Here is a 72,089-nt window from a genome sequence, read left to right as displayed (position 1 = left end):
ATTTTTCACAGTAATCGACGTGCTTTTGATCCAGTGGTTTGAGAATTTTTCTTAAATTTGCTTAAAATTTTTTCACACAACGTATTGCATTTGACACGATTTCTTTTTTTCTACTTACTTTACTTCAATACGTAGATACTTACATGAAAAAAAAACAGCTTTGTTGAATTGACCTAATATATTCATTGTAAAAAAAAAATCATTTATCACAAAGATTTTGCAGTTAAATCAAATAGATGGCATTTTATGCAATATTTCCGATATAATTAAACCAATTATTGTCGTTGTTTCAACTGGATAAAGTTTCCCGGAATAAAAAATGGTATTTCTTTGAGTAATTTTTTTTCTCTAACATAAAAAAAAATACTCTCTCTCGTATTTAAAAATGAATTTTCGATGAAAATTACCTTTCTTTGAAAATTCTAAAAACAATATTTTTTATCTTACGTGAAATTTTCATCGGGTCACCGAGTATATGGCTAGAAAGAACAGGTTATGGAGTTTATTGAATCGGAAATGCATTGTGAACGAGACCGGCGAAGCTTGTCGATTGTAGCGACGCACCCCGCTCAGTTTTGGCCCTGATAGAATTTTCCATAATACGAACAGCGTTCATTTCCTCTGCCCGTTAGGCGAGTATGCCAGTTTCTACACATTTACACAATTTCGAACACCGAGCCCTACTCGCAAAGTCGAAATTATGTTTTAATAATGACGGCGTTCTACTTTATTGTCCCGATATACGCGACGCATTATCATGCTAATTCCACTCTCGGACCCCGATACGAATCAGCCGTATTATCCCATATGTGTGACCGACGTTAAATATAATTATACCTCATACCTACATACGTCTCTATTGATCTCCTGCCATTTGTTCTCTCGCCGTGATTAATTCAGATTTTTTTTTACGCCAGCATATTACTCGCAATGTCACTCCTTTCTTTCTCTCGATACTCAAACTTACTGTGTATAATGTAATATTTATCTGTTCGCTCCCAAATTTTACTTTCAACTTTAATTTTATGAAAAATAAAAATTAATTTGCGGTTAGTGTGTTAATTTTACCGCGATTCATCGTCTGGTTTTGAAATACTGGATAATCGAAAAAGTGAACTGTATTGTAATTCTGTTTCAATTTTGAGTGATTCTGGATCGGAACAAAGTGCGTATAGCCACCGAAATTTTTTACATAAAATGATGAGAATATGTGAAAATAGCTAAGTAATAAAAGCTTCCCATGACTGGCCGAAAATGGTGTATCTAATGGGTACAAATCGCGTTTTCTATCTCGATTCAGCAGAGAAAGTTCATGATTTTTCTAGCACTTTCCGAACAAGTTTTCGACTCTGACGAAATTTCGGTTCTTTTTCCCCATTCCAACACTAGTAAAATCATTCATCACCAACGGCAAGAAGGCAAGTGGAATCGAGAACGCAGCGCTGAGTGAAAAATCGTACGTGCGCAAAAATTCAGCAATGCATTCGCGGGGGTGGAAAATCGTTCGAATCGAAGCGGTAAGAATCCGTGGACATCGAGTGGCCGACAGGCGGGGTGAAATCGATCGAATCACACATAGTTGAGCAGTTTTGTTACGACTCTAAATATCCGGGTGCTCGGAGCGTTAACAAAGCGATAACAAGGACGCGGTGAACCGCCGAGAGTACTCATCCGCTCGCATCAGCATCGACGTGGACGATTGGTCGGTGTAGGAGGCGATTGAAGGTGGTTCAAGGTGCTTCGAGATCCTCGTACTTTGGATGGATGGATTTTGAGGGGTTCCCTCCCTAATCAAGTAGCACTCGGAATCCTCGAGCAGCGATTCGGGGATCGATCGTTGCGGATGAGAAGCGGCTGGTGATTCCGGGGCGGGAAAGTTGAAGGGCGGGAAAAATTTGAACCGTTTGAATTTCGCGGGGAAACGTGAAGAGCCGATTTCACCTACGATAAATTGCGGAAAGAACAAAGAATTACGCGTCAAGCTGAGACCGCCAAACCATCTTACTTCTGATGCTATATAAAGAGTCATTCACCCCGATTCAGACAATCTAGTGTCTACGGGCTGCGCTGCGCCAGCGAACCCGGGAGTGATACTTGATTGTATTAATATCACACAACACATCGCTCCTTGCCTCTCTCGCCCCCCGAAACCCCGCTCTTTCTTTCTCTCTCGCTCTCTCTCTCTCTGTCTCTCTCGGCTCGGCAGCGGTTCAGAGCCGCACGAGCAGTCCATGCATGCATGCATGCATGCACGTACGTGCATACATACCCTGCACCTATCTCTGCCCTGTCGTTGGATTTATACGATCATCGAAACACCAGAGCGCGCGTCCCAAGTCGCGTTCCTGGAGTGCAGACGTCGGTTGTCTGGCTCTGCAGCTGATCGTCGACGCCGGATGAGGAGGAAAGCGTCTTGGGGAGCGACCAAAAATATTACCCCCTGCCGGTTCTTCTCATACTTTACTTATACGTTGTAGTCACATACGGTTATAGTATTGGTCACTCCTCTTTAAACGTCTATAATTCGATCGTTATCGATCCTCAAACACGTGCGGGAACTCACGGAAGAATTAATGATAACTTGATGAAAAAGTATCTCACGACTGATTGCAGGTCGATGAAAAAAGGATCTGATTCGAAAATTTTTATGGTACCTTTATAGCCGCGGTGCTGGAAGGGAGGAGAAAGTGATTGCGGACAATTTAGAAAAGACGGAATCCTCAAGTTCGAACTTTAAAGTGGAAAACGCTTTTCCAAAAACTGAAGGAATGATTTATATCGGTTAGCATTTGCTTGAAATTGATAATCTCAAAAATAGAATGAAAAAGATCGACCCAATAAATATTGTTGCAACAGGTTAATTGTCGATTCAAAAGAATTGTACTCAATGGGAAAATACTGATGTACAGACAAGTTACGTTTGTGTTTTGCGAAGCTTCAATTTGTTTGCATTGATAAAAAAAACATCAGCGTAGGCACTACCAACAAAATAATATAATAATAATTTCTATCGTTTAATATAGCGACTTATAATTATAATAATAACGTGGTAGGTTTTTGAAGATGCTTCCCTATCGAAAAACGGACTATCAAGATGCTGTTTATTCTGAAGACTTAAGGATCCCAACTATACAAGTCAGATCAACAATTGCTTAAAATATTGCAACATGCAAATCGACTTTCTGACAGAGATAAAAAAGGGTCCCAAGTTGTTGCTCATTCCTGTAAAATTGTCACGACGGATCTTTCCGAAGATCCAGAATCTTTGGAGATTATCCAAGATCTTCGAGATCCGTGATCCATCGCACGCATAAAAAAAAAAAAAATGTATAATTCAATTTGTCGAGAGAAGTTGCAACGCGATGTCGGGATTCCCTTAATCGTTTCCGAAACGAAGTGACAAGTCTCTTGTCAAGCAGAAAGAGAGGCCTCGGCAACAAGAGATCGCGAAGCTCCGCAAGTAGTATGAATAAGTAACATAAATTTGTAGCCACGCGTCAAGGAGAAACTTATTTGAGCGAGTTTCACTCCCAACGCCGCTTCACTCCGCGGACACGGCAAGAGAGGTGGAGGCACATATTGTTCTATTTATGTAACCATTGTTCATCCATCGTTCGGGATATATTTAGAAAGAAGGCATACGTACGAGTCGGACATGAGAAACTGTAATAGTCGTAGTATGTGCCACAGGCTTATGTTCTCTCCGGTTTGCCCGGCGTATTTCGCGCCTTAGCCGAAGGAATGTCTAGAGTGACTTTTTAAACGTTTCTCTCGCCAGATACTCCGTTCCCTCTGCCTCTCTTCCATCCTCCCTCTTCCCCTCTTTTTTTCTCTCTCGCTCTCTCGATATCTCTCTCTCTCTTTTACTCGTCGGAACCGGCCTCGCCGGGCTATTAATGATGCCGATCAATTTAGAACTATTGGGTTTCCCAATTAGCCAATCAGAATGATCCCTCGCTGCCGCCACTCTCTGCAGCAATATGCGGCTCGCTCATCCGTCGCTTTTCTCGCTCGAGACATGAGTCGACCGCTCTGAAATTTGAACTTCTTGAACTCGAGTCACTTAACGAAATACGGAATTCAACTCGTTCGACGGAAATATCGGTTCTAAGGTTTTCGATCCAGACTGCGAGTCTCTAAGAGTTTGAACGATTTTTACCAGATCCTTTAATCTGAGTTTTATAAAAATCGATTATCAAATTGTCGCGAAAACGTTTTAGACATTTGTGAAATCCTGACCCAAGTAATTGACTCGTAAGGTGGAAAACATCTTCAACTTTGGACGGACACTCGACACTTACTTGTTATTAAACTTCAATTGAAAATTTTCAGACAGTGAAAATCAATAATATGGTCTCGCGAAATGATTTTTCAACCAATCACCGAGCTTGAAATCATGTGCTGATGAAGAAATGAGTCAAATTAAGGTTACACACAGCGATTTCAATTCAATACACTTATTTAAACAGTTCATTGACTGAGATTTTTCGCAGTTTCAGTCAACAACTAGAGGGATGATGAACTTAGTGCACACAATTGAAAATTGATGAAAAAATAGAAGCAATGACGTTTGACGTTCGTACTTTTTTCATGTTTTTTCACTTGTGGCTCCTTCACTGCGATAGAATGTAATTTTTATCTTAATCAACAAAGTATTCAACTCAATGCTGGAAAAAATATTATTCAGTCAAGCCGAGCTATGGAAATCGGCGATTCGGTGGATTAAGATTCGATCTGATCGCGTCTTGGATATCGAAGCGCCGCAGGAAGACCCGGGGAAGAAGGCAGGCAGGGGGCGAAGTGCAGAGGAGCGATCAACCCGCTATGATACTATTATTGGAATTGATTTATGTATTTGTTTTGTCAGAATTTCATAGTTTCGTGAACTACTACTATACGGGACTGACTGGCGCCAAATTAAACGATTGGTTATAAAACAACAACCGCGATGAAACAAAGATCAGCAGCATCCCGGACGTAAAGGCGCAAACTCGAACATACCGTGGTTATTGTTTACGTTACCCCGATGCTGCTGCTAAAAGCGATATATACTGAAATCCCGGTCCCCGCGTTTCTCATTTTATTTATTCGATCCACCGCTTTACGTTTATACCTTACGTGTATATATATATATAGTACGATTCCTCTACGTCGAAGAATTTTTTCTTCTATTTTTCATTTTATTTTTTTTTATTTTTTATCTTTACCATATTATATAACCCGCGATAAAAATTATTGTAGTCATGTTTACTAATTATTGTTTTTTAATATCTAAATAAATCCTTCGTAAATTGCTTATCAGCAGGTTATTTAACTTTCGTTTATTTTTAGCCGAAAATCTCATCTCAATTTCTCAAAATGTACACACCTAAGAGTAATAACTTGTCTAGCCTACAATTTTGACAGAGTATCTAATGTGTAACTCTTTTGGCCAATTTCAAGGCGATACGTAGACACGGAATGTCGTCTGAAGATGAGATCGTCTGACTATAAACTCGCCGTTACGACCAGCTCGAGAATAATTTAATTAATAACCCGGGTAAGCTGCCAGCAGGCCTTTAGCCACGCTGCGTTAACCGCTCATTCTCTTATTCTCTTCGGCTATTACGATGTTGCTCCGTGCCTTTTCATTTTCCCTGCAGTCTTCGCGGTCCTCTAACAGAATGGCCAGTAGGCACCGACTGACAGATCGTTTTGAACTGTTTGTCTCCAGCTCCCTCAGCTCGTTGGTTAGCCACGTGTTTTATCTTTCTCTAAGCCTTTCCCAGCTTCTCTTTATGCTCGCTATCCCTCGCTTTGGAACGTTGGTTATAATTGTAACTCGGTTAAGTCACACCGTGTCTGGCTTAACGATTTTTGACAGCGGGCCGAGATCGTTCGGCAAAATTCCAAATATATATGTAGGTATACATATTTTTTTTATATTCCTCATTTCGTAGCTTCTACTTTTCCAAAGAAACGATTTTTCTATGTTGCAATTATATTGCTTCCCCTTTAATTTCAATTATTCTTTTTACATACATTTAGATAAAATTGACGAGAAGTTAGATTCGTCATTTTAATATCTATCTTCTCTCTTCATTTTCAATTGAAATTCAACGGTGTTGAGCCTTCTAATTTCGCGGATATTGAATCGCAAGATTAAACTACCAGTTGAAATAGAACACCGATTTTTTGGCCCTACTTCTCCGACCGTGACCGAAAATTCTATCAATCTGCGTATTCGAGATTGAATTTAAGGAAACGTGGCGGCAAGTTTGCAGAAGACAAGTGACCCCAGTCACCGGGAAATAATTAATCGCAAACAGGAATAAGAAGAAGAAATAAATAAACTTCAAGACCCTAAACTTCGTTTCCGTCTACTCCACCCTTGTTCGTAATTTCTTCGCCGCAATTATTTCCGACGCGTGGAGAATAGGCCCTATATATATAGTATAAGACGAAGGCATGAGAAGGGGCGAATCGGAATCTGCGAAGATGACAGTCGTCGGATGGGTGGTCGAATCGATATTCGAAAGGAAGGGATGCCCGCGGCGGAGGAGGAGGAGGAGGTTCTGGGCGAACGAAGCGAACGAGGCGAATACCGCAAGGATCGGAGAACCGTCCGCCATCTCTCGGCCACCGACTGCACTTCGACCTCTTTTTTACCCGGTTCACACAAAAATGCAGACGCCTATAGGAGCCTCCGCCTCCGGCGCAGCGACAGGTGCCTGTCGGCTAATTCGCACCTTAATATACGCTGATTCGTTAATAAAAGAAAAGAACGTCCGTGTCATTTACTTATCTTCGTTTTTAATTACCTTTGACGATTGGGTTCATTACTACCAAAATACTTACCTTCGCTTTTACCATTATGAACATGAGAAAGTAAAGCTTTACTAAGGAAGGAACATTTTTTAGTCTTGGTAATCGATTCAACTATTTGGCTAGTGGGAAGAAATATTGAGTATCATGAAACGATTAAAAATTTCAATAAGTTTAGGAGATTCCTTATCGAAAATTATTATCATGTGTCAAATGATATAATATTTTAAAAGAATTCAGTGTTTTATTTATTACTTGATTTGTTATTTAAATTCGATAAAATATATACATAATAATTTTCGAAAACACGAGTCACCGGATGTAATAGATCAAAATTTATATACTTTACTGTATAGTTCATTATATGATATTTGATCTAGTATATAATCTGATGACTCGTGCTTTTGTATATTATTATGCGATTTCTTATATTACATTTTATCGAATTTATATAATAAATCGTGTAATAAATTACACGCTGAATTCTTTTAAAACATTATACAATTCGACACATCAAGATTTTTACCAGGGTTGTGTTGAGGTTGACTGAAGAAACTTTAAAAATTCTGCGTCCATTTTTATCGAGGAAGAGAGGTTCTTTAAATATGCGACACAATGAGGTCTGAATTCGGTTTACTCGCAAACAAACTACGCTAAATCCGTAAAACTTTAAAATCAACTTGTTTTCGACAAAAATAATCAACTCGAGGGTGTTTTTTTTTTTATTTTATTTTTTTTTAGAATTTTGGCATCATCCTCAACGAAGGCGTGCGGCGACATGCTTAAGTGTATTTCTCCGCAACGACTTTTTATACCGTATAATTAGTTCGGTACTTAAAAAAAAGGAGCGAAGAGGTAAAGGGGGAGCATTTTATAGGGGAAACGTTATTGCGTTCATAACGTCCTAAAATACTGACGAAGACTAAACACCGGAGAGTAACGGGGTGAGGTGGGGAACATACAGTGGGAGACAATAAATGTGGGTAAAATTAGAAGCTATTTGAAAAGAGAACAAGCCGGAATGTATACACGTGAGAAATGAGGCGTGTGCCAGGGAGCAGGACGATCCTTGCACGCAGGAATCGAGGCACCACCGTTATACCAAAAAATTATTACAATCCTTCTATTTTAAATGTTAAAACTGTTTTCTGCACCTAACTGTGACGAAATCGTGCTGCATTGAACGAGCTTCTCATTCGACCTCGAATCATAGGAAATAAATTCATACGCTCTCTCGCTTCATTCGCGATCGACGCGTCGTTCGGACATTTGACTTGATTTATTGTTCTCCCAAATTTGTCGAGATTCATTATCAACCTGATTTCCTCGTACGTTTCTTGGATTTTTAACGCATCCTCGATGAACTCTTTATTGTATTCGAAAAAGTCACGGCATAATGTATTCCGCAAACTTTGTCGTCTGATTCCGAATAGAAATTTAAACAATGCTTGCAGAATTTATGAAAATATTTTTAAATTGAAAGTACAGGTCTTAAAGTTTCAGATTAAGACACTAAACTTGCAATAGCGAAGAACTTGTTGGTGATTTTTCTCTTCGTTCTATTTGTCAACGATTTTGTAATACTTTTCAGAAAATCAGTGTAATTCAAACGAAAAAAATTGTGATAACGGTAATTAGCATAAACTATCGACGTGGTATTGAAAAAAAAAATGTTGGTGCAAGACTTTTCAATCCAATTTGAAGCTTCAACAATCTGTCAAGTATACATGACAATTTCAGAGAAAACAATTGTACATTTTTAAGCCAATTTACATGTTAAAATGTAACACGATTTTGCAAAGAATTTTGCAGTGCGCAGAAAATTTGAGAAAATCGGAGGGATACGCTTGTGCAAAATTTCAATAATCTTGCAAAGAAGGTATCCCAAGTCGATCTCTCCGATTTGATTTCTTATTAAATAATATGTTGTATCTAGTAGGCTAAAAACTAAACGATACGTATTTTTTTATCTACTATTAAACACTGTAAAGGGATGAAACCACCCTCCGAAGTAAGGCATGTCAAGAAGCGATTTGGCAGTTTCACCCACAAGAACATAATATTTTTTAACCAACCTGACGGGAAAAGTTTTCTCATAACAAGAAATAAAAAATGTGATTTTCTCGATGGAAAAAAAAATTGCCGAATTGCTCCTTGACATGCATTACTTTTGAGGGTGGTTTTAGCCCCTTAAAGCGTTTAATGGAAGATAAAAAAAATGCCGCTGCTTTAGTTTTTAAAAGAAATCAAATCTGAGAGATTAACCTCTTAGATACCTTCCTTGTTAATAAAAATTACACCAGTATGCAAAATAATTGAGGAACATGTACGAAGAAGGGACGACAGGATGAAAGCCATAATAAAATGAGGAAAGGGTTTTTCCAGACAATATGCTCCAGATATATGAGGAGAAGGAGCCTAGGTGGCATCTTTGACACGCATGGACGCGGCTGTGTTTTCCGAAATTTCCCGGAAAAAGCAGTAAATCTCGAAACGGCTCAGCTAGCGCCCGATTAAATTACATCGCGCAGGATGTGAGCTGCTGAAGACGCGCCGAGAGGGAAAAAGAGAGAGAGGAGAGAGGAGAGGAAGCGTCAGTGGGCGGGGTGGCGTCTTATGCCCGGAGTCAGAGGCGTCAACAGAACCCCGAGAATATGTAAACCGAGGTTAAAATCGCTCCGTAAATACCGGCACCGTGGATCAACAGTTCTCTATTTGTTATTGGACATAGCCTATTATACCGTCAAACCGTCGGCGCGATTTCTATTTTCCGGACACGCAGCGCCGGCCGTTAAAACGTCTGAATACCGAAGTTGACGCGCTACTCCGAACCCGAATTTTACGACGAATTTTCTTCTCCTTTTCTCCACCCGCGTTTTGCCCCTTTTTTATTTCCCTCCTTTTCTTCCTTCTCATCCACAAAACGGAGACCGAATTATCCGCTGTCCGTTCCCGGTCCAGATGCACCCAAGAGACGCGATTTCGAAGATCAGATTTATGCCCAAAACCCACCGCGACGAATCTCCGCGACCATCCTCCTCGTCGCCGGTTGACGGAGGTGCCCGACGATCTCCCTCGAGGCGCTCGGACTTATCCCAATTCGCAAAAGCCTCCCCTCTTCGAGCTCTCGCCCTCTAGCTCTGACATCCCCGTTTCCAACGCTCCTCGCTCCTTTCCCTCAAACGTTTCTTTTTATTCAGCTGCTCTTTTTTTTCTGTCTCGTCCGTTTCTCCTTTCCATTTTTGTCCTTCACATTTTCTTACGTACAGAAAACTCAGAATTATCATCATCGCGTCAGCACCGATTTTAAAAACATATCTTCGTTCTACATGCGTGAATAAAAACCGGAGAGCATTATAAGTAAATAAAAATAAAAAAAATCAAGTGAATTAGGCCAATGCTAGCTGAACAATTTGACCGAGAATTCCCGTTCAGTTGCGGGTAATTATCTACCTAACGACGTTCTGAGCCACCCAGATGATCTGGGCTAGATCACGCCTGTAATACACACAAGCGTAACAAATATTACGAATTTATTCAATCAGAGTCTCGCCCGAGGCGGCATTATGCCTGTATAATCAGCCCCCCGTTGAGAAGGTGAAGGATTCCGGATCCTTTGACAGTGTAGAAGCGATCCGTTCTCCAGTCCTCGGGATCAAGGGTGTGTAGTTCTTGTTGCTGCCAAAGTCTCGGCATCTTCATCCCAAACTCGGGGACAGATAGCTGCGTCGTGAAATATTAAAAGAGGATAAATTATTTTCACGATGATATTGAAATTTAAACTGAAAGTGAAAATCGTTATCTGGGAAACGGATCCACAAATCCGGTGACGCGTTAATACCTACCGAAGAGATTAAGCGTATGTAATTCTATATGCGGGCTCGGTGACAGATCTGTACCGTGATGAACACGGTTTCTGTCTTAAAGTTATCAAAGATTCACCGCCCTGACGAGTAGGCGACGTCTTCGGCGTGTCCTGGCCCTCCAAAACAAGACCGACCCCCTTCCACATCCTCCAGATTCGACGTCTTTGTACCTACGCTTCTCTTCCCGTTTGGTAATCATCGCCGTTTCTCCATCTCTCTCTCTCTCTCTCTCTCTCTCTCTCCCTTGCTCAATAGTTAATATCACACCCCGCTGCTATCCGGGGCTTCTACACGGTGCCTCTCGTCGTACTTATGCCCAACTTGTACCGTTCGGGATCGTGATCAAGGTCGTTGAACGTGCAGAACTAGAATTGATCGGTGAAATCGGAATTCAAATTATATTACAGGAGGACGCCATCTGGTAGCAGAAAACACGATCACCGATTTATACAATAATTTTATCATAAAAGTCAGTTTCTGACAAAACCAAAAGCAATGTTCGTTCTAGTGATCTAGAAAAGGATCATCTGGTAACCCAGTTGTAATGTCGTATTGCCTGTAAAACTGAATTCGTATTTTCGACCGCGACAATTGATGTTGATGTTAACATTGAAAGATTTGATTTGATTAATTGTACAACGTGTGGGGACTGGAAAAATCCTCTTCTTCCTAAGTAAAGATGCATTATGCAGGTATGCAAAAAATCTCGCACTCAACTTATCGTGTGATTAAATCTAACTAGATTTGGTACATTTTTCAGTAGAAAACTGTTACACTTATCTTATTATCACTTATTTATAAATGTTTAATAATGCATAATTCCTTTCATTGATCTGAAAAGATTTTCCTGGCGTAGAAATCTCGTTTCAAGTTCAACAGCGCGAAATTGTTGACACGTTAATTGGCATGGAAGGCTTGTCAGCGATACGTGCAGTGTACCTACTCGCTGCAGTTGGCGTTCGTATGTTGCAAGAAAAAATTCAAAGATAGTAGTGCAGTAGCAAGAAGCAATGCAGCCTGCACGAAGCAATTCTGATTTAATAGGCAGAGCGTGCGTTGTCTTTCGTATACGACTTGCATGAATTAAAACTATTATACTCATAGGCACACGTCTTAAAGGCACATATAACTCCCTACTAAGAAAATGCAAAACGCACCTACACACCGAACCTTCATTCCACTCGCACACACCGGGTGTCTATAATTTCCCAATAGGAAAACAACTGGTTCACCATTTTACGTCCATTGATTTCTCTCGTTTTTCCTCAGCTTTCTTTCCCTGCTGCCAAAATTTCTCACAATCACTTGGAAACTTCTAATAAGACCATGATAATCGATCGAGTTATGTTTAAAATTCATGAAAATTGCTGAGTCGATGCTTCTCGCGATCCTTTTTGAGATCCATCAAGATTCTTCATCGCAAGGCTTGCGCCTTTTTCTTCACTGTTTCACGAGAAATTGTCCGGATCCTCATCCGATCCTTAGGCATGAAATCTCGGAAGGAAAGGTGCAAATCGGTCAGGTACGAAGGACCCGTTGCTGATCCTTACGGGCTGTTGGAAGCTCACCTCACCAAGTACCGGCACGTGTAGTTAGACATTCCGTTGGCGGGTTGAGAGACACGTGACTATCAGGGTTTCCCACGCACTTCACACGCGCGAACAGCACCGACGGAGAAGGGGCACTCCGTGCACTGTGTGTTGGTAGGTACCTGGTGACGCGATGCCTCGCGGAGGAACGCCGCCCGAAGAGCGTATGACCGCAGAGGTTTATCAGCCTGTAGTAGTACGTCTACGTGATCATAATTCAATAACGCCAAAGGCGCCCCAGAAAATTATCATGCCATTGTGGTGTCGTCGTCTGTCATAATAACCCTTGGCGCAGCACGTGAATACCAATTCAGACCAAGGCGAAACGTCGTCCAACGAGCACTCGTCGAGACATCTAGAACCAAATTGATCCTCAGGTCATTCATCCGCTCCTCATCCTATCACGTTTTGGGTCTTCATCTTTTGGTGGACACTTGCGATCGGTCAAACTTCACATGTAGAGAAAAAAGGGGTAGAGAAAAAAAACATGTTCTAATTGACCTCTGATGGTGATGAGTCTAGTTCCAAACGAACTAAGTGATGATGAAACGTTCTTGATTACAAGTTTTTAAATGTTCTTCGTCCTGTGACTACCGGCATGCAACTTCCAAAAGGTGTTGTCGATGTGGTGCCAGATTCGTATTCTACAAATATCGGATCATCTTCGACACGATCGTCACCTACAGTCTTTGAACAAATCTCATGTAGCTCTGATTGTATCATGTGAATATTTTAAACTGCGATACGTTCTTCGAGTAAAACAAATTGGACATGAGATTCTTAAAATGAGGGATAAGGTACTTCCATCTTTAACTTGAGCCATGGATGTTGGAGAGAGTAAACTTGGGCCAAGATGAAAAACCATATACGAGTACAAAATGCACAAAAAATTTGAAGTCAAGATACGTAGTAGCTTGAGAATAAACCTTACGGATTACCTGACGTACGATTGAAATGTGTCCCAAGTGAAGTTCCGATTCGTGGTGTTCTCGGTAGTTTAGTACCTGCATATCCAGAGACAAGACCATTGGAAGACCGTTGATAAAAAAAAGTCAAGCTAATGCAAATGGATCGAGAGAAATGGCGAAGACATCTCGATGCCGATTTCTACTCCAGGTCTCTGGGTGAGGCGAGTACATCGACCAGGTATCGAATAACCACACTCACAATCGGTCTCAATTCATCCGCGAGTTGACGGACAGCGGAGGGATCGAGGGGTTTTCGAGTAGGCGAGAGGGGCCGAGAGAGGAGCTCGTGCCGAAGGTAAAACCGTTGTCGACCTCAGCTCTGCCAGTATTTTATGCATTATAAATATATTCATATATGATTCGAATATCAATTGTGTCCATACTCGGACTCGCCCACCTACATACGCCGGACGCTGTACGTACACGCGTCATACGCAAGTCTGACTCGACGAGTTATATATTGTTATGCGTCGACGTGGATACCACCTCGCCTTCTGACATTCCGTCATGCTCGCGTTTCCCAGATCGAAATAATGCTATGCGTGCTTTATAATCGTAAATATTAACCATTGCGGTCCTTCCATCTTGGACCCTCGCCTCGCCTTGTCTTTTACATTTTTTCATCTATTTTTCGCCTCAGTTTTTCTCTCCTTCGCGCCACCCACTGACCTGGTAGTTTAAACACAGTCGGAAAAGGAGGTCGCGGTCTTTTAGTTCAAAACAGTATAGAACTGTGATAACCTTTTTCGCTACTTTCTTCCTTCCGCATTCTATCAGCTGTTTCATCAAATTTCACGCTTTTGGTACATTTAATAATTTTGCTTTGAAAATTACTCAAAACCCAAGTACCAATTACTTCATCTATCAGCTATTTCTAACACTTATCAAGTCACCGGTACCACAATGGCTGTCATTCTCAAAGCTACCATTCATTTCTCGTGTTCTTTCTCCGTCGGGTTTCACGCACTTTTACTCTCTTTTTCGCACCGTTGCAATATTGATTTTTCCTTCTTCAAGTTCTTGAGTTAAGTCTTGACAAATCCTGTTCGCAACCGCATACAAATCCCAAGTCTTCAGATTTCTACCTTTCGTAAAATCTGTTGATAAACTTTAAGAACAGTAAAAATCTTGCTTTCACCTGACTACGATACGTTGAAATGATAAAAAAAAAATCAACAATGATACTCGTGACAAATTTCCACGACTAACGGTGCCAAAAGTGAGAAGTGCAGGTGCACATCGAGTCTCTGCCAGCTGATGCTCTCCGTTTTAACACGCGGAACTGGTGCACCGGCTATTCAGTGTCAAAGAACGTCAGTAATAAATCAGGTTATCGCGAGGATAGGCACGGCATACGAAGTCCTTAACGCTGGCAAGTGACCTCTAGCTAGAACGGTAGGCGACATTGAAAGGAATGTCGATGCGCGTTGAATATCGGCCCAATTCCCATAACGCAAAGAAACACGTAGACGTTACACCTGGGCGTGAGCGGATTACCCATCGTTCGATTAATGACCAAACATAATGCAGCGAGTAACCGTACTTTATATACACACTTGTATATTGCCTACATCGGTAATAGGATATACATCGCGAAATCCCCGGACGATGATGTCAGACTCGCCCTCTTTCCGCGTTTCAATTACTTTTCGTATTTTCAGTTTCATTTTTTCATGCTTGTTTCACAATTTTCATCTCATGCCTGGGTCAACGTTACGTATTATTTGAATTTTGGAATGATTGCAGATTTCGTTCTTTCTTTTTCTTTTTTTTTTTTTTTCTTTTTTTTTTTTGTTCTTTGGTTCTTGTCTTTTGCGTAACTTTAAATTTATACACATTATTCCTACGATAATATATTAAATTTAGTCCAATTTATTTTACCTACGGTCGTTTGGAATTGTTTTTTTTTCCTTTTAGTTTTATACTTTGAAAAATTTATTTTTCAACCTGATGTTATCTATGAAAATCGTTGATTCAGTTTCTCGCGAAAAATTTCTATATCGTATTTGTTTCGACAGAATTGTACGCAGTAATAGGTTTCAGACTCGATGCATCAAATCTTAATACGATGAACAATTCCAGCTTTCGATAATTTGGAGAATTTTGAACACATACACTTAATTTTGCAGCTAGTCGAGCGGAAAGAAATATTTTAAGAAAAACAGAAGACTCGCAAAGTATTTTATTAAAAAAAATTTCAGATGATTTGAACAAACTCAAAACCTTGCTTCAAAAACAATTTTTGCAAAATTCTGCATCGAATCGCACCGGTGAGTATTTGGATACAGAAGAATTTCGATCGAGGTTTCTGCTCTCGACCAGAGAATTTTCGACATCGACGGTATGATTTGCGTACTTCGCAAGAAAAAGAAAAAAGAAAAGGGGAAAGAAGATATCTGAAAGCGCAGTTTTATTCTCACGGCGGAAAAATCGACTGAACGGAATACGTAATAACCGACTCGAAATTCTCGGCAAACTATAACACCGCAAGGCTTCTACGTGACACGTGTATACGACATTTTAAACTTTCAAACGCGATATGGTCTGTACATATATCTATATCTATACATATAATACATGTATGTATGTATGGACGCACGGTTATTCCTTCATATCCGTTCCAGGCACGTTTCGTGGCTGCTTGTATATTTCTCGATTTTTTTCTCGACAATCTGAAGCCTAATTCTGGTCTTCCATTTTATTATTCTTCCTGAAGCTGTATTGAATTCCTGTATTAAAACTACTTAACAATATTCCCAGAAAACCATTACTGAATGTTCAAATTTGATTTAAAAAGTCTAACAATTCTCGCAATTACTTGGTCCCATGTCATTACCCATACAATTTAAAAATATTGCTTCAATTTTACCCTGAGGATAAAAAATTTCACCCTGATTCTGAGTCCAAATTTCATGGTCTCGTAATTTTCATTGAGCATAATGAATTGAATGAATAATGCATAAAAAAATTCGCAAATTTTTCGCACGTCATTTTGGCGCGATCATATTCGCGATATCTGGGCGAAAAGATCGGAATTATTTATACAATAGGTGGATCAGACCACCAGGCTTGACGAGGCAGGCATTGCGGTGTCAATTAATGAGTCGGGATCAGAAGTTGAGGATGAACGGTCGCGAAGGGAAAGGGAAAGGGGGAGGTTGGGGCCCGGTCGTTGAGGAGGAGGACAAGAAGAGGGCCCCTCGGTTTTGTCGACGAGTTCCCGGTACGCTACCGTCAAATAAATACATAATATGCACATAAAGGGACCTGGCGCGATCGAAATGATCAACCGAACGAACTCTCATTTCGATCTACGACCGCCGCCGATGACTCGGTGGGTGGCAGCCATGCAGCCATACCGGACCGATGCACCGTACTGAATTACGACGAAATAAGTCTCGGCAATTTCATCTCCCCTCCTCCTCCTCGACTGCCAGATACACAAAATTGAACCGTGGATATTAATATGCGTCATTGAGAATGACGAAAAAAAAATCGGTTTTCGATTGAATCGATTATCTTTTACCCACTAATCGAGTATATTCGATCATTTTTCAAACTTGATTATTTTGACTCAAAATCGATTTTTGTTTTTTACTTCTATGAAGGACGCGATACAATATCAATTTATGTGATTAGGGTGGAATGAAGCATTTTTTTTTTTTAATTAACAGTGAATTGGAACGAAAAAATTATAAATTCTTGTTCGAATAACCGTATAAGTCAGGTTCGTAAATGTTTGACTTTATCCACACGGTTTTATAGGTCAGTATTTAAACTTTAGTGGATGTTGATCATTTTTAGCCATTTTACTGATCTTTACAGTCATTTTATTGAGCATTTTTGTTTTTGAAGTATCTGTAATTTAACTGTAAAGCATAACGAATTTCATGGATAAAACCGATTTAGAGAAGAAGAATAAAAAGAAGAAGAAGAAGGCGAAGTAGGGAAAGAAGAGAAGCAAATCGTTGCTAAAAAGTATACACGCGAGAAAAGGAGGAATAAAGAATGTCATCGAAGAAACGCTGTAAATAAATTCAAACATTTTTTCAGTGTTGATTCTGCCTTGCCATTATTCTCATTGTCACGTATTTCGCAATTCGTTGATCAGTTACGTGCTCTTCGAACTGGCTTTTATACGACAAATTATCATTCGGAGACAATTTGACATTCAACAATCTTTTTTTTCTACCTTCTTCGTCCTAAACTCCTGAATGAATCGTGAAATTGTTACAAATACATGCACAGCATAATTTCTAATGTTCAATACATTGTGAATGGTTCATTATTTATTAATCATTTTCATTAAATTTTGAAAGAAGTAATTTTTTCATTTTTTGTTATACTTGATGTAACAAAACTCTGCCAAGTATAGGATAAAGAAAACAATTTACAAGATGCTTGTGAAATTTTAAAAATATTGAATTGCAATTCTGGGATGAATTAAACAAAAACGAATGAGTTAAATGTTTATTGAACATTCAGTTTCGACTGATCTTCCTGAATGTGAAATCGAATGAAATTAATTACAAGTAAACCCCTTCACGCAAAATTAATTCAACAACTTATCTTCACCTTCATTTCGTATACTTAGCTGGCGTTTTATTCAGTAAAATTTCAATACAGGTTGAAATAAATGTGAAAACAAAACATTTTCACTATTTTCAAATATCAGATAACTACTATTCAAAATAGTTTTCAAATAAAAATCTCTCCAAAATTTTCTGTCTCCAATAATGAATTTCATAGCGAAAAATTAGAGGAAATTGATTCGCTCGAGTAGTCATTGTTCGTTTGTATCTCGGAATTCGTACCGCGCGTTGATGAAATGTCGACGTTGGAATAGTTGGCAGTGTAGGTACTCAGCGGGGCTCATCCCCGATTCTCCTCATCGCAGTCATCACCTCGAGCTGAGGAGCCGAGTCGCCTTATCCGTCCTGCACCGGCTCCGTCGCCATTCTCGGCTTTATATTTATCTGCGGACGCGCGGCATTCTGCAGCATCACTTTTTGCACGCTACCCCAGCTCCGGAGGACCACCGCCGAGGAAATGAAGCCGTCGGCGAATCCTTGCCTAGCCGCGTACCCCCCATGATCCTTGCCTATCCCAACGCCACGCTCACTACTGCTGGACCACAGGAGTCAATTCTCGGCAAACTTGCATTCCGAGCTGAAGGAATCGCGATGAAGAACGACGGGGTCGGGGGTTCAAAACGTAAAATCGGCTGGAAATTTGACAGGAAATATTTGCGTGTTATAAAGAGAATTTTTACACGTCTATCCTTTCCGTTGTTGTTGTTTTATTTTTTTTTTTTTTTTTTATTTCCTCCAAGGATTTACCAGGATGAGATTCTCTCTAGATTTTTTGTGCAAATTTGACAACTTCTTCGTTGCAAATTTGTCCATTCACCTGGAAATTAGTTCTTTTATTTAAAAATTCAAAAATATGTTGTATAGCTGTTGTATTTGATTTTTTTGAATTGTTTATATTTATTTTTAGCGAGGTTTATTACAGTGAATAAATTTTATTTCAAACTTCAAATCTAATACGGTTTTATATTAGAACCCGGTTTTTTGTCATTAATATTTTTATTCAAGCAAAGATACATAATTTCATCTTCCCTGTCGTGATTCATTGAATGATAGAAAAAATTACCTCGTCATCTCGTTAATTAGATTAGGAAAAACTGACTTGATTTGAAGAAGACATTAATAGCTGGTAGCTTTTGCTGAGAAAGAAGATCGCAGAACGAATATAAAAGAACTCCTAAGACGTCATCGATTGAAAAAAGCAAAGGCATCTTGAGCTGCCATTCAGAGAAACTCATAAATTGACAAGAAGATTTCTCCACGAGTATACAGCATCGATTTTTCCTCCGTACTGAAGAGTTGATCAACGAGCCAGGAACGAAGGACGAGAGAAAAATTTCACGATGGATAAAAATTATACGTCGACCGTAGAACCTGCGCAAGAATATCTCGGTCGTTAATGCGAAAGGGATGAAGAGGAGAGAGAAGAGCGTGAGGCAGAGGGGCGGGGGGGGGGGGGGGGCGGGGGTCGATTAATGCCAATTGCAAAAGCAATGGGTGATCATTCGTCAAGTGCAAAAATCGCGGAGATAGTGCAGCAGGACTCGTCGTCGGTGTAACTCGAGTGGGCGGAAAAAAAAGCTTGGCAAATGTCATACGAGAGATCGCCGGGGGCTGATAGCGCATTTAAGGAGCGGGAGAGACGGATAAACGGGATGAGAGGATACGGGAGGAGGAAACCTTTCCGTTTAGTATGCCCACCGAAGATTGAACGGTGATAAATAAGCGCGATGCAGCCTCTGCAGGATCGAACGTCGAGGTACAGTTATTTAATAATTTATATAATGCGCATGCGCATAAATCGCGCCCCCTACTCTAAAGCTAAATAAGAACTCATGATGTATCGGATAATTTGACGGATCGTCTGCTACGGCTGGCTTCGACTGAAGTCCATGGTACGTATAATACGGACGCACGACCAGCCATTTACGGGTCTCTCGTCTTCCCGGCTGTAAATTACTTTGTGCCACAATGTAAAAAGGAGCCGCCTTCCTCCGACCTCCAGGACTCGCGGACCTCGCGGACTGCTTCCACTTTTCTCTCTTTCTCTCTCTCTCTCTCTCTCTCTCTCTCTCTCTGTCTCTCGGCTTCGGCATAACTCGTATCGTTAATTCTTGTCGTTCTTCTCGACACGCGCACGTCTCGTAATCACGGTATCACGCCGTTCAAGAACTGAAATTTTAATTATTCCATTGATATTCAACTTTTTCTTTCTATCTGTTATGCCGATTTGTTGAAGGGAACTCTGGGATGAGATTTTTTGGAGAAATCGAATTTTAATGATTCTTTGACGGGTATGTGGCAGACTAATTAGGCGTGGATAGTTTTAAGAATTTGAATTTGTTTAATGTAATTTTTTTAGTTTCTTTGTTCAGAGCGGTTAGTCAGAGAAAAATTTCAGATGGCTTTTGTTGATTTTAATTCGAGGTCTTCGAAGCATTGAATATTTGTCAAAGTATTATAATCGTGAGCTACGAAGATGCGTTGAAAAAAAAAATAGAATTGAATAAAAAATACCGTAATAGTAATAAACAACTTCGATATCATGAAATGATTTCCAATAAACGATTCGAAATTACTTTCTAGACGAGGTAACGAAGTAAAGCTCCGAACATTTGGAACTCCTTGACATTCGTTGTTCGATTAAAAAAATGTTAAATGTAAATCGTTGAAGTAAAAAATCGCAGATAATCGACTGACGGTGAAGTGAGAAGAAACGATAAAAAATAAAATGGAGGAAAGAAAAAGTTTGTCCTTCTGTAGGCTCGGAAAAAATTGCTCGACAGTGTGACATTTGTCTGCAGAGGGTGGGTGGTGGTATCGGTGCGGGTGATGAAATGGAATAAAATAAAATAAAACGTGGTGAAATGAAATGAAATGAAATGAAATGAAATGAAGTTTACGCAGAGTGAAGAACGGGCGAGCAGGGAGAAGCGGCGTAGGGCATTGGTATTCAAGTCGAGTTGGCATGATTGGAAGCAACAATTTCAGACTCGCTAATGGCGGCCCGAACCCGTAGCGTCGTAACCAAAGCTCCGTCAAATAAGGGACCATCATTTTTCACAATTTAGAGTAATCCTTATTCGCGAGTCAAGGGAAGGGAAGGGCGGAAGGAAGGAAGGAAGGAAGGAAGAGACGGATTTTAATTACCAACATATCACGTCACCACCCGGCGGGGGCGGGTTTTCACGTCTCGGTTCTATATTGATTGTCTTCTTGTTTATTGTATATTTTAGATTTAATTCGGGCGCTCGCGTGCAATAGCTGTCAAAGGTCTCCTCGATTTTTAAATCCCCCTTGTAAAGTAAAACGGTACCTACGTATATACAAGACCAGCAGGGGAAATCGCACCCCTCCGGAGGACGCCGTCCGTCGCTTACCCTCCCCCTAACCCCCCATCAACCCCTCCTGGCCCCCGCCGTTCTCGCTGATAATTCACGTCAATACAAGAGCCAGCCAGAAGCGGCGGAACGCGCCTTGACTGAGGTCTCTGAATTTAACGTTTGACACTTTTATTGGAACCGAGGATTCGATCCCATGATCACCCTGAGCTCCGGACTGATCGTTGGGAATAAAAAACAAAAAAGGGAAGAAATCAACCACCCAGATCCACCCCCCCCCCCCCCCCCCCCTCTTTCTAAGTCGCGTCAAATCGGCCGACTCTTTTCGAGCCAAAATTTATTTGCGGGTAAACATAAGGAAATTTTTTATAAACAAAATTAACCCCGTGTTCCGGAAATTCGAAGTCCAAAGTCCAAAGAAATTTCTGGGGTGGACTGCATTTTTTATACCATTAACCGATTATCGGATCAAAATTCTTATGGATTGATTTCTCTTGCTTATTGCTTATATATTATATACACTGGAAGCAACGATCACTGCAATCAGTTCTGCTTTAATTCCGTATAACACGCGTCCCGTTACAGTTCAGTCACGACGCACGAGCGTTACTTTCTGATTGATTACCCCCGGAAGTCGTAACAGGTTAGAGAACTCCGTTTCCTGTTATTATCTACAGTTATTGTAATTTCTAGAGGGCTCGATATTACACGCGCAACGATTACACTAATACCATGTCAATTACTTTTATAAGTACACCTGTGCGACGTACCCCTCGAACTTGAAATCGTCATTAATTGAACCGTGGTCGAAATTTTATTCCATCACTTTTTTCACGAAGAAGTGTCATGCAATTCTCGGCTCGAAAGACTCGCGATTAATTGGGATAAGTATTTCGCAAACTCGCAAATAAAATTCGCATGAAAAGCATTCCATATCGTTATTCAAATGTATTTTGTTGATAATAATACCAACTTAGAACATAAAATCTTGGAACAATAGAATTGTTCCTTTGAATTTTGGAATTGAGTTACAAACCAAAGGAGCCATTCATTAATTACGTAAGGACGATTTTAGCCATTTTCACCCCCTTCCCCCATGTTAGAACATATAAGATTTCTTGGACTCCTCCTCCCATTTCTTACGTAAGATCTTACCTACAGTTAAAGTGTGCAAATATGATCTCATTTACGATTTCAAAAACTTATTATGAAAGAAATTTTTTTGCAATAACAATATATACGTGAAATTGTATATTAAAAATGAAAAAATATATCTTATAGTTTGTGGAACGTCCAAGTAGAATTTTTTTTTTTTTTAAGTTTTTCAAACTACCCTTTAATTTTCTGTGCGCTTTTTGAGAATAATTTGTGCCCTCCACCCTCCTTTCTCCGAGATAAGGTCATGTATAGATTTTTAAACCCCCCCCCCCCCCCCCCCAACCCTTGGGACCCTTGCGTAATTAATGAATGGCCCCAAACGACATTCCAATGATGATTTACTCGCAAACTGTTTAATACTTAACAATATTTGTAAAAATTTTCAAAAATACTAATAATAACGAACAGAGAAGTATCTTTGGTACCTAGAGAGACCGACTTCGTAAAAGAGGTTGGCAAACCTTTTTATGCATAAGAATTAGCGAATAGCAAAATGGCGGTACTGAGCAGAAGGGAATTAGTCTGCTGTAGGCAGAGACGGGGAACTACAAATGACTTTGCTTCTGATCCTGGCGTCGAACAATGTCGTGATCGAGGTATTTCGGCCCCGCGGCGGCGTCCCTGATGTTCGCGTCTGTATAATTCATCGATATAAAGTTTCGCTCTGACGCGCGTTGGCTGGCTTTCATTAAATGCTAATTTCAATTACCCTTCGACAAAATGCTGAATACTGAACAGCGACCGGCTATCGATACCTGTTAGAGGCGCGCTGCTGACAGCAGCAACAGCACCCCACCACCCCCCCACCCCCTGCTTTCCCCGCCCCGTTGCCGTGCTTTTTCTCCCTCCGTATATCGCCGTCCTTTTCTTTCTGCCCCCCGTGACCGCCCTCTCGCTTTCTGTTTTTCAACATTTTTCCCATTATACCTTATATCCTTCGACGAAAGCTGCGCCTCCGTCTCCGCCGCTATTCAAACAAGGATAAACGACTTGATTCGATTATCCTCGAGGGAAAATTTTACCTCCAGCTTTACTCTGAGGAAACTTTTTACGTTTTTGTAGAAGATTAATTTTTACACGCTTTTTTTAGAATTTTTTTTTTAACGGAAACATAATATTTTCTTGCAAATAATAAAAATTCATGAAACTGTTATGTGAAAATAGTATAAAAAAAATTTAGTCGAGTGAAATGTTCTTGTAAGTACGAAATTTTGATTTTAATTTGGTTAATTTAATGAAATAATACTTTTTTCACAGTCCAGTTGTCAAAATATTGAGCTGGTAGATTCGACCAAATCGCTTAAAGATACAGTTTATGAAATCTATTCACGATAAGCCATGAAATAGATGCAGAACCGTATATAAATCATAGCCAAAATTATTAACCCGAGAAAAGAAAAAAAATTCAATTTTCACAATTTTGCTCTAACAGAATTCTACTTTTCAGATATTTACTCTATATCATAACTTGAATTGTGTCGTAATCTTGCATTTCGGAACTTTGAACCGTCCACTTTCGGACCATTCAAAACTTTGTTGTTTTACAAAAGTTTGGTTTCTTTACTTCAAGTTTAACCGCTAAATAATTCGAAATTAGGCGCTTTCGGAACTTCAACCCCACCACAAAAAAAAATATTTCTCTACCCCACGTGCTTAATTCCGCCTAGACGTTCTGCCAGCACGTATATTCCAGGCAAGGCAAACTTTTCCTTAAAAAAGGCGGGGGAAAACAGCGATTGAACCCGATGGTCTTCGTACAACGACTTGACGAAACCAGACTCGAACCATCGACGTTGAGGATAGAAGAAAGGAGACCAGCGGAGGTAGGCAGGACTTATTAACGCTCGTTGTGGCCGAAATCTTTGTCCGCTTCTCCACGTTTCTTGGAGTTGAACACTTCGCCAGGCCTTATATGTTATACCTATATGAGGGTATGAGTCGGTGTAGGGTTAACAATGCTGAGGGCAGACCACACATCTCGACGTCCTTCCCTCCCCTCCCCCTCTCCTCCGAGACACCCCGATTCCCAAAGTCCTCGGTGAATTCCAGAAGCTATACATTCTATGATGAATCGAACCGACAAAAAAATTCCTCATTCAACAGTTTCCACGAACGCTGCACGCCGACGAGATCGCTGCTAACAAATTGATTCGATTATTAATACCGATAAGTACCGATCTCGGCGTCCTTGTCCTACGTCGAGTGACTGTCGGTGCTCCGGATCCTTCGATCTTAACTTCTTAAAATTGTGGGCAACACTCGAGTGTCTGTGACCCGCGTTTCGTCTTTTGTGATGGAATAAGTGACCGAACGGTATTTTTTGCCTCATTCGATCCGTCTCGTTTGATACGAACAAATTTCTGTCACGTATATCCGGGGTCAGAAACTGATCGGGGACTGAAAAATGAGGAATATGGTCGTCGGACGAACGTGGAGTGTGGAGAGCGGATCAGTGATGGTATGTAAAAGCGGGCAGACAATTTATATGCTTCGGAAATTCTATTCAATCGGTGAAACCGTCGCTGCTCCATTATCTTTAAAAGTTTCAATTAATTTCTGTGAATGTAAAAGGCGGCGTGTGCTGCTGCTGCTGTTGGGTAGGCACCTGAGTGTATAACACGCATGTGAAAAGGGACCGATTGAAATAAGCTTTTCTATTACGGAGCTCGAGGGCTGAATAAAAGTACCAAGAACCGTGTTTATTAAAACTGGAAAGATTTATTTTAATTGGCTTTTTGTTGGGACGGATATTTCCGAGAATAATTCACTCGGCACATGATCGAGACTCGAGGTGCGATCAGAGCCAGAAGAATCTTTCGTCTTATTCTCCACATGATGTAGGCATAATAGCCACGGGCTTACACGTGTATTTGTGTCTTGGTACCGACTTTGAATTGGAAGATTCTTCGAAGATGACCTTACGTTAGAATTAGGCGGGAAAAAACGAACGAGACTTGCTCATATTATAGATCCCTCTGCATGTTTTACTATGGACTCAACTTCTCTCGATCGTGTTTCGTCATCCTTGTATTGAAGTCTGGCAGCGATACGCTTTGCTTCAATTCTCAATAACTATCGACAAAACTATACGATTATTTCATTCGGTTCTGCAATTTTCACCATCGATACGGTGTGACATTAGAAATAAAAATAAAAAAAAACTTTCTTAATCTGTGAAATCTGGACAGAATATATAATTAAAAGGCTCAATTTTTATTTAAATAACATTCGTAACTTCTTTAAAATTCTTTGTAATATTTGGGCAAAATCTGCATATTACAATCTACGCGAACAGAACGATGAATTTCGATAATCGAAAACGTGGGTGGGGGTGAAAAACTAAAATACGAATTTTCAAAAACGTGAAAATTAAATTCTTAGAGTTACTAAAATTTAGAGGATTCAAGAATAAAAAAATTGAAAATGTATAAAATTGAAACACAGAAAAGTAAAAAATCTAAAATTTGTAAACGATTTGATATTATCGAGACGAATTCTGACGATTATGTATTTCAGCTTTCTATATTCTAACCTCGTTATTGTCTCACTTCTCTATACTTTGGCTTGCCACATTTTTCAAATCTATAAATGAAGTTTTCGCTGCTTAAAAAATTCAAAATCATGATTCTTCTTTTTTCTTTTTTTTTTTTTTTGATCATCTATACTTTTACCTCCACCCGAACACGCTGTACTTTCGTTTTTGGACGCGACTTGCGACAGCGACAAAAAATGTTCGTGAAGCATATCGGATGCATAATTAAATGTGTAACATAAAGTTCAGCGTGACGACGACACCTTTTTGTGTACAGAGTTAAAAATGACGTATGGGATTTACGGAGCTCCGCATTTATACGGGCCGGGAGCTGATTGTGATCTTAATAACGAGTTGAACGAATCGGGACTACCGGGGTGATTTCTCGGTGTATTAAGCGGCTTAGATATATTTCACAACGAATTTTGCATATAATTTCATGCCGCGTTAGAGTGACATTCAAATACGGCAGCTGGCTAAACAGAGACTTGCTACCCGGCCGATTCTCCATCCTCCCTCCCATTCTATCGCCTCGTACTTCGCCGTACGTCGAGGGGGTTGAAAAATCCAACGGGCAACCCGGGCCCCCCTGGGACCAAGACGAGATACGACGGCTTAAAGGGGGTGCGATGCCGGGAGTAGGTTGAGAGTGTCACGCGATACATGTGTCTACACGCCCCGTCATGCCTATGAATCGCTTATCCCGCACTCTCTTTCTCCATTCCTCTCTTGTTTCGCCTTTTTTTTTCTGGGACGGGGTTGAAGTTCCGAACTTGAAAAGCTCTGATAGTGACGATTTCCGAATTATTTCGTGGCGAGACTTGAAGCAAAGAAATTAAGCTTTGAAGAAACAACTAAGCTTCGAATGGTCGGAAATGAAAGATTTCGAAAATTTAAGTTAAGACAGAGTAGAGTTCCGAAAATTAAAGTTTCAATGGAGTTAAATTACGATAAATAAAGTTCCCGTGGAGTAACATTTTGAAGATTAAAATATACTCACGTAACGTTGTTTGCTCAACGAGCGGGTGTAAGAAATAACAAAGAAAAAAAAAATTGGAATGACCAGGATTCCAAACGTAAAAATATCGAAAACACAAAACAAAGAAGGATCAAAGTAGTGAAATTTAACGAAGCCAGAAATTCACAGAATTGAAAATTTTCGATCATTCGGAATTTCAATGATTCAATGATAAATATTTTGAGAACTTTTCTTGCAAATTTTTATATTCTCTGGTGCAAAATGTGTAAAGTTGACGCATTTTTTTAATTTTTTTATTGAGAATGAAATTCGTATGAATTTGGTACAACCTTTCAATTCGACGAAACATACGAAAAAATTTTTTACAGTGTGAAGAAACCATAATATTCACCGTAGGTTCATGCCTGGATTATCTCATGTCAGTTTTTTTAATTAATGATATGCGTGAAGATGATGCTCGATCATTTGGTTTCGCAATGAATATTTTTCCTCAGGATCTAGAATAAAACAAATATCCAGAGAAAAATGGTTGCAATTCGAAATTGAGGCTGAAAATTAGAGACACTTTAAAGAGAATCATTCTCGTTCCAAAATTCCAATACACAAGGTTGTGATTATTGATATCTAGATGACGAATGAATGCTCGATTTTAAAAACATTGAATTACTATTTTTACCTACTCCATTAGCTAAACAAACTATAAATAGTACCTTGAATCATCTTGCCCAACAGGTGTGATAAGCTCAACAGAATAAAGGCACCGCTTTTTAACAAACAGGGTACACAGAATAAAGTTATATAACAAAATTAAGCAATAGTGTAAAGTTTATGAAAAGTGATTAAACGTATTGATTTTCCTCGTCAATACAGGATCTGAATTACGAAAAATTTTGAGGACAAAAAAAAATGTTAATTCTCTGTAAACAGGATAAAGTTTTCAATGACCCAGCAGACATGGTATAATGCAAAGAAACGATCTGTGTTCTTTTCCCTCCACTTCCGAGTGACAAATCAAAAAAAGTAGACCAGTTTTCCATGCTGCTAAACGAATCTGCGACGTGGATTAGGCGACTATTAAGCTTTGTGCGGAGTCACAAGCCCGCTCGTTCACTGTCGGCATAAGTCAGCGAGGAAATCATTCGTGACTGGTGTTTCTGCAGCTCTTGGTCCGGCCGATTATACGAGTGCAGATGCACACTGCACTTCTCGATGGGATCAGAGATCCGGCGGGCGGGATTCCGGCCTTCCGGAGAGAATCAAAGGACGACCTCAACCCCCGTCCCAGAGGGACTTCCGGTCTCCGCATCCCCGCCGCCCCTTCGCGATGCGATGGTCGCGTGCGTCCGCCGCCTTTGATTTACGTCCTTATAAATGACGTCACTTCAACCATCCTCGCCCCAAACCCTTGTGTGCACAAAGGCTATACCCTCGCATTATATCGATGCCTGCAAAGTCCGTATAGATCGTTTTCTCGCCTCTGTATGTGAGCCTGAATTTCTACAAACACACCGAGACGCGTAATATAAATGACCGAAATTGGAACCTATATTGTGTTTGTCATCGCGGGACGCGTCCCCGATTTAACTTCACATATCATTTGATTTATCGACTGGCGTGAAAAACGTCCAAGTATGTTATATAATATATAAGCATGCACCGTGTTAACAGCTTAACTTTTCCCTGACAGCTTTGACCCGGTATAAAGTCTCGATTCATTATATTCTAATGAGTTTTTTCGTTTTCTTCTTTTTTGTTCTTTTTTTTTTTTTTTTTGTACAGCTGTCAATAAATTTCTTTCACCGTTGCTTGTCGGGAAATAAATTTTTCACCGCACCTGTTAAAATTACTTTGCTTTTGCAGTTGAGCTTGACAAGCTCGCAGCTATTAAGTAGACTTCTGGTGAAAACTGACGCATTAATTTTACTTATAAATTATTAATAATCTGAGCCACCAAACCTGATGACAAGTTAATCTTATTTATTTACAAAAAAAACGTGTATATCTAGAAAAATTTTATTGAATTGATGATATTAATCATTCGCGCGAAACGGGTTCTTCGACGACGACTAATCTATATTAACGGAATGCGAACTCGAACGAAGAATTTCGTTGTGAACTGTTAGCGCTCAGTTGAATTAAATAATTGGCCAATTATCTGTGGCAGGTTAATTGATACATCTAGACTCGTGCTTACGAACGTCCAGATGGACTTTGCCCATCCCCCGCTACGAGTATAACGAGGAGGACAGAGCCAAAAGCGACGCAGTATTTCCGATGACTTAAATAAATGAAAAGCCTTCAAGTCGACTCGATTGATCGCTGCTGGCCTTCAATTGTGCGCAATTAAGTGGCGAGGGCTACAAGTCGTGAGTGCAGTGTAACTGGATAAACTAATGGACGTGGACTACGGTGGTCGAATGGTCATGTAAATTGAGGGTGTACCATATGTAGGTGGGACAAAAAGCGGTAGAGACAAAAGTCTAATTCATCCATAATCCACCGAGTTTATAATTTCAAATCCAAACCGATTTAGCCGGTTAAACCCTGTTATTATTCTATGATAATTCGCACCCCATGCTTCACGGGGGTTCGAGCGAAATTAATCGGGCATAATTTCATAATGGGTTTCGCGGGTCTCTCCTGCCGGAACGACGCGACGCCGGGCGTCGAGACGCTTCGGGCTTCCCGTAGTGAACCGGTGCGTATAACTCCAATGACATAATTGAATAATATAACGCGCAGCGCCTCGACGCTTCACCCTCACGTACCCTGTGCAAATCGCACGCCAGGTTCGCTTCGATTCTCTAGAGACTCAACCTCTCATTCCCGGTCCTCCTTTCTCCATCTACTTCGGATAGTGTTTCGTCAAACCACGCTTGTTCCGATTCGCTGCAGGCGAGACTGATCGGCAAAAACACACGTTAGGTATAATCGATTCTCGATACGAATGACACGGATGATCGATTGTTTTTTACATTCTTGGTTTAGGTACTTGAGGTCTGGAAAATGTGAACATTTTCATAACTCACACGATGGTGGATTGTTATCTTCGTTTTTGTGATTACAGTGGTTGAAAGCTTCTGAAATTTTTCTGTGCAAACTTATCTGAAATTGAAAAAAGCACGGAAAAAGGTACAAAGATAAAAATTCTTTTTAAAGAAAAATAATTAGTCCGAGGAAATCTTTTAGTTGAATCGGAGAATTAGTCAGATAATAATATCTCTGGAGAGGTATTTTCTCTTCTTTGTCTTTCGCATAGCCAGACAGATTAGGTATACGAAGAGCTTTGGCTGCAGCTCGCTGCTGCAGAATCGAGGCGGCGAAGAGGAGCGATAAATCTTAATTAACGCACGTTCGATTAATTTTGTCATTATCTAATCTAGCTAATGCCCCAAGACTGGAATGGCATTTTCAGTATTAAATTTTGAAGCACCAAACGGCCGACGCATCTTTCAATTAAATTACTGACGTCGCTGCGCCCCGGCGCGTCGCGACGCTCTCCTTCCTGCAGTCAGTGGGGATTATCCAACAGCCCAGGAGATGGATGGTAGGAATTCCAAGTGCTCAACTGACGAGCGAGACTCATTTTACCTTTGGAAATAAATTTTGATACATATTATACTATTGTGTATAAATTACAACGGATGTGGAAACGCTTTCGAAATTTTATAAAATTATTCTGACGAACAAACGCGGTGATTTTTTTTTAAATAAGAAAAGTCATCCGTGCATTTATAGATGTGAACAGAGATTTTGCTTTTTTCGCAATAATCATTTCATTAGCTCAAATCACTGTTAGAAAAAATTTTAATTACACAAAAGTGTAAAAAACGCCGGATATTACGATTAGCAAAATAGTCAAGTTTTAGGAAAATTTCAACTCAATCGTTAATCAAATTTAAATTTTTACGAAAGAAGCGGTTCTTAAAAAGCATAATTTTCTGAATACCTTTTAATTTTCACAATCATTCTGAGATATTGATCACAATAACTTTCGTATGAGAAAAAAGGGAAAAATTATGAGGCTAAAACAATTATTTCTAAACTTAACGTTAGAAGAGTATCACACGTGAATAATTTATTTACAGAAGTCTGTTAACAACCGATCGTGTCTATTCTGCGATTCTTCATTTCCAATATAATCATCTAAAATAAATTCCAGAAACGTATAAAATCATCGTGATTACGGACTTATCTGAATACAGTTATGGAGATGATTATTTCTTTTGAAATTATATTAAAAATTATGAGGTCTTTTTTCAAGTCTGAGCAACTAAAGATCACGTATGAGAAAAATCCGAACCTTTTTTTTCGAAACTTGAGACCAAAGCCAGCCTTCAAAGTCTACGAAAACAACAAAATAAGAAAACGTCAAAACGTATAAGCAAAAATTTTGTAAGACGTCGCGAAGAAAACTGGAACGGCTATGATTTTTATACGCTATTTAAATATGAACAATTCACAAGAAACAAGCAAAAAGTTCGGAAAAAACTGACGTTCAGACCTTCTTTCAGTGGCAAAAATATATGTATATATCGCCCTAATTCACCCTGAAAATAAGTACTTCGTGCGACGTGAATTAGAAAACGTTCACGTGACGGTGGCATATTCGAATGTGAAAGGGGGGAGGAGGAGGTGGTGGTGAAGGGGCTCCAACTCGCTCAGCATGAAGACCCTTATTTCGAGCTCGATATAATACCCGGTAATTCCCCACGGAAACGATTCTCTACGGATCCAATCGTTGGCCCAACATACAGCTACATCGGAAGCGAAGAAGGGTTCCCCGTCACCCTCGCCATCCCTCGCGATAAAATAACCCGCGCGAATACATTTTGACAATTCTATTACGATTATTTCTTCTGCAGCCCCCGCAACCCTGTCAGCATCAGCGCCCTGCAGGCTGGTCCAGACCTTGAATCCAGACTCACCGTCGGATCATTTGCACCCCCGACTTTCCGCGGAGATTGAGAGGAAAGGTGAGACTTTTATTTTTATGCATTGCAGGAGTTTTCTTGCGGCTTTTTTTCGCGACAGATATATTCGAGACGAATGTGTTTAAAACGTACGTATATACGTAAAAATTCGCGTACCATGCATGTGTGTAAATTCCACCCCACACATCGGCTACTACTCAACTCTGCGACACCCAGCTGCTAGGCACAAATGGACTCGAATCGGATCAAGGAATTGCCGAATATAATTCCCGGCGCCTCCACCCTCTCTTTATATCTACACGTAGATCGAGTTTAAACTCAAAGAGAAAGCGAGGGGCGGATACTGGCTGTGAAACTAATTAATCTAATAAAAGCACTCAAAAAAGAAGAAAAAAAAAAAAGAAAAATAATGAATCGAGCAATGAAATGAAAGGCTCAAACTGAAAAAGTAAGGAAGAAAATTATATTCGAATCTAATTTAGGGATGAATAAATCGTTTTCACAATTTTCGATTCAGCGATTGTTACCTAAAGCAGCTCTGACTTTCAGGGTGTGCATCCCAAGCTTTAATTTCTCTTCGAAGTTCTCTAGCGTCATATTCTAATGAGCAACAACTTTTTTTATGAGTGCTTGTTAAGGTTTTTCAATCGAAGACTTGAGACATGGAATCTGGATGTTGAAGCGGAACTGACGAGGTGGGATAAAGGCAAATGAACGTAACGTATGGCAGTCCGTGTATGGATAGTGAAGAGAGGAGGCTGAAGAAGAGGAAGATAGGAAGAGTGAGTCATATAATAGAGTCACAGGCGAGGCATTGTGCGCGGAAAAGCATTACAATGTAAATATCGAATATTCTCCTCGGCACAGTGTATATATATATATATATATATATATATATGTGTATATACATACATATATGTATGTTGTAAATAAGTACCCCTCCCTTGACATTACAAATCTCCACCCCGGCGCATTCTATCCGGGACTTGTTCACGCCATCTCGATGTGTACGTGTGGGTATATATCGAATTGAATCGTCTGGGTAGGCGGTAAAGCAAGCCTGTTCTGTACCCCTTTATCTCCTTTCTCCTACATATGCGTCTGGATCGAGGTTCTCCACCCGTGGATATCGTCGCATTTAACGCCATTTCCACCTACGAATGTCACCGCAACGTAAAGCTTTACTTTTATACGCGAAAAGAGGACACATTCTGACACTTCACTTTTCAACTGGTTATAATAAAACTCACCATGAGATTATTGCTGATCGTATTATATTTTATAACACGCGTTTAACCGAAATACGTGTTTCCAGCTGGTTTTCTGGACAAGTGGTAACAAATGCTTCGTTGAAACCTCTCCAGAAACCATTGTATTGTGACTTTTTGAACATATCTCCTCGTCACTCGTCTCAATGTTAAATTTATTTTTATTTTATAACAAAAAAATCAAGGTAGTAGGTATGGGATTGGTGGCTTCTTGACAATGTGGTTGAAACAATTCCAAAGAGCAGCATTATCGGAGCAACGCTAAGACCAACTACGCGCAGCGCAATCCATGTTACCATACAGTGAAAGCACCACTGATAGAAACACGTGTATTGTTCCATGTACGGGAATATGTTCCAAACACAATCGTTTACCGTACAGAATAGTGTACACATATCGTACCTACACGTGTAGGTATGAGGTACAATATCCAGGAGACTCGACTCAGCTGCTAAACCTCATCGATTGTCCGTACAATTCTGTTTCACATGAACTTGTAGGCATTTCAAACGCAATGTGTATACCTCAATGACGAATGAATTTATACAGATCGCAGAGTGCAGAGAACGACATGACCTGGGTGACGATACCGAGTCGATCCTTCACAGAGCTATAGCAATGGATTTCGTCCCGGATTGGGATGCTGCATGGACCGTTTGACGCGGCGCGATATAAGCGGGGGCCGAAACTGGGGTGCGAGTGACCCCAGCTAGCTCGTTGTTAATATTTAGGGTGACCCTAACTCCTCCAACAATGCTCTGGTGCGCGAGGCTCGTTGGGGTGAGCAGTTATAACCTGTTTCAAATGTAGTGTATCCCCTGCGCCAATGACCGTCCGGCACCCTGCGCTGCGCTGCGTTACCCGACTCTCTTCCTCGCACGCGCACTGCGCCAACACCACGAACCCCGAGCCCTGAAGCCAGCTAGCGATCCGGCACCGGGGTCGTTATGATTAATGGATCTGGAGCGTATTAGCACCCACACTTGTCACCCTCTCTGCACCAGGCGAAGGCCCCCAAGGGCGACTCCGTCGACCGGATTTAAGCTGGGAATTTAATAACCGAATAACCGTGCCATACGGCTAATTGACTCGCTCACTAGCCCGGGGTAAAAATTTGTCAGAGACGAACAAAATGGACAGACTTATTCTCCACCTCACGCAAGCTTCTACGGATCGTCAGAAAAACGTAGCTGACCATGCATACCCTGAAGCTGTTTACTCATCCTCGACATCGAGGTCCCAGTGCAGCGCTGTGGATCCAGTCTTGTTAATCTAGTACTCGTACAGCACCACTGTCCACTGTCCACCCCGACTAATACCCTTGCGAGTCGCTCCGTGTAGGCAGACAATGAACTTTATTGTTGTCCCGAAAGCACCGGTCACTCTGTCCATCTGTTTGTTCATGACGTCGGGTCAACTGAGCAGATATCTGGGACGTGCTGACAACGATACCATGCAGAATGTCCAGATGTCTCCTCGTTCTGCCAGCCAGGAATCGCTGTTTCCACGTCGCTTTGGTGACAACAATCGCCGCACCATACCTGCCAACGGTACGTCAGCGTTGAGCTTGGAAACGGGGTTGAAGGTGCTCTTGAGTCACGTTCAGGCCCATCAGTGAGACCAGCGAAGCATCACTGGTCATGAATTCGTTAGGTTAATCAAGCTCTGCACTCTAGCCAGATCGTTCGGTCGACTTCGTCGACCAGAACTTCGCGTGTTTCCTCGAGGATGGCCATAAGGCGCGGTGATCACTCGCTCCGAGCTTCCACGATCAACCCTTCGGAGGACGTGTGCTCGTCAACAAAACTGGCATGTAAGCCTCTATCTATTCCCTGCAATCTGACAGGTGTATCATAATTTCACAGCCCGCTGATCATCCCCGCGTGACTAACTAGGGGCCGATTACTCTCACCGGGTGGTAACCGCTTGCGCCTGTTCCGGGCACCCCCGGGGCTCCATTCCCCTCGGAACGACTCTACGGGACGTGTATTTTTACTCGGTATAGCTTCTGCGTAACTAATTCTTTTCAGTTTTCGATCAAAGTGTCAACCAGACTCTGGTTCGAAGACGAAATTCATTTTTGTCACGTCTGGTAGGTATGGTCTCGCATCTTTCAAACCAGACTAGTAGACCAGAATCTAGTCCGTGATTGAACTGACATCGCTATAATTCACAATCATGTAAAATGGAGTTGCAAGAACTTCTTCATCTTCTTACTCGATGATATGCCGAAGCATCTGGAGCCAATTGACAGCGAACCCTAGCAAGAAGAGACTCGGGAACGACTCTGATCGAAGAGAGACGGTTGAAGAATCGAGTAAAAGAATCGGATTGCTGTCATGGCGTGTGTATCTGCAATCCAAGAACTGCGCACGCGAACCACTCCGTGTTCATCAGACGTCGGCCGGGTGATTGACAAGTGGAAAGATTTACCTCGGATTATTATGATTGTGGGTTTGGCTACAGTTACTAAAATTGGCCGTAAGCAACCACCGGGTCAACCGAGGTCTCTGCTAATTATAGTAGGCGAGCTTAAAGGTGGGCGGACATCTTGATATCTGTTTATCGGATCATGCTCGCTCCGTGACGCTCTCGGACAGCTCCAGGAGTTCGACTTGGCTGCCTGCGACAGGAAGACGGATCTACACCGTGAGACTCGATCGGAATTACGGATCGATTCCACGCGCCAACCAACGCTCGACCCTCTTCGCACCTACACCCGGTATAAACACTTTTTACCACCCCTTTCACCCCCTGCCAGCTGTTGTCCGAGGTTAATTGCACGCTCGCGATTACGGACGTCAAACAGCGAAAAGCGAACGCTTTTGCACCCGCTTCCAGTGCGCATCGTCCATCCAACCCCTGATCCATGTGTTCGGTGAAATTTTTCAAGATTGCGAAAAATAGCGCGACACTTTGAGAAACTTTTTCCTTTATTTTTTGGTCGTGGTCCATTCAGGAGGCGTCAAGATTATTCTTCTTTGCTTTTTGCAGGGTGAGGCGCCGATTGAAATTCTGTACTTTATGTACCCACCCGCGCAGTGTTATGTTACGTGCTACGATTGCACGCACATTCGACGCATGCAGGCCACTTAAGATCGGCAACTAATGCAAGAAAATTAGGTGCATCCGTCTCACGCGTAATTTCATTAGATAGCATGGCTTAAAATTCGCTCCTTCACCGATTAATTTAACCTGCACTCAGAACGACGTCTTCCGGTATTTCCGAGGGCTGCCAACTCCTGGTAACAAATCCCACGACGACGACGGTAGGTATACACGATTGCCAGCTGATACTGGTGTGCGAAAAGCATCGGACGAAAACAAAGGAAAATAAAATTAACTTAATCCGTTGATAGGTTTAAAACGAGAATTAATATCATTAACAGAGATGAGGATCCAACTCTGCAGGCTATAAGGAGATGAGTATAATGAAAAGTTTCGAGCCGTTGCGAAATTCGAAAAGATTTTAAATTAGCATCCAGAGAGGTTAAATAGTAAAAAGAAATTTTAAACTTTCGCACTGCCAGAAACACACAAAAAAAAAACACTTTCAAAACTCTTTCAATTACCTTTCAGAACTCGAAATTTATCACGGTTTATATTCTCTAGAGTGGAGAAAAAAATTTTACTTAGAATGTAACTTTGCGATTATTTTCTCCCACAGTGACGAATCAAAATCGGTAAATTACTGCAGGACCATTCGTTGCAGGGTGCACAGTTTGAGATTTCCGACTATGTATAGCCGAGTCATTTGCGAAGGGTTTGAGCTTTTTGTGACCGACCGGCATAATCCTGATTTCTGACGTTGAGTAATAACCGTTAGAATCCCGGACGATCCCTTAATCTAAGGGAATTAAAATAATTTGTGGATTATAGTAACCGTCGGGTCTGTCCCTCGCCGAGGTGGCTCAGCGTGCAGAGAACGTATCAAACCCACGCGTTTGTAGGTATATAGAACACAGGGAAAACGTTCTAGAGCCCGAAGATACGTATGGTAATTCAGGGGTGGTACCAATGCTCGTTATTATAATCTAGAATCGTCGACGTCGCGACGCCGAGCGTCGGTGTTGGCAGGTTACTGTCGGCGGTAACGCCGGCGTTGGTTGCCAAGGCTCGCTATCTCCGCTACGGGATCACTGCCAAGCGAGATGGTGTTGGGAGGTAGCTAAGCCAGTTATCTAAATACCGTAAATAACACCGTTTCAACCCCTGCCGCTTCTGAAAACGACGCCTATCGTCGCTTACGCATACACAAGTGAGCCTTCATGCTTTCTGTGTTGTTACAAGTGCATTTTGCACCAGGCACTCGGTGATTACAAGATAAATTATCGTCGGAAGACCACTCTTAATGAGACATGAAAATCATTCATTTATCAAACTCGTTATTCACTTTTGGACACTTTGGGTCGATCAATGATGAATGTAATAATCGATAGAATGATATTTTCTCAATAATTTTGTAGAATTGATATCATCAATCACGTCACATTTTTAACAGTAATAATAAATTGTTATATTAAAAATTAATGACTGAAATATTTATCGACTAAGGATAAGTGTTCGTACTGTTCCTGATTTTATTCTTATTTTAGTATTATTGTTCAACAAATTTTGCCAGGCAAATTTTATACCAACAATCTCAACCATTTTAATAACCTGATTCTTGCTGTTTCGTAAATTATTCAGGTAAAAGAGCACGGAAAACTGTCTAATGATCGTTTCTACTCTTAGAAATCATCTTATTGCAGGTCGGACTGATTTTAAACACACGGATAAAAATTATATAAAACACTTGCAAAACAGTACCGCGCCTTTTTAAACATCGACATTGAAATTTGATATCAAATGTCCTTTTTTTCATTTTATATTGAAATGAAAATTGACAGAAGTGAGAGAAAAACGTATGAATGAACCGTCTAAATTGTCGAATTCCTGATTTATTAAAAAGGTCATATTCGTTTCTCTGTGTGGTATAGAAACATAAAAGATAATACGCTTTAAACTTGCAGTATAGATCTCGAGCGAAACGAGTGGTTTTCGAGGATGGTAAACAACTCTTCCGTTAACAAGCTCAGCTGTCTGTGCTTCCGGCAATCCCGATAAAGAAAAAGATTGATTAATTCTGAGAGATGAAAATGGTATCTCCAGATCTAGGAGAAAGAGAGAGAGAGAGAGAGAGAAGAAACGGATGGACTCTCTTCTCCACTTTGCTCATCTCGCAGATTCGGCATGGGTATAACTGGTGTTCGAAAACACGGACAATAGCCGATCGTTCCGAGTGTGTGAAGGTGTGCATTTATTCGTGAGAGAAGACCATCACGAATCAGCGATGCTATCTAGAGTGGATTATTTTCTGGATAAATGGACACATCGCCAGCTCTTTGTTCCCCATCAGCCCTATAGCTGGATATGTGCGGGGAGTGAAAAACTTGGCAGAGCTTAGCACGTGCTGCTTCACGTCCCTCGAAAGCACCGTCATCGCCACCGCCAGCAACGCCGGACTACAAAGCTTACACAAAGCAAACACGATACTGCACCCCCTGAACCAGGCTAGGATGAGAGAGGCGAGAAATAACGGCAAAGGGAAGAAACGAGGAGAGAAGAGAAGAGAAGAGGAGAGGAGAGGAGAGGAGAGAAGCCTGTGTTTACTTTTCTCGGGTCGATCATCGCGGCGCAATTCGTTTCCAATTACCAGCCTCAAACACACAAACCAGTTATGGGAGACTGAAGTGACAACCCGAATATAACTCAATTACTGCGACAGTAAAGCAGCCGATGCATTCGGTCAAGGAACGGTCCAAATCGTCGGGAACTTTTTACTCATCGTCAACGCAGTCGTGAGGTTTCTTAAACGCTCGTTCATGCGTTGTAAATCGTAATCGTGCTTTAAGCAAATTTTATCGCAAGTGACGAGAAGCATTCTAAATCTTCATCCCTTGCTAAATCAAACCATCGCAAAATTTTCAGCGATCGGAGTTTCGGCACAGATACGAAAATATAGTCAGAATCCACCTGGAAGAATGTTATTTAAAGAATCGAAAAATGTCATCCCTTAAAATTTTTACCATCTAAAAATGTGTGTGTAATTAAGAAAAGGTTTTTGAAAAATCAACTTCCGATTGCTGGTCAAAAACCGCTACGGGAGAAATAAAAAACGTTGATATCATACCGGAAGTTTTCTATGAAACTCACCGATTAACGCCAGCAGATAGGCAATCGGAGCAACATTTCTTACCGCTACACATTCAAGATGCAGCTTCGGTTGCGTATCTACAGGCGTCGACCGACAAATTTCACAGAAAACTCTCCGCACAAGCGATAAGAATTGTTCATTCCTAAGCAGCGAAAAGTACGCATGCGAATCGCGAGCTTTCGTCGAGTCGTTGAACCCAAGTATATCTACACAGCGATTCTGAGCGGCTGTCAAAGTTGATATACGAGTACGACCGCGGGTAGTTTCTCGTCCGTAGTAAGAGGGGTTGGGGGTTGGGGGTTGGGGGTTGGCGGAAGCGGGCGCTAGTAGGTATAACGTAGAGATTTCAAAGGAAAAATCAATACGTCAGAAAAACAGGCTTCAGTTCAGCTTCTTCGACAGGGTGGTTGTTATCTGAAACAGACGAGCATCATGGCGTCAGCGGTGGCAGCGGTATTCGAAGAGGCGCAGAGGAAGAACTCGTCCTCCCTTTCCTCTCCCTTCTTCTCTAGATCCCGTCCCATCCCTCTCCCTCCCTCTCTCGCTCTCTCTCTCTCTCACTCTCTCTCTTGCTACCCTCAGCCTGCACCCCACGCGACTGTGTTCGCCTTCTGGGAGCTACCGCACAGCGCCGGGAATGGGGCGATGAATTTTATTTTATTTTATGGAGCGACAGGGGCGGGGGGAGCGCAGCGGCGGCAGCGCTGGGTTCTTAAGGGTGGAATATGTTTCGTATTATCATAGGGGTTACCCTACCGCCCCGCCGCCATTTTGAATATATTCTCACCCGAGGAGAGTTATCTCGCAAACGTTTCGATTTCCCATTTAAGGGATCTCATATACATGGGAGTAGGTGGGGCCAGGGGTGGCCTGGAAATATTAGCTTCACCGTCGCCCCGCAGCTTTCCTCCCCCGTCTTCCTCTTCTTCTCTTCTTCTCACTTCCCCCGAAACCCCACACCTTTATATATGTGATACGCTTCTCTCTCTCTCTCACCCACTTTATGACCCGGAGCGTATAATGGAATATATTTATTAAAATCACCTGCTATTCTAAAGCAAACCAGTCCGTTCGCCTCGACGCGAGTTCTCGCCCCGTATTCGCGACGCGAGATTCCCATTTATTCTTCTCGCTAGACCGCATTCCTATTCCCGCTGCTAACCTTTTCTTCGTGTCATCGCCCGCTACCCGTGTACCAAATTTCACCGCTAAAGAATCATTTGATACTAGAAAAGCTTGGACAATTTCTAAACTTGTACAGTTTTGAAAAGATGTAGTAAGAAAATCTCAAACATATTTACAGTGTGAGCTCGATTTTACGAGGACTGCTACACCGAAGTTGGAACACAGAGTCCCAGGATTGGATGACACGATCTTAAAAATTGGGTAATATATTCCTGGTACACGGGGGCCGAATTCGAGGTAAAACTTGCCAGTTAATGGGAAGGTTTAGCATGCCTCTCGCGCCTGAGGCTTTTTTTCCGATAGTGAATGTGAAGCGGGTGCAGGGTGGCAAGAGGGATAAGAGAGAGAGATAGAGAGAGAGAGAAAGAAGCGAGAACCGCTCGGGGTGTGTTTCCGTGAATTGGTGTAAAATTCAATAAGATGAGCGGAAAAATTAACGTCATCAGAGGCTTTATGACTACTTGGGAATTCAAAGCCCGCTCGCCTGAATGCGCGCTGGCTGCGCGCCCCGCAGATGGGGGTCCTAGGCGTATGCTTATTTTAATTGAAACAGTCCTCCACACCCCCTCCTCCACCTTCTCGTCCTCCTCCTCCTCCTCCTCCTCCTCCTCGAGGGCCGTTACCGAGGAGCACCCGCGTTACTACGGAGTTCCTGGGGATATTGTTTCAAACGAATATGCAAATGATGAGGGGGCGTTGGGAGCTCCTTCCCGCCCCTGAATCCACCACCCCCACCCCCGCAGTCTCCTTTACATATCCACCGCCACAACCACCATCGCCGCCCCCGTTTTCCGTTCCACCTTTCACCCCGCCGTCTCCCGCATCCCGAACGTAATTTCTACCGCTTCAAGCACCACACAAATAGATATTTCCACCCCCACACGCGCAATTCCCGGTTTCCAAACGAAATCTATAGCGGAATCGTGACGGGAGTAAAAATCTCCCTGGATCTTACACCACCGCCCCCCTCCCCTCCTCCCTTCGGACGGAATTCGGTTTGTTTCGATCTGCATTTTGACATAATTTCGAAACCCACCCGGAACCCGGGCACCAATAGCCGACGCGTTAACCGACCAGCTAAAAGTTAATGCACCTCGAAAATCGGCCGAGTGGCTATACCGACTATCAACCAACAATTTTATAACCCCGGATACGTCGTCGCGAGGCGAATCCTAATTGGACGTAACATCGAGCTTTATATGCGTTCAGCTTCGAACTATTTCACCCGACATTTTCGTAGGCATTTGAATTCGGCGACCCAGTGGGTTGGTTTATTTACATTCTTCAATATAAACGCGGGGAACTTTCTTGGAATATTTTAACGCCGTTTGTGTAGCCCTTGCGAGATCTGACTTTGTCACCTATTTTTAGTAATGAGTTTTTATTACCTTACTGTGCAGTCCTAAAGGTGCGTAACATATGGAAATTGCAATTATCATTTCTGATTGTACAAATAATTTTTCGAACGATGGCCCATTAAAGTGTTAGGTTATCACGAGCTTGCACGTTTTGTAAGAAGTACCTCATCGGGGGTTTCAACTTTTTATTACCCAACCTCTCACCCACTTTTTACCAAACAAAAAATCTTGCGCAAATTACAAGTGGGATTAGTGGCCTTTGGATTAATTATAATCGAGTAAGGGAATAACTGCAAAAAAGGTGAGGAATGGAATTTCAGTAATTCCTTATCAAAGATTCATTCATTCAGACCGTAGCTATATCAAAGAAATTGAATTAATTAAAGGCATAAGAGGTGGCGGCGGTGAGAGTGGCGGGAGGGGGGGGGGGGGGGGGGGGCTTCGGAAACAAAGTTAGAGCAATATAAGGGCTCGTTTGTTACAAGTGCTCGCGTAAATATTAATTAGCTTTTCTGAAAGCGACGAGTATTTATTGCCTCGCGAACCAAGACAGTTTAGATCCACTTAACGCGCTTGCTGGCCTCATTCAACCTGCAAGGATGGCGAATCGACCCGAGTTGCAAACACGTTTTGTGCAGTACCGGAAGTGCATTCGTAATTCGAAAATAATTTATCTCAAGGAAGAAATAGAGAAAGAAAGAGAGAGACCGGGAGAAACCATCTCGTTTCGTTTTTGCTCTCAATGATCGATTACGGGTTAAACTGTTCGCTTTCAACGCTTTGGGGTGGCTACAAGTTTGAATTGCCCAAAATTACAAGAAGTTACACTAAAGCTTCTGATTAAAAGAGGAGATTTTTCTTCCTCCCTGAATAGAAATCATTCTGCCGTCTTGCGACCTTTATCGTCCCGTTTTGAAAGGATAAAAAGCAGTGATTCAAATCATATTGTTCTCGCCTGGATCATCACTGTCAAAAAACCAAAACTGACTAATGACTGCAAAATAGCGAAGGCCTGGTAGGACCAGCACCCCATTCGTCAAACTTAAAGTTCTGAACAGATTTTTAGTGACATCGAAGAACATTGTCTGAAAATCAGTCGATTGTGGAAAATATTAAGGTTAATACACTATCACAAGATCCCGAGGATTGATTTTCCCGGTGAAAAATTTGTTTCTCAGATCTTTGCGAACCCCTGCAGAACGGAAAAAAGCTCATCACATATCGAGGTTCGAGGGCTGAAGGCGTATCGAAATAGAAACCCCGTCCTCTTTTGTGTAAAGCTGATTGTCTCTGAGGGAAGGGAGAGAAGGATACTAAATTAATCTGTACCCCTTGCAGACTGCGGTAACGCTAGCGAAACCTCGCCATGAAGTAGGTGTACAACTAATTGTAAGCGAACGAAGTGACCCGCGCTTTGTTCGGCCGGCAGGCAAGAATATATTGATAGTCGGCTCAAAACTCCATTAAGGGACGCTGGTATTCCTCCCGTAAATACGAAAATGCTATCCCATTATTTACTGGTTAATTGGATTAATGAGACTCGTTATTCCTAGAGGACCCCGTGAGTCGCGACCCGCTCCGGAGGGACGGGAAACGAGAGGGAAACGCCGGAGAAGAATGGGGATGAAAGGGGGCTGCTGCGGATGGACGTGGCTAAGACCACGAGATGCGGACACGTGTGTTCCGTCCACACACACACGTCGGCCAAACTTTTCCTCTATCCATACATCGGCGTCTACAGGCACAACGTAGACCCGCTATCAGACACTCGACAGAGACTTATATCACAAAAGTTGTCCGTGCGATTAGAGAAAAGATCGCGTTTCCTCTTTGTTCCAATTTATCGCGCTATACCTGCTAAACTTTCCCTCGTTCTCCGCATCGCGACTGTTGCATACCTTCGTTGTTGTTATAGTCAGAAGTTTATAGCAAGCCTGAGCTACATTTTTTATGTCTATACATTGAAAATTTGTCGCAACAAGAATTGATAGAAAAATGCGCATTTTCACGATGAAAAATTAATTGAGAAGTTTTGAGATAGGATTATCGACTAAATTTCGTTAGCGGGAAAAAACAAATTGATGATTGTTCAAGCAGGTCAATTTCCTGGACATTTTACTCGACAATTAATACTTCCAAGATTTGTAAGTCACGCTGAATTGCCGTCTGTCAACTGGACCAAGACCACTGCAATCATTTCGATCCTTTGTTTATTCTTATTTTTCTTTTTGCTCATCATCAGACCTCTCGAGATTGCGGAAACGCGTCTCGCTGTCTGCCGGCTATGACGATGGCATGCGATAAAGAGTCCCGCAGGGGGAATCCCGGGAAATTCAGTACACAAGACCATCTGAGTCGAGAGACCTGCAGGTGCGCGTGAACAGGGTCAATCCACCGACCAGCCACCACTTCCGTTAACTTCTGCAGGTACCTTTCAGCGGACAAAGACCTCCGATGGAAACTTGAGCGAAGGTCACGTATCTGTGAGCCCATAATACTAATTGAAATCATCGGTAATTATCCGAGAACGTCGGTTAGCAGGAAATCGCCAATTTTTTAACCACTGCACGGTGTAACGGCAGTTAATTGAGACAATTTTTCTTGAAGCAGTCAGAATTCTGAACTCTCTGAGAATTTTTTTTTTTTCATATACGTGTTCTCGCCATTATGTTTGGTTATTTTAAAAGTAAAACATTAAACTTCTCTTACCCGTTATTTAATATCGAATGAATTTTGGTAACTGGGGAATTCCGTTGAAAACGAACATTTGTGAGGACATTGAAATACGTGACTCGCTAAGACTGTGAATAAATTTTTGACAATAATGTCTGAGATATTTTTCGAAAAACTCCGATGATCTTTGAACGAATAATTTTTCACCTAATAGTGTTGAAAAAAAAAAAATTGTAATGATAAAAAATCGTACAAAGTCAGGACATAAAAGTTTCTCTGCTTTATGTTTTTATTTTTTATTTTTCCAAGAGTTTTATGCATTATATTTTACAACGTTATGATATAATCCAATTTTGTTACACTAAATATTTCAACGACGCTGTGCCTTTTGGCCCAACACTCTTCTGGCTCGGAGTATGAAAAAAGAGATCTCCTCCTCCCCCCCCCCCCCTGGCCAAAGGTAGGTACGTATAGCTGCGGAAGGGTAGCCGTTCTGCCGGAACTGGAAGTTGAACGAAATCGAGGCCCTCGCACCCCGATATCCCCTGCAGTCAAGTGTGTTTCTGTGTATCTCATTAATTTCATTCGATATAATAATACGAGGTCGGTTCTCTCGCTCAACGCCAATCCCTCGTGGCCAACGCCGTATTCGCTGATTAATGGAGTCGCGTTTTGACTTCTGAAAGCTCCCCCGGAGCAGTTTGACTAGCGTAGCCCCTGTACGTCGGCTAACCCGGCTCGATGCTGTACGATCCAATTCAGAGGCCAATTCAAACCCGGAAAAGCGCGATATTTGATTTATGGCAAAATTGAATAACTCTACTCAGCTGATGCTGCGGACTTTTCAACCAATACCGCGAACCTTTCTGCAAAACGATTAATTAATGCCAGCACAAACCGAATTTACATGTCTGCACGCTGGCACGTGACCCTTGTTGTACGAACTAGGGTTTACAACTCATATTATCACTTTGAATCTATTGAAGTTATGTTCGCTTGATTAAAATTCCTCGTGGGTTGAGAGAAACGACAATCGTCGTTTGCGATCATTTTTCAATTTTTACATTCAGCTAAAGTTACGAGTAGGTAGAATAGTGCAGAAATAAAAATAGTCGGTTTCGATCTTTATTCTATCTGATCAATCACCTGTTCATCACTCTTTTCATTTATAATAAAAATACTTGGAATATAAATGTGGAGAAATAATATTTAGACAGCGATTACGATTAAATTTTGTCTAAAGTGAAAGAATGGAAATATAGAGGTAATTCTTTTTCACCTCATTGTGTCGGATTTTCTAGTCAGTTCAAAACTTGTCAATTTAAAACTTTAATCATGAAGAACAATGTTGGATATTTTATAACATGCTTTTAAATTCTAAATATTGGTATGCAACTCTATTTTTCATTATCTGAGCATTTCGATTTTCCCTTCATTACTTTATAAATCTGTTTAATGTCAAAATTTACATGCATGTTAAACTAATTATTTATGAAGCAATATTTTGTAGATAAATGTGGTCTTTGGACGCCATAGAAGTACTTGAGATTAATATGGAATATTATAAAATTTAAAATCTGAAATTTGAAGTTTGATAGCTCGAGATTAACAAACAATAATAATTGCTAAAGCGATTTCAGCACTTTACTATCCACAGTTAAAATAATGCGAAAAAAAACAAGTCGAAACATGAGACGCTGAACTATGAAGCCAAAATTTATTTTTGGTTACAAAATCCTAACAAAACCTTAGGAGCCTCCTCAGCAACTGGAAAAATTGTTTGATCAAGAACTTTAGAGAAATATTTTCAAATATCGATCGAGAAGAATTGAAGTTAAGTGAAATTTTTACTTTCTGAAGCATTATTAAGAAGTCAACAGCATACGTTTAAATGATCGTGAATAAACTAGTCAACAAGATTAACTATAGAGATTCTTAATTTTGAAAAATTAATCATCTTAATGAGCTGGTTGTTTCTTGAACCGCAAATCGACCACAATAAATCTCAAGAAAGTTTCGCTTTTTTGACGCAATTAATTTGTGACTACCTCAATAAAATTCTGTGTTCATTCAATTTGACTTTCAATCTCTTCAATTATTCGACTCGCAACTAAGATATACTTTGATCAAGCTTTGGCTAAAATTTCTAATCCCCGATTTGTACTTGAATGTTTGAAAATTAGTCTTTACGTATATAAAACTCCACGGAATGAATATGGGTACAGGTAGTAATAATAAAGTGACCAAAAAACCAGCACATCTATCCTACTTAAAAGCGTACCTACAAATGCGAGTGATTCATTTCTCACAATATTGAAATAATAATTCAGCACCCTTCTAATCGTACCGAAACAGCCTAGCACATTACCTTTCAAGTGAAGCTCTGAGCGAATGGGGTCCCGGATTTTTTGGAGAGGTGAAAAAAAAAAAGGAAAGAAAACAAAATGACGACGAAGGTGCAGCAGCCGGGGGTGCAAGTCTGCTCCAGTCTCGCGGGGGTGAAAAGGTACGCGGGTACCTCAGGCACGTAGACACCGAAGGGAGCAAGAGCGAGAAAGAGAAGGATGGAGAGGGCGAGGGTGAGGGAGAAGCAGAGGCAGAGGCAGAGGGAGAGGGAGGCAGAGAAACGGCGGGAGGAAAGGAAGGCTGCAGAGGTCGAGAGGGTGGGCGTCTAACGGGGGTGTAAAGATGGCGGCGGGAGCTCGCGCGTCGGTTATGATAAGGCGATGCTTTAATGACAGCGCGTTGCCGTGGAAACGGGCGTGTAGGGGCCGGCCGTCGCGACGCCCGGCGTCGGTCAGTACTGGTTTTCCGCGGGGGTGCGCGGCGCCGTCGGCGGTGGTACAGGCGGAGAGGGCACACCGGGCATTCAGCAAAGCTGCCGCCATGCTAGTGGACACGGGCCGAAACTCCCCGAGTCTCGTGTCAGCGTGAGCGGCCGAGCTTTTGTCTGTCCGTGTGCGTTTGTCTGCGTTCCAACCCCCGACCTCGGAATTCCCTGTGTACAGGGTGCTCCGGGATAAGGGAGAACAGTGCAAGCCTCGCTGATCGCCACTGGTCATCCCATGCGTACAGGGCCGGCTGAATTTCAACCCTGAAATGCACTTTGAAGGTATTTTCTTGTAGATTTTACACCGAGATTTTGTTTCTTCGCTTTCTATATCTACTGGATTTATTATCCGTTCAAGATTCGTTTTTAAAGTACTGCTAATTGGCGGAGAAAATTTAACATCGAGAATTATATGACTGATCGTAATCATCCTAGCAACGTTTTGTTCGCTGACTGTTGACTGTTTCTTAGGGTTTATTGTGCTCGTAATGACTAGAGGCATTATTTTCAAATCCTCAAATTTTTGGTCGATATTGTAGATTCGTATTACTAACTCTTTTGGGATATGCTATTGAACCGAAGTATGATTCAATGCATATTCAGAACCCCTTGAAACCGATTGCCGATATTGAGCCGATTGAAACTTCATTATTTTTCCATAATACAGTCGATATCAAGAACCGAGAAACTCTTAGTAACACAGTTACATCAATCGACAATATCTTAAGACCGTCATTTACAGAAGCCTTTTGCCCAACCCAGATTCTTACTGTCTTCTGAATTGCAACCATACGAAGTCGTTTCCCATTATATTACATAACGAGTAAAATTTGCAGGCTGCAACATAAACGGAATTCAACAAGAAATTTTTCATTCCAAGATCATTTTGAACTCATCACTTTTCACGAAAGTGTAAGCTGATTACCACTGACCGGTGCTTTTGCGGTATTCCGGAACACCCTGTACACTCCAACCAGTCCATGTATGTGCGGACAGAAGAGTATATAGTAGAACAACGGAGAGCCACGACTTCCCCTCCGAAAGCGAGCAAACTTCGCGATTGACAATGTAATTTCGAAATTAATTGGATAGAGGCTTTTAGATGCCGGAGCTTCGGCTCCGATGGACGTTTCAGTGGGGTAAAATTTTCTCCGGTGTTATTATTCCTCTTTCGTTCTATTTTTATCTTTCAAATTTCTGCCGAATGCGGAGTTGCGACGCTTTTGACTATTCTTATGGCCGATGTGATAAGTCTGTTGAATTCTTTTCATCTCGATTTGAATTTTGAGGAACATTTTGACCATAATTTCGTCTCCATGTTGGGATCGAGGCAGAATGATACCGCTTGTCGAGTATCCAGGCTGCGGATTTGATTCGTTATTTATTCAGGAGCGCGCAGCACGTCGGCGGTCTGCCGAGTGTATAAAACGATGAAATATAAATTCAGGCTGGGCTCAAGCGAACCTGCAACAGTCTTATACGCAGAGAGCAGACCGTAAAGTGCCATTCATTTGTTTGGAATTTTCGATAAGGCAAGACGTGAGAATATCCAATTCCTTCCTTCGCCTGCGGAGTCACACAAGAATTCCAGAAGAGAAGCTTCTTCGCCGCTGAGGAGAGGAGAGCTCGTCCTCGATCTTCACTCGCGATACTTCCAGCCGAGTTTATACCATATTCCCGGATAACGACACACCCTGAAATGGGGAAAAACAGCTTGAAACACTTTTACCAACAACAAAAAAAAAACGGGGGAGCTTTTTTTAGTATCTTCTTTTTAGACAAGTTCGTTGTGGTCACGTCGAGTCGTTACTTGAATTGATTTGTAAGTTTGTGAGAAAAAATCTTTCAAAGATCATAATATTCCAGGTGATTAAACTAATTATCTAATCATTTGCAATCATCTGAATTCACGTGAAATTACAAAGTCATTGTGAGTTAATGAGTTCAAAGTCACTGCTACTCACGAAATTGCTTAGAGTCACACGAAATCGTTTCATTACAGTTAATTCAATTCAAGCAAAGCTTCGACTTCATTCCAAGTCACGCGAAGCATCAGAGTATCGCAACTTAATACCATAAATAAATAAATGATAGGAGGGTGGAGATTACATGGCGAATTAGGTTGGCAGAATTCCTCGCGGTTGACCGTGGCACGAGGTTCTTCCAGCGGGAAGATCACGTCTAAGAAATTTCTTTGAATAATTTCAGATTCCCGCAATTAAATGAGGCGCGCCCTTCTTCTGGCTCTTTGCCTGCGGGTGAAACGTGCGGTGCGGCACTCCACCTGTACCACGAGCAGGTCGTCCGCCTTTTATCGAAAACATTTTAGGGAACATCAAAGAAGGTCTTAATCGCCAAGCCAGCCAGCTCACCCGCCTAACCTCGCCGATTCCGCCATTTCTGCAGCACAGGGCTGCAAACGCGAAAGTCAATCTGGCCTCCGGTGCCACCGCCTCTCTTTTCCTCTTCCCCTCTTTCCCTCTTCCCTATTTCTATCTCGCTCTTTCCGGGCACTGGATTTTAGATTTCCCCCAGCTGCAAGTGAGCGGCTTTATAAATCCCCGTATCACTTTTATCCATCTAGCCTTTGCCCTGCCCCCCTTTCTCTCTCTCTTTCTCCCTCTTTCTCTCTTTCCTCTTTTGCCAGATAAATCTGGAATTCAAACCGCCAGCTCTCTGTTTTAAACGCCAACGAATGCTCGAGCATCATGGGTACATACGTGCATGCATGTATGTACATACGTGCGCTCAAGTTGTTGCTGCCTTTTTTGTTTCAGGAAAAACATGGTGTGCAGCGAACTTTGACAAATTGGAAAAATTTACGGTTTACCGGTCTGGTTATATATTTTAGTCGATATCTTCTGCAATACTTGACATTATTTTTTCTCTTGTTCTTTGCAACAAAAAAATACTCACTCACCCCTCTGTTTGAATTCATAATTTTAGTTCATCGATCATCAATCATTGAAGGTACTGCATATATATATTCCTTCTACCTGTGGACAAAAATTCAAATAAATCACATCACGAGAAACTTGGACTTCGTTCAAGTGCCATCTTGTGACAAACTCCATAATGAATGACTCATCCCACGTGAATAATGATTCAGGATACTGGACATCCTGTTTCGAACTTATACCTTGGAGTTGTTGTACATGAAAAATGAACCAACTGCCTTTCATTGAAACTTTTCTCGAAACAGGGTTCACGGCATCGGATGAAATACTCTGTGAGTCACACGCAGTTGAAGGTGTTCGAAAAAGATTCGAGAGAATATGTGGTTTTGGCGAAGGGTCTAAGTACGAGACGGGAAAAGGTTTTGCGGTGAATGCTGACCATGAGAGAATTCGTTCGAAACTACGATGCAAATACACCGATTGCCTGAATTATGGATGTACGAAGCCCCGCGTCCATTCCTGCTGCAGGGTGAGAGGTATATACACGACGATTCGCATTTATATATAATCAAATTCCGTGTATACCAAGACGGCAAACCGGTGGGTCCGGGTTACCCGGGCCTGCAAGCGAGCGGAGAGAAGGAGGCAGTCTCTCCTGCTTTCCACGTCGTGCCAGGGTCAATTTAAAAATCAATATTGACCAAGGAAAAGCAATCCTTTATTTACTACGTGGATTGTTTCGGCTGGTGGTCTTCGGGAAACGCTGGTGCAGCCACTTTGGAATTCGGTATTTCAAACACGTCTCGAGTAATCCGGTTATATTTGATATTCCTCCAGGAGTCGCGGTGCATGCCGCCCACTGGTCGGTGTCAACAGTCTTTCTGGAAAATTCTAGCCACAGCTCAGACCGACTAGAACTTCATGACCGATGGATCAAAAGTAAAGAAATTTAAAACTGCACGAAGGGTTGAATTTGATGATTTTTTTTATTGTTTTCACTCAACCTGAGATCCGAGGAAAAATTCTCGGTAGCAACTAGAGTTTCATATAATTGACCTAAAAAGTTTTGACTCATACTGATGAATTGTAGATGCTTTGGGTAAACTTTGATTACAATGTTTTATGGCCTTTAATTACTTGAATAAATATTGAAGTTTATATTTTTAAAGAAATTTCATGCAAAACTTCAGATTACTTTTTTTTTTGCAACGTTTCAGATAAGAATTCGATATAGAGCAAGAAGTAGACGTGGAGGTACACCGCCATTGTGCAGAGGGAGGATCATTCTCTCTTTGGCTACCGGTACGATATCATTTTTCTTATGGGTTGCTATAGCTGGATCCTGCACGAACGCGGGGGTGACAACCCTCCTTGCTGACTCTGGAATCTTTCAGTCTTCTCGCGTGTTCTCAGCCACGCCCGCTAAAATTCAGCTCTCCGGAAAAGTCATCCCCTGATTTCAGAAAAAGCTGGTATTACGGATGGCACTAGTCCGGGTTTCCAAATCCCAAACCGCCACTCAACGACTCTTGACCCAACCCGAAAATCATCTTTTTTTCTTTTCTGTTTTTTCCTCTGTTTCTTCTATAACGGCGATGAAAGTTAACAAGGTCATTGCTTCATACAACCCGCAATATGTATTCATGATATTCACCCTGGAGAGTGAATAGAATCCACATATAGTTGAATTCAATCACGGTGACGGATCTTGCGGATCGAAAAATCGATCTATATCCCAGAAAATGATTACTCCTCTGGAATTTCGTTCGTTTTCAGTGTAACTCGGTATTCGATCCAATAGTTTGACCAGCGTAAAATCAAATCGATTGATCCGTTGATAATAATAGGCGATTACGAATGTCGACGAAATCATAAAACCAAAAAAATCTAAGCTTCTCTCTTTAGGCTGTACTTTTGGTATGAGACCAAGTCCCAACATCAACGTCCGATTAAATCACAAAAGCGACTTAGCAGGGAAATTTCGTTGAAATTTTATTATCAGCATCCCTTTTTCGTCTAACGGTACGAAATTCGATACAACCAATTCAGCCCGTGTCGAATATATCAACGTAGCAATAACTAATAACGACTATTGATTTGTTATTTCAGGGTCGCCGAAACCTTATTGCGCCATATAACAGGGCCATATGGAGGGGCGAGCTGTTTGTTTTGACGAAAAACGTGCGATGTTACACACACCCTCATATCCACACACATACGTACACAACTGACAAGTGCTTTTCATCCACATCCACATTAACATCGATCACCGCGTATAAGGTACGTATATAAACCGGCAGGTATATTAAACGTACACAAGGGTTTAAACGTGTGTCTTCTCCTGGGGGTGCGCAAGCGCCTCGCAGGTCGAGGATCACGTATAAGGTTCTGCGATTGACCATACGCGTGTGGGTGCGCCATTACTTTGATATATAAACGCAGAGAGGCAACCCTACGGCCCCTCAACCCACTCGCGGAGACCCGACGTTGTATAATACAGAATCGACAGCCCTCCTCCAGCAACCCCTGACTGCTGGCCGATTCCACCCCCGGTGGGAAGGGAGGGAGTCGGTCGCGCCGCGCCGCGCAGCACAATATCGCGGCAACATAACTCTTGTCCCCTGCACACCCCCTGCGAAACTCGCAGAGATACATCGCCCCCCGACCCCTGCACCACCCGCCCCGACCGAACCAACGGCTTTGTTTCAATAATACTGTTTATATTGGAACGCGAAGCATTGATCTGTTTGCACGGTGGCCGCCGCCCGCCCGAAGATGGACATATTGGTTCCTGCGAGTCCGGGACCTCTAGACCACCCGATCGCACCGACGAACCAACCCCCCGTTGTGTGACGTTCTTCTGGGGTTTTTACCCCCAACTTTATCGACACCCAGAAACGGGCGGAAAGTTGATGTTTATTTTTCAAGACGATGAAGAAGATTCAGGGAGGAAAATTAATTTTTTAGGTATACCGATTTGGTTTCAGTCTCTTCGAATGTCGATTCGATTTTTCGATTCGATCGAAAGGGACCGGGAATCGGAAGTAAGCACACTTTCGACAATCTAGTTAAAAATCTATGTAAGCAGTTGAATAGTAGAATCAAGGAATTACAGAAACTTCACAGATTCTCATTCTTAATTGTAAGATATTTAGTTTCCGTCTGGAGTCTTGTATTTCAAAATGAAAATTAAGTTTTCATTGAGAGATAGGTTTTGTAACTTTTCAGAGGCTTGTTTCCGCACTCAATTGCAATCGATATTACAAATCTTACATTGAAGTACAGCAGTGCTATAATAGTAAGTAACGGAAGTTTGGGAGAAAGTATAGTGACTTCTTCCACCCTTGGAATCGTCGTTCGAAAGGGTTGTTCCGGCTGTGTAAATATTAATAAGCTTCTCACGATCTTGAGTATTTTTCTAGCTCCCTTTATTGCGAAAGTTGGGCTACAGCAGGAATCACCTATCCCTTTGGACCTGGGCAGCCATGAGTAACATCAACCGGTCTTTACAAAATTCAACCGATAAATGAAAGTACCAAAGTTTTATCTCGCCGATTTTTCGTTTTTGATCCTGTGTTATGCTGTGGTACATTAAAAACACTAGACACGTAATTCGTTTTAGATGAAACAATAACTTCTCAACAAAGATGTAAATCTCGATCTTACCTTCAGAGTTGGCCTTCCCTAATTTTTCGGGGTGAACATTAAGGCTTGTTTTCACCCTTTAAACAGCTGAATTGGCATTTTAAAAAAAAAATGTGTCTGATGCTTTTACACCTACTACGATATATCGCAGAACAAAGGAAATCGGTGAGATACACCTCGAGTACTTTCCTAGTCATCTTTTACCGAGACGAGAAGCGGGAGACTCTGATAATCAAAGCCGTAAAATTTGTCGCAAAATGAAACAGCTGTGCCCAGCTCCGTTCCCCCTGTCCAAAGCGACTGATCGTGAGTAGGTATGATGTAGATGTAAACCACTGTAGACTCGTGTGCGTTCTACACGAACACAGAGTTGCCGATCACCTTGTACAGCCTGATCGGCGATGCCCACGTGCGTCGTGGACGACCGGGGTCGACGCAGTGGATGCCTCAGTGGACGCAGCTATCTCGGTGTGAAATTAGCGCAGATGTCACGATGCCGCTCCCCGTTCATTTTCCACCAGATTGGACCGCATCCCAGGGCCGCGGATGAGCTAGAGCCGAATTTCTGCCGGGTCCAGGATTCCAGGATATCGCCCACCTGACATTATTCTCCCCGTGTCGATTCCTCCCTCTGCTTGTTTTACTTTTTAAGACGGTCCAGAAGAAGGTCGCCCGGCTGGTCAGCCTCCGGGATGGACTTCGAGGTTGATTGGTCGGACCTTTATTCCCGCGTGCGCATGACTTTGGCCCGGCAAGGGAACCCTGGAGGCAATGGTAACCTGCGATATAACCTTTGGAGATACCCGCTCTATTCCAGTCGACTCACGTAATACACCCCCGACCCGACACTCCCCCAAGCCGTCGGTTCTACTTTATAACTTCTATTAATCCTTTATCACAGCCAAAGGGGGCGGGGAAGGGTGGACAGAGAAATAGACCGTGCTCGTGTCGCTTTTCCACGAACATTGCGATACTTGATGAGAAATTCTTGGTAGTAGTGGAAATTCGAGGAATTATACAAATTCGGCTTCACCTTTTATCAATTCGAATTAACGAAATTCCGAATATTCGAGTTCCTGAACTGTCGGAAGTGAAAATGAGCCAATTTTTTCACTGATCGAAACTCCGAATGACCGAAGTTCCTTATATCCTACAGCCTCGCTCAAGTTTTTGCAAAATTAATGAAATTCGCGAGGAAGCTTCGGGTTCAGTTGCAGTTCCGAATTTTTAAAAGCTCCGAACGGTCAAAGGTTCCATTTTATTCATGCGAATTCTGAAGTTTTGTGAAGCCTAGATGTGCCGAAGGTTGAATGTATGCAAGGTCGAAATAGAAATATCTCAGAACTCTGAAAATCCAAAAATCTTCAAACTTGAGGGGAAATAGGGAAAATTACGTAAAATCAAGAGAGAATTTTGAAATTTTTGTGTTATTCCATTCAAACTTAATCGAAATCGTTTATTCACACGTTCGAAAAAATGTCTACCCTCTAAAAAATCTGAATTGGTAGTATTAAAAGTCGGGATTTTTATCTTCTGGAATCTCAACCCTTCGATAATTTGAACCTACCGCAGTTCTGCAGCCTGAAGATTCGAAATTTTTCACCCGATTAGGAATCAGAAAATTTCGCTCGTCTGAATCCCGATCCGCAACTATATACCGGATTTTTCGACATCAAAATAAGACGCCTCGAACGTTATCCTTGCAGCAAAAACCGTCGAGCCGTGAACTGCATCGACCATCGACGACCTCGTCGAAAGGTGTCCGAGCATCCGTGGAGCAGTTCTTCCACTGCAGTATAAGGACGAGCCCGTGAGTCCGTGAGCAGAATTTGTAATCAGCCGAGATTGCGTTAGCGCAGCTAATTACCCGGGCACAATGCTTTGATAATATTATATTGTCTTGTTCTGAACGTGCAGGGGGAGTGCTAAGCTCCGTGGAACGAGGAGACGCCATGGATGCTACAGAGGCTTGAGAACTCCGTCGACGTTCAGTTATTCACAAGGCAGACTTCGGTTCTTCGGCTCGACTAAACGCCGTCTCGCCGACTGATTCCCTCTCACAAAAGCCTCGCGGTTACCCCCGCGTTCATCCACAAAAATTGATCATTTCACGAATTTAGATTACTTAGCTAAGACGATTCGTCCAAGCTGTTGCAGGACGAGTTTAGCAAATTGTTAGACTTTTGTCACAATTTCCAGATTGAAGTTATTACTGATGTATGGAAAAGAGGATATTCGTGACACCGTGAGTGCCTTCAGGTATTTGAATTGACATTAACCAGTAAAAAGAGATTCAAATTCGAAAGCAGTAAACCTTTCTGATTACACTAGAAAAAAGTGATGTTAAATTTATTACATGTGTAGTAAGTGATTCGCCAAAAGCACGTAAAGCTCAGCTTACTTTACATTCGTAAAAGTGTTTATCCCTGTCGATTAGTAACTGTTGACACTAAAGTGAATATGCGATGTTAGGAGCTAATTTGAAACTGGTCACGAACTGAAATTCAAGTCAATGAAGAACACCTAAATTCGAGGGATTCTCTGTAATCGGATGAAAAGTCTTTCTTGACAGAAATAGGAATAGATACCTGGATGAGAGGAAATTTTCATCCCTCTGGAAGAACGGGAGAATTTAATACCAGCATGGCGACAGCTTAAAGCGTGTCGAATGAATCAGTCTCGCCTTGAACAATGTGAAATTGTCCGGGTGCAGCGTGCATTCTTTCATTCATCCCTCGATCCCGTAGTTAGGAGGGTGAAGGCTCGGCCGTTTTGCCACCCCCAAAATTGTGCGGCGCGATCATATCTCGCTGGCACTTTCACGCATCATCCCGGTGTTTACACAGTTCCGCACAAATCTTCGCTCTCTGGTGTCCATATTAAAACAGCCCCTGCCTGCAGCGGCCCTCAAGAGCGTCGGGCGGAGGGTGGAGGGCGGGAGCCGCACGCGAGTCTCCAACCCCAACCAGCCATCTCCAAGGGACAATTTATCTGTATTACACCCTCAGTTGGCTTCACTGTGTGTTTTGACAGGAACAGTATTATTAAATGCTGGAGCCAACCAGGCCGTGTGCTCTATATCTGATCCATCACGCTCGTAATCTACATATCATACGTTTATACGCTCGTAGAATTCTCTCCCTAATTTAACCACCCCGTCCAGCCCCTTACGCGGCTATCACGTGACTCGACTACCCGTCTCGTTAACTACGCTTCGTTGAAACGACGCCGAATTATGTCTGTCTACTCTTCTCAGTCGGCTCGTATCGCTGAGCTCGCCATCACTTTACAAAGAGAGACAAAAAATATTTCCTTGAACGTATTATAAATGCTTGATCTTCTCCGATCGGACAGTTTTTAAATCAATTCTTTCCTCGATTTCGTCTTCTTCTTATTGCCACCCTTAAATTTCCATTAAAAATTTATCGAATAGTTGGTAAAAATTTTGGATTATTATTCGCTTAGTGTCATATTTCAAACTTATTTTATATTTATACAATATTACAACCGAAAAAAACGGAATATTCAATCTGCGATTTTGAACTCTCTCTGCTTGCGAAATCACTTTCTTCCTAAATGACTTGAAGTTCCTGATTACGATTCGCACGTTGAGACGAGACCAAAAACAAATTTTTTAACTTCCTAAAAACATTATCAACATTATTCGTATTAGTTTCTAGGGATCAATGAATGAAGATAAATCTCTGACAGCCCAAACCGTGGTCGATATCAACGCTTTGGATGACTGGAAAGACAAGAATCCACCCTGCAGCTGATAATTCCGTCTTGACAAATGGCGATATTATGCAAAGATACGTGCAGCGTTAGCGACGTGCGTTAAACATGCCTAATATATCCATACTGGACAAATTAGGTACAGGCGGTAAGGTAATCCGGTTAGCGGACACGACCAGTGTTACAACCGAAATGGCTCGGCGTGTGGTTCCCACGTGACAGAACGCGTGGCAGGGATTAAGTCGGCATCCCTGACTGAGCCCTGGCAATAGATCATCAGCATGATGTTGTGACGAGGCGTTCGGCACGCCGCTAATTCTCATCCTTGATCCTCACTCGCAATGGTTAGTGTTCGCGATATCATGTCCGCCGTTTAGATATGACGATTTTAACCACGCTTTTCGCTCATTTTCACCCTCCCCCAAATGCGCACGCGTCGCAGCTTCGTCTCTCCCCCGATTCAGATTACCACCCTGATACAGAACTTTTTTCCCCACGTGGTGGCTGAGAAACGGGATAAAACTCCGAGAAAGGGGGGAGGAGGAATCGACGATGGTGTAGTTAAATACACATGCGTGAAAAAATAATCGGAGTAAGAGCAGGTATCACTCATGAGCAGGACGAAATCCGTTTTGCCAGGGATATATCCTGTCTATAACCTTTGGTATACACGGGGATTAAACGATGTCGATAATAATTGCTGACTGAGTACAAGTTTGCGCCAAGCACAGCTTAATTCCCGACGATATTATAATTAAGTGGTTCTGACGTAATGGGGCTCGTCACGTCATCGAGGGAACACCTTACTCCGAATCTACCTACCTACCTACCTTGAACAATCAACGCGGCTATGGTAATCGTCACGCGACCGTAAAACCCTATATACCTTATATCTGCCTGCCGCTCTTCGCACCCGACTCACTTCTTACCCCCGGAATACGTATTGTATTGTACTTGGAATTATTTACAGTATTTCTATTATTTGTTGAAAAGAAAAATTCTGGCTTGGATAAAGATTAATCACTGGTATAAATTGTTGTGGCAGAAAAATATGAGGATAAAAAGCTAGTGAAACGATGAACTTACTCAAAATTCATTCAAACATGAAACTATTTGAAAATTCAGTTTCTTGAAAGGGAAAAATATTCCGAGTTCTTATTTTTTGTTTACTTTTACAGTTACTTAACTACAATCTAACAATGAACAGATGAAACTTTCTCTCTTGTGTGTCATAAGTTATCCTTTGATAAAAATTTTCCTTGACAAAGGTATCTCGTGATTCTGTGTGTAAGATGCGTAAAAAGATAGTTTACTTGAAACTTTTCTTCAAGTTTACCAATATATCACGATGATAGAATACTTTTGAAGACGTAGAACGAGTTTTTCGTTTACTGATCTGAAAGTCGCCCATTCCGAAGCAGTAATGAATAGACTAGTTCGGCTTCGCTTTTACGTCCTAGGACAACCGAAGGTTAGAATAAGGGTTGAATGAGTATTATTAGAATATACTTTTGATATTTATTGACTGGGTTTTAAAGTGGAGACGAAGCGTAAGTGAGTGTGTGTAGATTTGAACATTTGATAATGGTTCATGATTAGGGTTCTAGGAATGGAAGGCGATAGTCAGGTGAGTCTGTTAGATAAGAGAGAGGAAGAACGAGTGATGAGTTCGACGAGGGACTGAGTTTTGAATTCAGAGAGAATTTTATTAACAGTGTAGTAAGAAACATAATTTTTTTATTGTGGTTTTCAGAAAATTTTTTGGAAAATAAATATCGTTACAACAAGGGTTTGAATATTGTTCAAATTACAAGAAAACTATTTTCATACATTTTCTGGTTATTACATTAATTGAGACCTTAACGTAGTTAATCATAGCTATAAATTTTCCTCAGCGTAGGTGATTGGCTCGATTTTTTATTTCTACGACTGAAATGTTGCAAAAGAACTTTTTCAACGCCATAGATTCGTCGACGTCCTTTCTAACTTGAAGGGTCGCGGTGAGCCTGCTGCAGTGTAGGTCTGTGGAAACTAGGGTCTACCCTTACGTCACTGACAACCCCGGACAACCCTATCCCGAAGCTACCTTGGCCCACCCCCACCGCGTAGGGAGGCAGGCACACACCGCCATCAGGCAAACACGCAAGCCGCAAAGTTTGATAAGCAGCCCAGTCAATTTCCGAGGATAGGATGGCAGGTTCTGCTAGTTTGTTGGTCTAGAGGAGGCAGGCAGTCGGTTGGCGGGCAAAGGACAAAGTAGCCCTGGATAAATTACGTGCCCGACAGACAGCCGTCTACCTGCGTTAGCAAATCACGATTGTTTATTCAGCGAGGCCGTCAGCGTCGAACCTGTAACGGCCCTTGCGATTAACTCGATCGAAGGACCTTTGGCTTCAGCATTGATTACCGATCATACCTGCACGTGTCGTGTTTAGTTGTCGTTTCCTGCGTCTGCGCTCTACATCCGCGTACGCATCGCTGCTTCATATAGACGCGTAATATCGAGTCAGCCCTTTCAATCAACCCTACAAACGATAGACCAACTGAAACACAATTTGCCCCATCCGTCTAGCCGCCGAACTCGTATCACGTAGGTTTGCGCGTGTACACAATGCTTACAATTTTACTGCAATGCAGTTTGTGAAAATTTTTTACACACTAGATTTTTTTTCTTGTTTTTTTTTTAGTCAATTTATATACGATACTGGCTTTGCACTGATATGACCCAATTCTATATTCAGGATATTTAACTTGACGTTAAGCAATTCTTGTATCGTACCTAAATTCAGATGATAATTATTATCGAGGATTCAAACTTTTAGCTGCACAAGTTGTTGAATTTTGAATCTGGAGAAAATTGATAGTTTCAGTTAGAGTGTCATAAGCTTGAAGAAATATTCTGGATGCAACCAATTGGGTCTAGTTACCCGCCAAACTGGCTATATCAAGAAATTTGAATTTTTTTATCTGTACCTTGGCATTGAAATTGTGTAAAAAATTGACAAATTTCACGTTATTGTGCGAGAAATATGGAAGAATGTTGTTTGGAAAAAATTATCTGTCAAAGTAGAATAAAAAGTACCTATAAATCAACGAATGATTAATGGCAAAACACTTGTACGAATTATCTGAAAGTGGCCTAAAACTCAAGTTTCATCCGTTGTAACGCCCCTTAAGCGGCTGAACAAGAACCAGCATTTCACAGACGGGTAGTCGTTACATGCGTACATTTTTACCGAGGCATCAACAGATGTTGCACGACCGAAATAATAATGATAAAAAAGAAAAGTGGGAAAATTTGTGCCTCAAGGGAGCTGTTGAACATAATTGAATCAATCGCCCTCTCCCCTGCAGTCTCGAGCTGTGAAGTAAATTTGCCGTGAATTCTTAAGGGTTCCTCGTATGAGCTGTGCTTTCTTTTTTTTTCGTGCCGTTTAATCGAATCTTGATTATTATTCCCAATTGCAAATTTTATTCTTTCGATAATTAAAACTACGATAAATTTAAAATTGAAAATAAAGAAAAATTAACGTGATTTGCGATCCGTACAGTTAATCGTTGAAATTAAATGTACGCTGTTATATGTTCCGCGAATGAGACGGAGTGTGATTTTCGAAACATCTGTCGCTCTGCAATGTCATCGGCAACGAGTGCAAACAGAATAGTAGGTATAGCAGGTCCCTACCGAAGTATTTGATGATTTTCAAAGGGCCTATACACGTTGTATACAATTTACAAAGAGGGTGTTCATCCACCCATCAGCAGTCTCCCGTTTCGAAGCGCGGTTCTCGCAAACTGGATAGTAAATTAGCCCGTTAGTTGAAACAATTAATTAATAATTCATGATAGGCAAGGCGAATTTGCCAGGTTGGTGAAATGAAATGGTATGTATATATATATATATATATATATTTATACACGTATATACTCGCGTGTATATACAATCTTCATATATGTATACACCTCGGTGTATACGGAAGTGTGGGTGACGAAAGGGTGCGGGGGTGGCACGGAGAAAGCACAGAAGGGTATACTAGTTTGCGTTACGACCGATGTCAGAGAGCCACCATCCTGAATATAATTTACTTGAACAAACTAAAATCCCCCGTTGTGCCCCACCCCCACCCACCCTCACCCCCACCCCCACCCCCAACCCTCTCCCTCGCGGAACCTCCTCACCGTGTCTCTCCGTCGTCTTTTCCCGCAAACGAAACGTTATCCTCCCTGCGTAGTGCACCCCCTTTTCGTCTTTGCGCGCGACACCCAGTCGAACCCGACTTTCCAACCCCTTTGCCGAAAGGAGAGAAGCCGAGGCGCGGTGTAACGCCGCAGCGAGGCGCTCTGCCCCTTTACGAATACTTTATAGGGCCAAACACCCGGCTCAATGCCACCCAACTTTATTCTCTATTTATGTTTACTCCTAAACCGGCTGTACAACCCTGCAGTACACAACCGGCGTATACCTATACATTTATACATCACTTCGGAAGCACGCTTGTACGTATATTTATACCTCTTGGTCTACACTACACTCTGCCTTACACACCCACGTGCAATCTCACTCACTCTCTCTCTATCTCTGTCTTTGTAAGGATCAGATGGTTTTATTACCCGATTAACTCTGTCTCTAAGGATTTTCCCCAAACGCCAAAACTTTCCGCGGTTGTTTCAGTTTGACAAACTCATAATCTCGATCCGCATTTGCTGTGCACGTATAATTATAGTTGGTCCGAAAGCAGTAATTGCGATTACAAGTGCAGATCGCTTCTGAGGGAATTCGTTTGCAATTCCGGAAATTATTGAACGTTTGGTCGAAGTTATAACCCTTTATTGGTCAATGGAGGCTCGACATTCTTGAACGGTATAACGAATAGGATGAAATGGAAATGTTTGAAAACAGCAAGATTTCCTTAAGAATATATTCTTCTATTGCAAACTGGAATTAGCAGCAAGTGCATCGTGCACCGAAGAGATTTTATGAGATATATTTCCGGTGTTGAATTCAATCCAATTTGTAAAATTCAAATTTTCCCCTCTAACAAGACTGAAACCTGGGTGAAAAGAAGCTTTATCCATTAGCAACGATTCGTCGTTTCGTAGCCGTTCATCGTCGATGATCTCCGGCGCTTTGTGCGGATTGAGAAAGGTAACAAAGAGGTGGAACGGGGGAAGGAGAGGGAAGAGGAAGGCTGTCGAGGATGAGGATTCGAGGATGTATAGCGAGTGTGACAGCCGAGGGATGTGAACCTGCGTTCATAAATCTCAGCAGATTACTAAATCCCATGTTTGATGGAACTGTGCTTTCTCCCCCATTCAACATCCACCGTTGAACGCCCCGGCGAGTACTTGACGCGTATATATACGTACACATACGTACCTACACCCTTCAAGATCCCCGTTCATTCTTTCTCCAGGGCGCAAACGTGTTACGCGATATCGCGCTAACTCATCGGGCGTTCGGGGCTGATAACATTATCATAAAATGGCAATAGCGTCGGGCATTGTGACGACAGGGTGGGTGTTGCTCAATATTGCCCGGCTCTAGGAGAGGCGCTGATCTAGTGCCTTGCAGCGATCTGACACAGCTTTCATATGCAAATCTCTCTCTCCCTCTCTCTCTCTCTCTCTCTCTTTGGCTCTCTCGCCCTCTCTTTATCGCGCCGTCTCTTTCCCCATACTCAAGTCAAGTCGTCGCCAAGTTTACATCCAGTTTCTCAGAGCCGTCGTCTTCGCTCTTTGACCGGACACTCCGAGAACTGTCTTCAAAGTTCACCCAGAGTCCCGTCTACTACAAGGTGGAGAGGTCATCTTACTCGTCCTGCCGAAGAAGAAACACCTCGCGGCGTTCAAGAGCTTTCTATACTCCGTCTTGTACGTCCCGGGAGCAATTCTAGCGAGTGAAAACCCCTCCAGGTCACCGTCTGACCGAAATCGAGCACCGAAAGTCCATCCCGAAGGTTCACCGGTCAACCATTCACCAGAAGTATCTCGCGACTACCTGCTGCTTGCTTCAGATTATCTGAAGTTGAAGACACATGATCGATTTGTAACCGCTATCAATTGGCTTGCTTACAAGTTAAAGTCCCAACAGACTGGACTCAGTCACGTAGCTGATCGCTACCCCAAAGGATCAAAGGATTCTTTTTGTTTTCCAGCATCGTCAGTCTTGGGGGCCAAAACATGGGCCATCCATGATTAGTACTCCAACTGATGATATTTCTCCGAGATATAACACGACGGAAAATTTTTTTGAACAGCCTCTCGATTCACCCTGCAACGATCACATTTCGATCGATCAGTATCGTAATAGTACTAGCACGGAAATCGTTAAGGGGACTAGATTCGAAGACCGCGATGGGATTGCGAGGAAGATCGAACCCCGGGGAGGCTGGATTGTCCGAGACTGAGGAAGACGACCTTCAACGGTGAGAATAAGCAGAGGTGTCGTGTGGTGTTGCATATCGATTGACGTAGTGGTTGGCGAGGGCCGTAGCACGGATAGCGGTATAAGGAGGCGGCCGGAGGGTTGCGAACCCCGCAGAGAGGGTTGAGGAGGGTGTAATGAAGCACCGCGCAGACACGCCGCCATGAATATTCATAATCTAATACCTGAGCTGTGCGGGAGTCGAACGAAAGGCGAACAGAGAAGGGAAGGGAGCTGGGGCTGGGAATAGGCGGTCCGGGCATTCGAGCCGTCTCATCATCTCGGAGCCCGTTCCATATTAGACATCCAATCGCTGTGTCTCTCCTCCGCGTGACTGAAGATCCTCAGCGCGTTTCCCCGACGGATTTGAATATCGGGCGCCTCGACTGGTCCGGATAATTCTCAAGCGCCGGTTTTTCACGCCTCGCAAAAGAAGAAGATCAGACTAGAAAAGAACCCTGCATATTGGCCGATTGAAATCTGGCTGCGGTGACAGACGCCGAGCGTTAGTCACGCCAGATCTGATGAGCCAGATTTGGTAAACGGGTACCAAGGGTGTAAGGGTGCGGACGATGAGACCGTAGCATCCCCGCAACGATGGAATTAATAACACCAAGGGACACCAATCTGCTTGCCTACAATGCGAGTATAGTGCCGCGGGGTGCGGGAGGCCGATGAGTAAAGTGGATGATTTCGACTGCAAGGGAGGGACAACGCGACGCTGCATCAGGGACTCGACGGTGGATCGCGCATGATTTGATTAGCCCCAGATTGACCCCTGCGCCATCATGTTACTATATGCACCGCGGGCCGGGGTTAATCACTCACAAGGATCCTTTTTATTCGGCATCCCCGCCCGTCCGCGAGCCGTCGCCGCGTCCGTTCCACCCTCGTTGCCGCTGCTGTTGCACCATTAGTCCTCCGGCAGGCACTTTATGTTGGGAAATTTGCAATCTTCCCATTTAATAAATTGACGCTCCCTGGCTCGGCAGTCGGAGACGGGGGTTTACGCTTTGAATACATTATCGGCCTACCCAAGTTCCTCCTGTCTTCCATAATGCGATATCATGTTCGCCTAACAGACTTCCCAGATCCAACCGATGTGCGCCGATTCGCGATTTGCCACATCCGGAACCCAATCGCCCGCGATACCCTTCCCCCTCCGTTTTTAAGAGATACCCGGTGCACCCGGAATGCGAGAAATCATCACCACCCGCCGGATGAACTACCCTTATGCAGCTCAGACTCAGCCTTCATATTGTGTTACAAATGCCGGGGAAACTGCGTGAGTGGGGTCGCAGACGACGTACATACGGACCCATGAATTGCTCAGCCAGGGGTTAATTTGAGACAACGCGGATAAATGTAGTTAATATTGGATAAGAGGGGGACTGGCGAGGCGACCGTACAGGGGCCGACCCTGCTTACCAAGAGACCCTTGCTGCCCGTATTCACGCATCTGTCGAGGCCTCCTTGCTTCCCAGGAACTTTAAGAAGTCCACACGGTGTCTGCAAGCCGCTCATTTTTCCTCCCTCGCGGATCAATCGCGACTTTTTTCACAGTACTGTGAAAAATCGGCGTCCCAATTACACAGTTTATATGCTTTCTTTTTCGATCTCTCTCTCTCTCTCTCTCTCTCTCTCTCTCTCTCTCTTTCTCTTTCAATTCTTCGACTGTAAGAATATTTCTTATAACTAAGCTTGTAACCGACGAAACGTACACCGAGTTTTCAAGAGAATCGATCACCGATCATCGATCGGTACCGCACCCCGGTATTACACCGTCTATTACTCATAACGTATACCTAATAACCATTAGCGAACGAAAAACCACTCACGGATCATATTCCAAACAATTAAGGAGACGCTCGAAGGTCATAAATTACCACTGGTCACGCCACTCTTCAATTTCGTTTTCAACCGCTCTACGGTTTCACCGCGCCAGAGATATTAGGTTGAATCTTTTTTAGGAAAACAGAATTACTAAAATTGTCAGGGAAGTTTTCGTTTTATACAACATAAAATTTTCCTTAATAGAAGGAACAAGACGCGAACCTCTAGGATTCGTTCCTACTTTTTTCTGGCGATATTCCGAAAGGTAAAAGTAGGAGCGAAGATGGCTCTGGGCTGCTGGCAGGTATAATTCGATTAGTCGTTAGTCTTCTCCGTGAGACGGTGGAGGATCCCGAGGCATCGGAGGGCCGAAAGGAAACACTATGAACCACCATTATGTTACCTTATCCACTCGCCCTCGCCCCAGCTGCCTGGGGTATTAGTGTTCGTGGTAACTGAGCTAACGGTTTCCTTCGCTAAATTAAAGGAGTTAAATGAACACAAGATGACCAGAGGGTGAAAGCGGGATTCCGGTACCTTGAGGAAATAGGGGAGGAAACCGGCCCGCTCTGATTATATCAGAAATTGCGCATCTCAATCCGCTCGTGAATGTCTTTTCAGGAGAAACCAAACGGCATCTTAGCCTCGTTTAGGCTCGGTTGATTTTCGTTCCTATATAGACGGACTAATCGAGGTCAGAAAAGTCGCCAACAACTGGAAATATGACAGAAAGTCACTTAATTGAATATAATTAAGTGGACAGAATCCGTCGACTCTTTCGCACCATTGTTGCATCTCTTTTTATGGTCCAAGATGAGCTTAGCGGCGGCTATTATCAACGGGGGTCAATGTGGAGACTGCAGACTGGGATGCAGAGGGCAGGGAGGGAGAGGCGGTGGACAAAGAAGGAGTGGAGGTGGAAGGACTGACTTTGGTAGGTACACGTCGGTGTTCGTTTGTGAGTGTGTGAATGTATGGATGGATACGTGTATAGGTATGCTCGCGTCATATATCGTTGGAGGAGGATAGAGGTATGAAGCAGCGCGAGTCCCGTATTGGAGAGATCATCCATTCTGGCCACAAGATGGCCGACGCTCAGAGTCCCGCGCCAACGTAGCAAGATTTGTTGCCATAAACAAGATTGCCTCGCGCTAATGAAAAAACATTACCGCCGCAATATTGCGCATCCAGTATTATACGCCGGTCCCCTTTCCCCGATGTACAGACGATACGTATAGCCTACAACTCGCCTGAATCTCGCTCTCTTTTTCTCTCTCATCTCGGTACTCAGCGCATCCGTATTCAACTGAATAAAACACACACAGAGATGCATTAACGCACGAATAATTGCCCGATTGAGCCGAATAAACTACTTTCCACGCAGACTTGAACACCACGGGGTGAAATATCCTTATTTTCAAATGAAACGAAATGAAACCAAGGGTTTTCAGGATAGTGAAAAAATTATCTGCATCTTGACTAATGCCGGAGGCTGAAAAATGACTTAGAAAATTTCGAATCTTCACGTTCGAACTGAATTACCGTACTTAGCTTTTGCTTGATGAAACTCTAGCAATTGTTCCTAAATGTCCTATTGAATTAAGTCATGGATCATTTATTTTACAAAATACTGCCATCGATGTTTAGCATTAATACACTAACGAACGAGATAGTCTCGTTGCCATTCCATTAATTCGTCGATACACACAAGTATTTCGAATATTTTATAACAATATTATATTATGTTTGCATTTGATCTTGTTCCAGACTTCCTCTGCTCCAGTAGTGCATGTTTCTTTCTTATCTTCAATGGATATGGAAACTCCTTTACCTAATCGATGATCGTTAATGGCACAAAACCACGTCTACGTAACGATAAATGAACCTTGCTATAGAAGAAAAACTTCAACTGAATATCAGGTAAAATTGTGGTCAGTCATTAGAATAATTCTTTGTCTACTTAAGTGTCCATTCGTCGACGTACTTACCCTAACTGTAACCAGACGAAACAAAATTCAGGAAGATAATGGTGCCTCGTACCCTCTTAGTCTGTACCATCCCTCGTAAAAGAGGCATACATCAAGCCGAAATTTTGAGGGTGCACATAAACACTGTCTTGTTTCATGGGTAGCCACAATTCTCTCACTCCTGTCCAATTAAAGAAATTGCCGTTCATCTAACAAAGAATTTTACAAGCCCTGAGTTCTGGACCATAAAAGGACCTTCCTCGTTACGGAGCAAATACCATTCCAATACCTCGACTGAACGATTCTAATTGCATTCTCTGTCAGAAGATAGACTACAACTGATACCATTAATTATGAATATGCAATTACAAGTCGCTTCCTAGTATGGCGATCAGAGTTCACTGAATCGACGTTCATTGTAATTAACCTTCTTCAACCGTCCATTATCATCATCATCATCATCGTTGCTTCCTGCGAATGACCATTCTAAAAATTCTGAAATCCGTGGTAAGTCTTTTGGATCCTCGAGATTTCAGAGCCGATGGAGGCTCGCACCGGCACCTAGAGAAGAAGGAGAGACGCGCCTTCCTCCCGGTGGTCAGCGGGTCCAGTCCACCGGACGGCGTCTCCTGGCGCAGGCGCATGCATCCGTATTGACGCGCGCTGGTCACCCGGAGAAAACTACACTACCCTCTCTGACCAACGACGCTCCCCTCATCCGCCGCCGACGCTGGTCCTCGGGAGAACCTCGGCCAGCCGTGTGTCTTACGGAATGCCTATGACGCCTTCCCACCCCTCTTTCTGCAGGCCGCCAGCCCTCACACGCCCGTGACAAGTACAAGGCGGCCATCCAATAACCCGCAACCCCCGGCCCCCGCCTGAGGGACGAGTTATTGAGGCTACGCGGAATTAGGAGGAAGTCCTGCACAGAGGTTACGCTGGACAATCGCCGACGACGAGGCTTCTGGCCTCGGGGATTAGGTTATGACCGGATGACGAGCCTTGGGAAAATCGACCTCTCGAAATACTCGCCGGAAGCCGGGCTTCCTCTTGGTTATTAATCGAACGCTCTGGGCGTTGCTCACAAGGACTACCAGGAGAGTAGGTACCTAACGTGTACTTTACCGATTTTCTATTTCTTCTGCGATGTATTATAATGCGTCAGAAAATATTAATTATTGAAGGACTTGATGCCACTTCTAAAGTTTACCATTAAAAATAAGGTATGGAACCCCCGAGATATTATGCTGAAAGTGAACAACGTTCAATTGGTTTTTTTTTTTTTAAATATACGTCATTACGAAAAGATCGTGAAGAATTGATTTTTTGAAATGGCTCTTATCCCTTAAACGGCTGAAAAAATACTTGCCTAATATTATTCAATGAACTAACAACACATCTCACAATCGACAAAATCAGTGATGTACACCTCAAGTACTCTCTTCGTCAGAAGCACTGCGAAAACTTTGATTGTAGTATTTGCATTCTGCCCAAATCCCTTATACGAGTTGTATCGAATTTTCATAAATAATATAATTACTACCAATGACCAAAAAAAAAATCACAGCCACCTGCACAGAGATAAGCTGAACGATGTACTTTTGGACCGAACGACTGACTTAATTGCCATAAACGCCGAACAGTCTCACCCTGGTAATTACTGGCTTTGACCACGGAGTCAGATGTTCACCTAACGAGAAAATTGGCGACCTTCAAGATGGCGATCGGATAACCGGCGCGGAAGGGGTGAAACGTTTCATCGAAAAATCTACCAGCCACAGGGTGCCAAATGAGTGCAGGTTAACCAGTTTTAAATAGTGTCGAAGTCAAAACGGCGCGCTGGAAGGTGAAAAATACCGACGGAGACTCGCTGTGAGGGTGTGCAACTCCGGTTATGGCTGCTTCGGGTCCTCCGAGCACGCCTCACGTACGCACCGCGTACGTCACACACCCTGGAACAGCGGTGGCCGGTCCAGTGGCCGCGGCTGTGGCCAGCAGCCGGGGGTGGTGGCGATTGGAGGTCCGTTGAGGGTACCCAGGCGTTGATCAATACGTGAAGATAGAATCCGATGCTGCCCATCCGGGCGCCCACCCACCCTCCACCCACCACTATGTACCCACACGTTGGTTTGTATGTCCTTGCCTCGGTGTGTGCGGAAGGAGGTGCACACAGATCGCAAAGGTACGTTTGTGTATTGTGTCGACTGGCGTCGCAGAAACGGACCCAAGTTCTCGTTTTGCCAGGTGTATTTTTTCTTTTTTTTTTTTTTTCTCTAGGAAATCGTTCAGCTTTGATTTAATCATATTAACTCATCGTCTTTACTGATTGAAACGTCGGAGAGTTCGATTGCAGGATTATTATTAGGGAGGTTCTTCGGTATTTGTACAATATTACAAAGAGGATCCTTATGGTTAGGATGTGAAATATTACGATTTACATATTCATACAACATAGTATGACGAATTTTTGTGTAAAATAAGTAATACATTTATTTTTGATTTGTTTTCATAGCAATGTGATAAAGTGAGTCGATAATTCATATGCTTTTTATCAAACGTATGAAATACCAGACAATTTTTTAATATGGTTGAAACGGTTCTTGTACGTTCCAGCAATACAGGTGTCATGTAGAAATTTTTATGGGCAAATTTAAATCGATTTGTTTTCATTTTATCAAAGTGATAATCGGTGTGTTCGAACCCATATTATAAAACCACATGACGCGTTTTAAAAAAAACTTGCCTAAAATTCTTTTTAGACTTTCTTCTGTACAAAAATATGGAAGAAACGTGCAAAAATAATAGGTCAGAATGGAAATTTATATTGCACGTCGTTTCCGGAGTTGCACAACGCATTTATGCTACTTCTGCATGTGTTACACATATGGTTTTAACAACAAATTGGAAGTCTAAAAACACGTTGCCTGTCTCTTGTCTTTGGCACTGTCCAAGTTATAGTCTTTTTCTCTGCGAGTCTGACCGGTTCTAGGTGCCTACTACGTTTGATCCGCTCAATTGGCAGGACCGATAGCATCAACCTTTTTTATGTGGGGACTTTCGCGACGGCGAACATAAGTCGCGTCCTTTTGCCTTCGATACCCATATCTCTAGAATTCTCGAAATGAAGCTTCTACGATGTTTATTGACACGGCACAATAAAGTACTGATACAGCGTAGATAATATTTCATATCAGTTTTTATTCGACAAATTAGTATTTTCAAAAATGATCAGGCTCTTCTGTAATTCCTTATATAAACTAGGCAAAATTCAACTTTCGTTCATGCCACAAAAATATAGGATCCTGACTTATTGGCGTATTGTGTCACGAGATAGAAGAATCATATATAAAATTTATAATCCTTCAATTTCGAAAATTCACACGAAAATGAGATTGTCAATAAAATTTTCATCTCTCTAAAATTAATCCATGTCGAAAAGTAATCTTTCAAAAGGTGAGGAAAAAAATGTAACTTTGAATAACCTTCAATGTTATTTTATACACTTTTAAAAATATTTCTAACGAGTATAAATCTCACTACCTCTGAATTCTGATAACATATAACAACTTATCAAACGTATCATTTGATTGCAAAAAATTTCATTACACGACAAAATAAAATTTCGCAAGACTAGATCAATTTCCCTGTACTAGCTTCTTGTTCAAGTGGACGGATTTTCCAGCGTATATTTCCTCAGATCTCTATTTCCTCTCAGCTGATCCGTGAAAATAACATAGAAACGTTGTAAGAGATGCATCATGTGAAAGGGGGGGGGGGGGGGGGGGGGGGGGGGGTAAATAGGCGTAGATACATCTCGCGTTCAGTGAACCGGGTGCAGCTGCAGCGGCAACATCAGCCGCTAGGCGAGCTTGCAGACGAAGTTCGTCTTCGCCGGGCTCCGGGGTGAGTTAGCTTTATGTTAATCATGGGCGTCGGCAGCGTCGCGGCGGCTGACAACAACAATGCCTTAGCTCTTAATATCGCTAGGTGACGCAGTAGTAACTGTTACTCGACTCGCCGCCTCAGCTCTCACAACCAGTCGAACGAACATAGCCAAGCTGCAGCCGCCATAGCCGAACCCCATAATATACACCCTGCGGCGTTCACCTCGCACGTTTTCACCCGACGCACACACCCCTGCCTATCATACTTGTGCACCCCGGCACCGGCGTATGGTTTACACCCGGTTTACGATGGTTCGCCGTGCGGCACATCCTCGGCTGCGAAGGGCGGCGAAGAGGCGGGGGTGGATCTGCGCCGAAGGGGCGAGAGGGATGGAAGGTAGGGAAGGGATGGCGGGGCCGGGGGGAAAGGGGGC

At 42.4% G+C, this 72,089-nt stretch overlaps 1 long non-coding RNA gene across 1 annotated transcript; it reads left to right on the top strand.

The window, feature by feature from the left end:
* Window positions 1–50,601: 50,601 nt before the first annotated feature.
* LOC124405594 lies at window positions 50,602–52,441 on the top strand. Its single transcript, XR_006929125.1, has 3 exons — window positions 50,602–50,703; window positions 51,385–51,469; window positions 52,277–52,441. It is a non-coding gene; the product is annotated as an uncharacterized LOC124405594 (long non-coding RNA).
* Window positions 52,442–72,089: the final 19,648 nt, after the last annotated feature.

This window comes from Diprion similis, chromosome 4, assembly GCF_021155765.1.
Source record: "Diprion similis isolate iyDipSimi1 chromosome 4, iyDipSimi1.1, whole genome shotgun sequence".
Taxonomy (NCBI): Eukaryota; Metazoa; Arthropoda; class Insecta; order Hymenoptera; family Diprionidae; genus Diprion; species Diprion similis.
The sequence above is the reverse complement of the archived record's forward strand: the minus strand, read 5'-3'. Positions and strand labels throughout refer to the sequence as shown.